This window comes from Carex rostrata, chromosome 5 (assembly GCF_964058835.1).
Source record: "Carex rostrata chromosome 5, lpCarRost1.2, whole genome shotgun sequence".
In the NCBI taxonomy this organism is placed as follows: Eukaryota; Viridiplantae; Streptophyta; class Magnoliopsida; order Poales; family Cyperaceae; genus Carex; species Carex rostrata.
The window spans coordinates 3451915-3523845 of record NC_135922.1 but is presented as its reverse complement, the minus strand read 5'-3'; the positions used below and the strand labels follow the sequence as shown (position 1 = coordinate 3523845).

Below are 71931 nucleotides of genomic sequence, written 5' to 3'. Positions count from 1 at the left end.
TATTTTTCTTTCGAGTTATCAGATGACTGACTCTGATTTTTAATTGACTTGAAAGGAACAGTCAACTGAGATACTTCTTAATGACCACATAACTATCTTTCCATTTATCTTTTCTTATTTCGTGCAAAATCATGTAAGTAGCAAGAAACAAGGCCCTATATATGATACTGATAGCATTGTCAGTGGGATGATTTAACAGCTTTGTCAAAAATGCTAAGATTACAAATGAAATAAGTATATTTATGTCACAAAATAAATTATATATTTCTTATCAGATACTAAATAATAAAGTAGGGATGAGAAATTTGACGATCTGTTCAGAAGAATCCTCTCAAGAGCGAATCAATCTAGCAAATTGTGGTAAGTAGAAATTTAAAGATAGAAATATTAACATTATACTAGTACAATTGAGGATTCGTGGAAGATTGATAGATATATTTGTCTTATGGATAAATGAATAGTTTAGTTAAAGATGTATTTCTCTAGCAGATAAAAAAATCTGTAGTAGATATTTCTTTTCCTCTAGCAGAACTCTGTTTTTATTACCCAAATTGAATTTTCTTTCAATAACCGGTGACTTGCTGTGATTTTTTGGATTGACTAAGAAAGGAATATTCAAATCAAATACTTCTTAATGACCACATAATTTTCTATTCCATTTTGTTATTTTTTGTCTCATGCTGAATAAGTAGCAAGAAAGATGGTCCATGATGCTGATCGCGGGCCACTGCTTTGAAACAGCAACAAAGAATTTTTTGCTACTTGGTTAGTGGGAAGATTTAACAGAGTTGTTTCGGCTTTATGCAGCGTATGAGTCATGTGTAGCATTGTTTTGATTCTATAGTCTGTGTGCTGCATGAAGTCAAACCTGTTATGTTAAATTCTTAATCCCATACTGACATAGATTGTAGAGTGATAGCAATTGAAATTGAATGGACCAAATTTTATTGTGAAAAAGAAATGAAAGTGAATGCAATAATTAAATTGATGTATTAATTTCCTTTTTAAATGCGACTGTTAGTTCGATGGTGGAAAGACTTATCCAGTCAAGTAGCAATTCATGCGAGTAAGAGAATTTCATACATATTTGAGAATATAAAATTCATAAGGTGGAGTATGAAAATTGATCCTTAATTTAGCAAATCAGAATATGTAAGAAAAAAACTTTTTTTTTTTTTTTATGTTACAAAAATTAGTCCAACAAGTAACACGATTTGAAGCTTACATGAAGCTTTAATATGGTGGCATAATCCAAAGTGTACTGGATGTCTGGATATATAATTTTTGCCTTTTGTTTTATTTATTAATTTAGGTTTCCTTTCCTCATCGTTTACTAATAGTGAGATTTTTAATATATGCGATACTGATTATAATTAGTATTAGGCTTTTGTTTGTTTATACATTTTCCACTAGTGCTCAATTGGAAGACAGAGACAGCTCAAATATTTTTTGTGTCTTCTTTGATCCGTGAAATGTGTGTTCTAGCTTCTCAAATAATTTTTGTCTTTTTCTCCAGCTCAAATAATGTTTGGTCTGATTGTGTAAGGTGAATATCAACACGTAAGATGGGAAAATTAATGGAACAACCTTAATTTGTTTGTTTGATTGTGTAATTTTCTGCTTTATCATAATTTGAAAAAAAGAAAAAAAAAACATTTTTTTTGTCATATTTGGATATGAACTTAAATAAAATTCATTTTAGTGGACAAAATTATGTTATTCTGTTTGCCTCGTGCGGTTTGATTAGAAACCTTGGTAATTTGGACAAAATTATGTAATTTTGTACCATTTTCTTCAGCTTTAAGCCTTTATTTTGTGAAAAGGAAATTAGAAAAAAGAAATATCAGTTCAGTTCTGTCTATATTATACTTGCCACTTTACACAAAAAATATGTAAAAGACCACAAAATCATATAATCCATTTTAACAAAGAAAAAAAATCTGTAGTAGATATTTCTATTCCTCTCGCAGATTTCTGTTATTATTACCCAAATAGAATTTTCTTTCAATAACCGGTGACTTGCTGTGATTTTTTGGATTGACTTAGAAAGGAATATTAATTCAAATCAAATACTTCTTAATGACCACATAATTTTCTATTCCTTTTTGTTATTTTTTGTCTCATGCTGAATAAGTAGTAAGAAAGATGGCCCATGATTCTGATCACGGGTCATTGCTTTGAATCAGCAACAAAGAATTTTTTGCTACTTGGTTAGTGGGAAGATTTAATTAACAGAGTTGTTTCGGCTTTATGCAGCGTATGAACCATGTGTAGCGCTGTTTTGATTCTATAGTCTGTGTGCTGCATGAAGTCAAACCTGTTGTGTTAAATTCTTAATCCCATACTGACGTAGATTGTAGAGTGATAGCAATTGAAAAGAAAATATATGTGAACATAATTAATGAAACACTTGACTAATCAACAGTATCAATAGGGTTGTATTTAATTATTGCCTTCTTTAAAGGGAAGTATTTGTTTGTTTTTGTTTATTTATTTTATCAATTTATATATTCCTAACAAAAGTTACACGGCAGAAGTTCATGTGTGTGCAAGAGCAACACTTAGTCATTAACACTTTTCTTATTGTGATATGATCTTAAGATGCCTAGAATTTTCGTTTGCTTTGGTTATTTAGCAAATAACATAAATTAAATTCATTATGGTGGAAATAATTTTGTTTTCTGTTTGCTTGGTGCGCTTGTGCTGTCCCACGAGATAAAATAAGAAATTAATGAATACAGTTTTTGGAAAGTAATAATTTGTTATATGATGAGAAGAAATATTTCTAATATGTTAAGATTTTTAACGAATTAATTTTGACTCTATTAAAATATTATAAAATCCAAGATAATAAATAATAAAGTGGAGATGAGAAATTGCAATTAACTCTTTTTGAAATAATCTTCTCAAGCGGGAATCGTTCTAGCATATTGTGACAATAAGATTTTCGAAGCACACACGTAAAATTATCAATGTTAACTTCAGAGAAGTACACAATTGAGGATTTGGTTTCATGTAAAAATAAAATATTTGTTGTTCCTTCTTTTTACTTTTTTTCTTCTTTTGGAAATCAAAAGGGAAGGAGACAGTTCTTTGAGAGCCTGAAATACAATCAACCAAAGCATGAAGATTAAGATTTTTTTTTTCTTCATTATAAGTAGAATAAGGAACAAAAAAAAGGATCATGCTCATAAGCACATAAAAAATATGTGTAGAAGAATAATTTAACATATGGAATAGATTGTGAAAGAATAATTTAAGTTGCGGACCAATTGTCGTTGGTCTGATGTCTTATGTAAATATTCCTTATGGCGGTGCCACTGGATGTGCAATTAGTATTGCAAATAACCATTTGGTTGGGGACTTAAAGTTTGATTTATCCCATGGTTGGTCTAGCAACAGAACAAAAACAATAAATAACTCCGAAATTTATATTTTTACCATCTCAGAAAAAGTTAAACCAAAATAACTACAATTTGGTCAAAATTTCATTTTTGGCATGACTGCAACGTGAAATTGCAGACATAAATTGGTAGTCCTCAACTTTACGCTGGGGACACATTTCATAGTTTACTCCAATAATTTTCTTGGTCAATAAGTGCTGAAAATTAAAATTTTGCGAAAAAAAATGAAATGTGTCAAAAATGGAATTATGACCAAAATTGAGGTTATTTGTTTTAACTTTTTTTTTTATTGGTATACTTAAAATTTTCAGTAAATAGCTGTTTGTAAACGTGTAATTACAAAGAAGGGGATAAAAATTATAGTTGTCCCCAACCCGAAGCATGGTTTCCCATGCAGAGTGTGCCACAGATAATAAATCCACGGCTAGCATACCCACTCCACAACTTTGCCAAAGAAAGAAGTGAAAGTTTCACTTCTTTCTTTGGCAAAGTTGTGCAGTGGGTATGGTAGCTGTGGATTTATTATCTGTGGCACACTCTGAAAGTAGGGGTGTCAACAGGTACGATACGGGTCGGGTGGAGATATTTTCATACCCGTACCTGTTATGGTAACGAAAAAAAATCTTTACCCTTACCTGTATTTTCGAATACGGTACAGGTCGGGTAAACGGATAAAAAAGTGTCATTAACACTTCGATTTGTATTTTCGATAAAATATTTTTCAAAATAAGAAAAAAAATAATGAATACAACTAATTTGTATTATGAAAATTTAATAAAATACAAAAACTTTATTGTATCATGTATCATCTTCATACAAATATATATCTATGTATATAATTTTATTTTTTTTAAATTATCTTATACGAAAATGGGTAAGATAACGAAAAAAAATCATTACCCTTACCCGTACCCAATTAGCTAACGAAAAAAAAATCTTACCCTTACCAGTGTTTTCGGATACGATACGGGTCGGGTAAATGGGTAAAAGGGTACCATTGACACCCCTAAGTGAAAGACTGATAGTAAATGAGTAGGAACTGAGAGACTCAAAGTGAAGAGAGATTTAATTCAGATTTAATGGCGACCGCGTCCGGACTAATTTCTTCCATCCAATCCCTCTCCACCAAGCTCCTCCATGCCATTCGTGGCACGTCTTCCACTTCGCACCACCAGAAGGATCCACCATCCCTGGATACCGATCGAAACAGAAGTGTAAGAGCTGATTTGGAGAAGCTGAGTCGGATGCTTACAAGGATCCAGGCTGTTCAACAGGATGCTGAAGAGAGGGAGATTCATGACTGCTCTGTTCGTCTGTGGCTGGCGGAGCTGAGAGGTGTGGCCTACCAAGCAGAGGATGTGCTGGACGAGTTCTACTACGAGGTGCTCAAATCCATAGTGGAGAGTGGAGATGCTGCCATTGAGGCTTACCATAGAGACGGCGGTATGCTTTTCTTAATGTATCATGACCCAAAAAGAATAAAAAAATGGCCCAGGAAAGCTTGCTTGAAATAGGCTTAATTACTATTCTTTCGATTTTATTTTTGTGCCATATAGTTATCACTGCTCCAGAACAACAACAAAATATATATGTATATATATATATATAGAGAGTTAGGCTATGGTGCTATGCATATTTAGTGTCATTGTGTGCTATGCATTTTTGAACTGTTGGATGAACTTTAAGATTCGTGCAAGAAAATTTCGCTGGATGAGAGCTTGACGGAAGTACACGGAAATTACAATTATCGCTAAGAAGAAATAGGTCACCGATATATCCGTGGGTTTAGGAACTTAAGTCCCGACTTTTTCTTTCTAAGAATGATGGAATTAGAAAGAAATCAAAAGACGATCATGATAGAAGTTCAATTTCAGATGTTCTTGTCTGATTCAATTGCAAGGGGGTTTTGCCTCAAATTATCTTGTTAGGAAAAATCTGAGAAAGTTCTAATTTCAGAACGAGAGAAATTGAGGTATTTTGTAGATCGAGAGCACAAGGAAGATTATAATACACAGATCCGAGGGACTTTTACTTTCAATTTTTCACTTTCACCGCTTCTGTGATTACAAACAAAGAGGGCACTAACGGGAGAGTCGGAGCACTCTGTTTTAATTTTTTCCATCTCCGTTATTCATCCAGCGACTAAATCCTACACGAATCTTGAAGTCCATCAGACAGCTGAAAAATGCATAGCACACAATGACACTAAATATGCATAGCACCGTAGCCCAACTCTATATATATATATATATATATATATATATATATATATATAACATAAAAAATCCATGGGGTAATTTTTCTTCACTGCTCAAGGATAGTTTAGGAGACTAAGAATTTTTTTTTTTTTTTTTGAAATAAAAATGGGGATAACTAAGAGAAATTTTGATATGCATTTCTATAGGGACTAAGAGAAAAATTGCTGAGATGTACGTATCATCCTCCCTTGCTTCTTATTCAGTTACTAATACCAAGGCCTCCATTCCAGATGGCATGGTTAAGAAGATCAAGGATATAATAGAGAACTTTGAAGAGATTTCAAATGCTCGTAGGGATCTTCATTTGAGGAAGGAAGATGGGACCAGATTGGTTATTTGTCCCCAAATCCGACCGCCAACCAGCTCTCATGTGGATGAGAGGGCTATTTTTGGTCGGGAAGAGGATAAGGAGAAGATCATTAGCCTCCTGAATCCTTCAATTGGTCCTGATTTTATGGTTCTTCCCATTGTAGGAATGGGCGGGTTCAGCAAGACCACACTTGCCCAACTTGTTTTCAATGACTCTAGGATTCATCGGTTGTTTAATAAGAGATGTTGGGTATCCGTATCTGACGATTTTCATCTAGTGCGGCTAACCAAAGCTATCATTGACTCGCTGAGTGAAAAACCTTGTGAGTTTTTTGAGCTAAACAAACTCCAAGATGTTCTCAAGGAAAAGATAAGTGGTCATGGCTTGTTTCTCGTGCTAGATGATGTGTGGAATGAACAAAGAAATTTATGGGAGTACTTTCGAGTTGGTTTTCTTGGTGCTAAATTTGTAAGAATTCTGACGACGACTCGCAATAGCTCAGTTGCTAAAATCATGCAAACAACATCACCTTTTCAATTGCGTTCCTTACCCGAGGAAAATTGTTGGTCACTTTTTAAGCATTTGGCTTTTGGCAATAGGGAGACAAGTGAAAATGTAAATCTACATGAGATTGGTCGTGGTATTGTCAAAAACTGCAAAGGCTCACCTTTGGCGATAAAGGCACTTGGAGGCATTCTCCGTTATGAAATGGATGAAGAGAAATGGAGGGAAATTTTGGAGAGTGATATGTCACAAATAGATGAGACGGGAGAGGTTATGCCAGCATTGAGGTTAAGTTACCAGAAATTACCGCAACATCTAAAGCCATGTTTTCTTTATTTATCTATGTTTCCGAAAGGTAAACGATTTGAAAAAGGCATGGTGGTTAGGCTCTGGATGGCACCAAGCAAGATGAATTATTGGGTTTAGTGCCCAGCAACTACAGGTCTATCAGAACTTTTGTAAAAGAATGCTGGTCAGAGAAGTTTGACTTTCCAATCTTCTCTGAGATTGCTTGTGCGAGAGCTCTTCATTTGAGATATTCCTCATTGCCAAATACATTCGGCACATTGAAGCACTTGCGCTACCTTCCTATTGAAAGTATGACAATGTTAGTGCTTCCTGAAATTTTATGCCTTCTATACAACCTCCAAACATTGGTTCTGGAGTGCCATTTTCTTCAGGAGTTACCTGAAAACATGAAAAACCTTAGTAACCTTCGGTACTTTAAGCTGAACAGTTATGTAATCCATCATTTACCTAAATCTACCTTCCCACTTCCTAACCTGCAAACATTATCGTTAAGGTGCTGTGACAAACTCAAAGAGTTACCAAGGCGCATAGAGCAGTCAACTAGGCTACACATTCTACATTTACCTAGATCTGTTACCTACATGCCATCAGTGATTGAAAAATTACCAACTCTCCAACAGTTAAGGGGGTGTTTTAGTGTCATGGATCATGGCATAATTGAGGGGCTGAGAGTGCTTAAGGATATGAATAAGCTTAGGGGATCGTTGTGCATATCAGGGCTCAGTAACATTGTTGATGTCGAACTCTGCAGGAATGCCAATCTTGCATCAAAGCCAAATTTACAAGAGTTAATTTTAAACTTTCAGGAAGATTGTGGTATGGAGGATTTCAGAGATGGAGAACTCCATCTCCATTTAATTGACCATTCAAGTAACAATGCAAAGATTGAGAATGATGAAAAGATACATAATGTTGTACTCGAGAGCCTCCAACCTCATGATAACCTCAGTAAACTTGCAATATTAAATTATCAAGGGCGAGTTTTCCCTTCTTGGTTGCTTAATCCCTTGCTCCCCAAACTGACAAAACTCTCTCTTAACCTCTGTACTGAGCCTAACTGCATACCACCATTTGGTCAACTGCAACATCTTAGATTTCTCGAGATATCAGGTAGAGATGGTTTTAGAAATCTGGGAGATGAGCCTAGCACATATTCATTGTTGGTTGAATATGATTCTTCCGAGCATCCCAAGAAACCTAGTTACCCATCACTTGAAATCCTCAAATTGAGGAACATGCTCAATTTGGTTGAGTGGCAAGCAAATGATGGCGACTTCCCATGTCTAAAGAGTCTCATTTTAGAAAATTGCCCAAAATTATGGAAAATCCCAACAATTCCACAGAACGTCTGGGATGTTACTTTCCAAGACTGCCCAAAGTTGACATTCCTAAGTTATCCATCAGAACTAACAAGCCACAACAGTGTAGAGCTAAAATCGATTAATTGTAGCTACACGGGCTTAAACTCTATTGAAACAATTAGTTTTGAGCACTGCCCAAAGTTGGAACTCAAAACTATTCTAGATCGACCTTTAAACTTGATGATACACAACTGTGGCTTTCGTGAAATCAAGATTGGGTCAATATTTAAGAACTTAACAATCACAAACTATGTAGAGCTAATCTCGATAAATTGGACGGACAGAGGCTTAAATTCTGTTGGAAAAGCTTATTTTGAAGGCTGTCCAAAATTGGAACATGTTCCTGCGAAGGATGTGTTACATTCCACCCATAGGGTTCATATTTATGGCTGTCCCAGATATTTGGGAGAAGGATATGTCTACCAGGTAGATGATCATTTTATAATTTTTTCATTTCTCAACAATTTTTAAACATTGTTTTACTCATTACTCTACCTTGTTTAGACTAATTTATTTAACTTATGCAACAGAGACAACAATTAAAGAGTTGAATTTATCTGGGAATAATGAGATCCGTCTACCATATTACACGATTCCACTTCTAGAAAATCAGTTTAAACTATTCTTAACAAAAAATGATTTTCGAGAAGTGCAATCATTAACATGTGCAGCATCGGTTGGAGTGAGCTGTCAACATGTAATTCTAAATCTGGCTTCCTTGGTGATATTGGAGATTGAGATGTGCACAAAAGTCATATCAGTGACAGGGTTGGATAACCTCAGCAACCTCAAGCGCTTGAGCATATCATACTGTCCAGAGTTATGCAATTGGAATGATAGAACACTGCCACTATCACTGGAGTCCCTTGAACTGATTTGCTAAGCTCCGTGCCATTGCTATCAGTTCAAAACCATTCGAGCGCTCTCAAGATTCTTGTTATAAGGAAGTGCCCAAGGCTGGCTGTGTTGGAAGGTTTTCATGGCCCGATGAAACTGAACACTTTGAATCTACTGCAGTGTGAAATTTATGACTGTCCCAGATTATATTTGGGAGATAGATACATCTACCAGGTACATGATCAACATGGGATGAGCATTTTACAATTTTTTCATTTCTCTACATTTTTTAAACACTATGTTTTACTCATTACTCTACCTTGTTTAACTAATTTATTTTACTTATGCAACAGAGCGACACAACGATTAATGAGTTGAATTTATCTGGCAATTATGAGATCAATCTGTTAGATTCCACAATTCCACTACTAGAAAATCAATTTAAACTGTTCTTAACAAAAGAAGATTTTCAAGAAGTGAAATCATTAATATGTGCACCATCAGTTGGAGTGAGCTGTCAACATGTAATTCTAAATCTGGCTTCGTTGGTGATACTAGAGATTAGGAGGTGCACAAACATCATATCAGTGATAGGGCTGGATAACCTTAGCAACCTCAAGTGCTTGAGCATATCATTATGTCCAGAGTTATGCAATTGGAATGATAAAACACTGCCACTCCCACTCAAGTTCCTGGAACTGAATTATTGTGATAAGCTGAGCTCCTTGCCATTGCTATCAGTTCAAAACCATTCGAGCATTCTCAAGGTTCTTGTGATAAAGAAGTGCCCAAGGTTGGCTATGTTGGAAGGTTTTCATGGTCTGGTGAAACTGAAAAAAGTGGAACTACTACACTGTCGGAACATAAGCATCTCTCCTGCTATTGAAAGCATCCAATTCAGGCCTCATATTATCATTGGTGACTGTCCTCTGTTGAGAAACTGGTGCCAGAGCAATTGGATCACTTCCTACGAGGTCATTGTACAACATTAAACATAAATTATATTGGATTATTAATTATTTAGATCCTAGAGACCCTCTGACTATATATTTATTAATAGCATAGTAGGAATAATCGGCCGATACGGATCGGTATCGGCCGTTGCCGATCCGATTTTGGCCCGATTTCCTCGGTGTGCGATTTTCAGCCAAAAACTGGTTCAAATTGGCCGAATCAAGCGATTTTTCGTCGATTCTTCTACTGTGGAGCGATTATTGACGTTGATTCTCACGATTTGGAGCGAATTTTCACAAAAAAAAACGAAGTGCTACGAGCCTACGACTTCAAATTGGATTTGGGGATGAAATATGCAATTTTGACTGGGTCAAAAGCTAATTGGAGAAGAAGGGTTATTTCACGATCCCATTGTCATAATGAAAAGGCCCACTTGTCTGGTTTAACAAGGGAGAACTTGAGTGGAGCTATTCAGTCAGAGTGTTAAAGAGAAGTTGGGGTCCGCTGGCAGTGGCACTGATTGGGGTTCACTGTTCATCAGTTTTTTTTTTCTTTTTTTTCTTTTTTCTTTTCAGTTTTAGTGTTGGGAGATGTAGGGATTATTTTCATCAATTGGATTTGGGCCATTAATGATACCTATTTATGTATTCAATAAAGAAATTCCTAAATCTGATTTTGTTTTTTTAGCTTAATGTCTATTACTATTTATGTATTCAATAATGATATCTATTTATTTATTATATTGTATTAATGGATTATTTGATTGTAATTATTTATCTAAACATAAATTATTGACAAATTAATTTTTTTATCAATTTTTTCCTCATTTTTAGTGTAAAACAAGCTTCTGATCAAAAAGTCCGATTTTCCGATTCGAATCGGCCGATACCCCGATCCCGTATCGGTATCGGCCGGGACCGATCCCGATCCCGATACCGATTTTTCCTACTATGATTAATAGCAAACCCAAACTGTACCAACTATTTTGGGTAAATTTTCTGGAATTCCATGATCAAGCCTCGATTGATTCATAAAGCATAGTACAATTACAATATACCATGATGCAAAACAATAAAAACTAAAAAGCTTGTATTATACTGATATACAACATAAAATCTTCTAGAATAATCCTAACTTACTTGCATGTCATGTCTAATATTCATTTGCAGATGATTGGCAACCCCCAAGATGATAGAGAAGCTGAACTAGAAAGCCATGAACAGGAAAGTAGTGATAGAGAAGCTGAACTGAAAGGTGGTGAACAGGAAAGCGCTGAACTGGAAAGTGATGCGTCAACTTAAATTGTAATTCTTTTGTTATTGAGAAATACAAAGGTGCATCGTTAGTGGCTCCAAGAAAGTTGGAGTCTAGCTTCTTAGTCTGAACTCTGTTAACAAATCATGCACGTTCTTACTCTTGCTCTTTTACTTGCTTTTCAAGTTATTTATGCATCTTGCCTTTTTATCTTGTTGAATTTTAGTTTTACCACTGGTTACAGATTTAACTAAAAAGGTTCAATTTTTTGTTAAGGGAGTCATTCATCCCTACCTCTAGGTAAACGTTAGGGACTACACCTCAATATTGGGTGTTTTGGTCATTTTTAATATTAGTTCTTTTCCATTTTGTCTTCAGATTATCAGATATGTCATTTTCTGCACTATAATTTCTTTTCATGCAAAGTGATAATCTTTGCAAGGTTAAGAAAGAGGTACCATGCTTGCCAAAAGAAAAGGAACAGTGAGCATTTCAGAAAAGTTGGAAGAAAGGGGTCCTTGGGGTATTTTCAGTTTTTGTCAGGGTAAAATTTTCCATTCCATTATAGGAACAAGTTTTTTATTTGTTTTTATGTTCGTTTTTGTTAGGTTCATTTCCTGGGTGATGAGATGGGTGCGCAACATATATTTAGGAGAAAGTATTTGGAGTTTTGAATCATTATTCCTGTGTGTTTCAGCACTACCAGGTTGGTATATGCAAACAGTAGATACTGGTGATAATGTAATATACAACATTAAATAAAACTTGATTAATTATGAGTTGTCAACTTCCAACCAGGTTGCTTAACTGATTTTGAAGACTTGGAATTCATTTTGTTTCTTTCTTATTCGAGTAAATTGTGGTGTGGTAGCTTACCTTTCCAATGGCTGGTTTCTCATTTCAGGATTGTTATTTACCAGAGTTTATTACTTTATTTGCTGCACTACAACCTTGTTAATGTATGTTCTTTTTATTTAGCAGAGATTACTCTTGCAATGACTGTTATGTTTTCAAACTGGTGCGTACAGTACTAATGATTTCTGGTAATTCCTGACAAGAACAGGTTTCATCATTTGTTTCTTGAACTTATAATGGAATTTGGTTATCCTGTAACTGTTTACTTGTAATGTATTTTTTGTTTTTAAGGGACTATGGACATATCGGTGACAAGGCTGGATAACCACTGCAACCTCAAGTTCCTGGAACTGGATTCTTCTGATAACCCATATAATATTGTCCACAGTTACGCAATTGGAAAGATAAAACACGGCCACTATTACTCTAGTTCCTGGAACTGGATTCTTCTGACAAGCTGAGCTCCTTGTTGTTGCTATGGGTTCAGAACCATTTGAAGTACTCTCAAGGTTCTTTTAATAATAAAATGCCCATGGCTTGCTTTGTTGGAAGGTTTTCATGGCTTGATGAAACTAGAAAATGTAAGAATTGCAAACTAATTAAGTAAAAAGCATAAGATGAATCAGCAGTTATAGCTGTTACTTGTCAGGCGAATTCAGCTTAACCTACACATTAACATAATTACTTACATTCAAAGTGGATTCAGCGGACATGAACTACTTAAGATAATCTTCGGTAGCATATAACTATGTGATCACTTCAATTGAAATTAGACATAATGACTTTGCTAGTAAGGTGCAACAACTAATAGCACACCTAAGAATGTAGTCCGGTTATATTTGATATTTGCTAGAGGGAACTATTGTCCACTTGAGTAATGGTATTTCCTGTCACACCCCGACAACGGGGCCGACAACCCGCCGCGCTGTCAGCGCAAGGCGATTTTTATTATCATGAACAATCTCATAAATATATACATATACTACCTATGACATAGACAAGAGCCACAATACCTGTAAAAACTTGGTGGCATGTCCCGCAAATCTTGAAGTTCTACAAGTCGTTTTCATTTCTTGTTCTTTGTACCTGGAACCCACAAAGTGAAATGGTGAGAGATTGGAAATCTCCCAGTGCGGTATTCAATTCCAGTCGAGTTATCCTCAGATCCAACCAACTGAAACTAAAACAACACCGAGCAAAAACAATATAGACTACAAGAATAATATAATAATCAAAGAATCTTAGTTTTACCAACTATTATCAATCAAGAAACTAAAATATAAGTTCACTTTAAGAAAGGAAGCGTCTAATTGTCCACAGTCTTTTGTCCACCATTTGTCCACAGCTTTGACTTGTGCGAATACTGTAAAATTACTTCTACATGCTGTATAATTATACAATATATCACATAAAAGAAATGCTCAAATACCATAAAAGAAAATCAGTAAGTCAGAGACAATTGATAACTATCACAATGAAGCAAAATAAATATTATAACATGCAATGCTCATGTGCAATAGACTTAAAAAGTTCATGTGCTGAATTTTAAGACTTCGCGACTATTCATAATAGAATAAAATATCATTTACTAGGTAATCGTTTTGGTATTACAATACTCGGTCATGCGCTACAAGTACAACGCCTACATGACTCCGGTCATGCGCTACAAGTTCAGCACCTACATGACTGTTCAGACTCATACAGGACTCCAATCATGCGCTACCACGAATATGGCGCCTACACAATTTCTGTTATGGCCATAACCTGAAATTATGCGCTTACCCCGAATAGGGCGCCTACATGACTAAAGTTATGCGCTATAAGTACAGGCGCCTACATAACCGAGTCATGCACTACCACGAATATGGCGCCTATGCAATTTATGTTATGCGCTACAAGTACAGCGCCTACATAACAAAAATTACACGCTTACCCCGAATATGGCGCCTATGCAATTTCTGTTATGCGCTACAAGTTCAGCGCCTACATAACAGAAATTACACGCTTACCCCTAATAGGGCGCATACATGATCGTCAGGTTTCAGACATCTGGTTCTTTAATACAGTTCACAGTATCATATTTCAAATCATTCTTTTCCAAATCATGTCAAGCATACATTTCAAAATAAAAATATGCTCATGCATGCATCCTTTTCACTCAACTAATAAATACAATGCATAATATAATTCAAACAAGTCAATTCAAGCATACCAAGTACTTCAAACAATAAAATATGCCTTACATGCAAATTTATGCATTCATGTCATGCATTTAGAAGAAATACTTATGCATCCATATCATGCAAATGGGTCATTTAAATCAAACTCATGTTTAATGAGAGTGCTTTGTATCATGTCATGCACTAGCTTAAGAAAAATATAATAATGTCCTAAAGCATTTCAAGTATTCTTAGCATGCAATTTGGAAACTACAATAATTACCTCACTAAGCAATTTGAAAATCATAATAATGATGCATGCCTTGCAAACATTAATTATTGCCCCCATAATTCATTTATATTAACTATATATCTTTCAAGCAACACAGATTAATAATTATAAGCAAGCAATCAAAAATCAAGCAAGTAAAATCAACAACTATGAGCAAGCAATCAACAATAAAGCAAGCTAAACCAACAATTATAATATAGTAATCAACAATCAACAAAATTAGTTCGAGGAATCTGAGAATAACTCGAAATCCGCACCTTGGTACTGTCGGGTACATTGTGATTAGATCATTGTTGTGATATCGATGCGTCATATAGTCGCTTGTTCTCGCTCTCAAGAATTAGGTGATGCGCGCCCAGTTGAGAAGTTCGAACCACAGCTTCTCCCAGCATCGAGGCTTACATCTAGTTATCCACAATCAACAAAAGAGTTCATGGTTCAGTTTCTCCACGGCTCCGCACACTGTTATCTTTCATGCTCACTTTCAGTTTAATTCTCCAGAGAAGAGAAAAGGATAAGAAATGGTCAAAGAGAAAGGTTGCCGTGAGGGTTGATTTACACAAGAAAAACTTAGCAAGAATAAAAATGCCCATCGGATTCCCCAAGGAATAAAAGAGAGAGAAGTTATCAATCGGCAAGGCAAGAAAGGATTAATGTTGTTAGGTGGAAGCATGAGCTGTTTAGGTGACTAACATGACCTGTACAGGTGTCTCCTCCACGGAAAGCTTCAAAAGAAATTCCTTTAGCTATTTAATATATTTTCCAAAAGAGAATAGAAGACACCGAATAAGGAAGGAAATAATTTCACTATTGTTATTTCCCAATTAAATATATAAAAAAATTAACCAATTAGAAATTTAATTATTCAAAGGAATAAAAGTTTTAAAAATGTTCGGCACAAAAGAGATTTTCGATTTTTGTAAGGATGTTGATTATTATAATTAAATCGATTTGCACTAAATCCTTATAACTTTCAGAAATAAGTTTGGCTTCTTAAGATTAAAAATAAATTTTAATTACATGTTGTGAAATAAGTTATAAATTATTTCATGGTCAACAACAACCTATATTATCACTAATGTAATTTAATAACCAAAAACAAAATTCCTAAATAGTTATTCAGTTTTATTTTTAAACATACACAATATGTTTAAACATTTTACATCATTATAATAATTCCTTCTATTACGGTTTTATTTCAAATTTAAAAAAAAATCAGGATGTTACATTTCCTAAACCCTATCAACACTAGTACAAAAAACCCTTTCACTGACCCTCAATCACCGACTTTTTTAACGTGTAACAGTCAGTATAGAGACTGCGTGGCAAAATCGTAAATAAGAAGAATTTCAACACTGACTGTTCAATTGTAAACAACCGTCAGTGAATCAACACTGACTGTTTTTTTTGTTAACCGTCAGTGTTGATCACCACCTACACCGACCCTTTTATTAAAAAACTGTCCGTGTTGAGCTGTACACCAACACTGACTGTTGTATTAAGGGAAGTGTCAGTGTTGCCTCACCCTACAGTGACTGTTTTTCAAAAAAACCATCGATGTTGAGCTGTACACCAACACTGACTGTTGTGTTAAAAGAAGGGTCAGTGTTGCCTCACCCTACAGTGACTGTTTTTTTAATAAAAGGGTCAGTGTTGATAGTATACTTTACAGTGACTGTTTTTCTAATAAAAGGGTCAGTGTTGCCTAACCCTACAGTGACTTTTTTTAATAAAAGGGTCAGTGTTGATAGTATACTCTACAGTGACTGTTTTTTTAATAAAAGGGTCAGTGTTACCTAACCCTACAGTGACTGTTTTTTAATAAAAGGGTCAGTGTTGATAGTATACTCTACGTGATTAGTAAAATTTAACATATTCTATTTAAAAAAATATTTTTTAATGGAATTTATATTAGTAATATTTATTCAATAATTAATATTATAACATGTTTATTTCTTAACTAAATGATTTTGACACATTAAATTATATAGTATTACATCCATGTTGAATATATGACTCACATCTTTCTATGCATGAACATGAAACATAAACTCTTGTTTTGTGAGTTAATGAAGATGCACGAGAATATATCATCTGTGGGTCGATCGGAACCGTTTAAATTAAAGAGCACTGTATTCATTGTCTTATATCCAAGTTTGATCAAAATTTGTTCTTATTAACCCATCCATCTAGTTAACCGAAAATTGAAGCATCGTATGGCCATAAACACTTCGTGTTAGATCGAAACTCATACATAATAAAACTTCCAAACTTTTATGTTGGTTATGTTCAATGTTTTCCCTCGATCATTTTAAAACAGATCTGGAATGATTTTACTGCAAATCGACCGTTGATTTTCTGCTTGAAAATGAACGGTCCGATTCCAAACTTCCTTTCATGTTTATTTTATTGTCAATTTTTTTGTAATTTTTCATTCACTAACTGTTTTTATTTCAGAACCGTCAGTGTTAATAACTTTACTGACTATTTGTATTTCAAAACCATCAGTGTTGATACACAATACTGACTGTTTTTATTTAGAAATCATCAGTGTTGAAGTTGTATACTGACTGTTTTTATTTCGAAATCGTCGGTGTTGATATCCTATACTAACTGTTTTTATTTCAGAACCGCCAGTGTTAGTCATTTTATACACTGACTGTCTAATAGTATTGAACCGTCACTGTTAGTCATTTTACCTATTGAAATTTTCAAAACTAAGTCCTTCCGTATCCCTCCTCTAAAATTTTCATTTCCCTCTCTGACTGTACACATGAGTCCAAATCTAGCTTTAGAATTTTGTTTCCCTCCAAAATAAAAATTTCGCTCTCAACTCGCCGAAATCATAATTTCATAACCCTACCCTTTCACTCTCACTCGCCAAAATTTTCATAAGATCTTATTCCTTTCGATCAGCCGCTAAAAAATTTTCATTTCCCTCTTCTAGGAGAGACAAACCCCGCTGTCTTCCAAATCTCTCAAAGAGACCAAAATTTCATTTCCCTGCTGTCTTGCAAATCCCGCTGACTCTCGACGAGCACACCTCCACCTCCGCCTTGCTCTCTCGCTCTCTCTGAGCATAAACCGAGCACCGAGCACAAATACCGTAAGTAATCCATTTCATCATTTAATTCGGTTTAGTAGTCCATGCACTTGAAAAACTTGGATTTTTTAGATGATTTTATTGAATACATTAATGCATTAAAGGTGTTTGATGAAAAGCTTGGATTTTTTAGATGATTTTATTGAATACATTAATGCATTAAAGGTGTTCGATGAAATGCATGATATGTACCGACTACCGAGTCTTGTTTTATGTAAACCATATCAACATCATGTTATAAGATAGTAAATCAAAATTTTGTCGTGAAAGGAAACAACAAATGAGGTTATACAGAAGAGAAAGTTAGGTCCTCAACTTGAATGAATCAGATTTGAGTCAAACTCTTCTAGTTATTTTGTTGCTTATTTGTGTTGCATTAATTAGTACCTCACTTTGCTTTAAGATTTTCTGGTTAAAAGGTTTATCCGCCTTTAACCAGTGATCATGCAATACAGCAAAATGAAAAAGAGCACTTGTGTTCAATGTATTGCACTTGTGTTCGGTAAGAGAGAAGATAAAAAATGAAAAAGAGCATTGAATTCAGCCTTAACACTTTGTATCTGTTGCTGAAGTAGTAGCCTTGTCTCCAAAAACCCTTGTGACAACAATCCAGTATGTGTGGGAAATCTGGGTGACTTGACCGGTATAAAGAAACACTACTTGAGAAAGCACGGTGAAAAGAAGTGGTATGCAGTGCAGTCTGATTGGAAGGAGCATGTGAAGGGTTGTGGTACTAGGGCGTACCACTGTGACTGTGGTATCATTTTTTCAAGGTTTGTCTTCAATTATGACCTTTTATTTTTATTTTCAATATAAGTCAGTCAATATTTTTTTTCTATCTCGTTCCACAGCATTGATCTAGTAAGATTGTGCTATTAGAATAGGAGTGCATTTTCATTTTTATGCATACAAATTTTCAGTTTTGATATGAGACACGGGGATGGAGGTTAGAAAAATGACAATAGTCTGTTCTTGGACTAATATGTCTATTATATTTCATAAGATCATATTAGTAACTATGCACATACATGTAAGTAAATTGAGTTGATGAAACAGTGGTCATACATGTGAAATATATAAAAAAAAACTACTTTACAAAATTATTATGGGAATAGCCCACTGTTTCAGTACATTCACACTATTATTTTGTAAATAAATCAAAGAAAGGGATTAATATGTAAATATTCTGAAATAAGAATGCAAGGATCAAAATGAGTGTCTCAAAAGAGCATTTGATGATTTTTCAAAATGAGTATGTCTCATGCATATCTAATTTCGAAATCATGTTTAAAATTGATAACTATGTCTGATAACATTGATTTGAACTGTTTTGACAAATCTGAAAAGATCAATAGGTCAAAATGGGAAAAACTCCATTGGGCACCGAAAAGGCCAGGGAAGAGAGGATCAACTTGAATACGGAGAGGATGAAACAATTTGGGATTCTCACTCTCTCATGCGATGTCAAAGGTTTATCCAAGAAGAAGAAGATCAATTCAACTGGTTCTGTGCTGGTACCATCCTTTGTTGTTTCTTTGTGCTAGTTGTACTGGTACCTGTGCTGGTACCAGTCCTGCTGTGTTGCTTTTGTGTTGGCTGAGCTACCTAGCCCTTTTTCTTTGTTCCAAGTCCGATTGTGTTGCCTCTGCCCTTTTTCTTGTTCCTTGTTTTGTCCTGATATGGGTCTGGTTACTGTCTGGTGCTTGTGATTTTGCTTATTCATTTTACTTAACTTAAAATTTTGAGTTTTGTGGTACTATTGTGGGACATGAGATGAGATATAATTGTTATTTTTACTTGCATTGAACATTTTAGAGCCCTAGGCAAAAAGGTGGCAAGGTGTGTGGATTTTCTGTCATGAAACACATGCAAGACCTAGTCACTATGCAATTTGACGTTTTTCCTAATGTATGTATTTTATGATTGAACTTGATTCATTTTTCATATAACTTGGATAAAATTAACTTCTTAATCTGTATTCATGTAGTGTGATTTACTAACAGAAAAATATACAGCGACGCAACTTCATGCAATAACACGACAATGGTGTGCACTTTTCTTGGACAACTTCTAAACTAGTTATAACAAATGCAATGTTGTTAATTTCAAATGTATATTTAGTTACTATGTGTTATGTAAATTTTACTATAGTGTGGTTTTTTTGTGAATGAATATGTTATGTTATTAAATTGTGTTGTCTTTTGTTTATGTTGTGTACATTATTTGCATGATCTTCTATTTATCAGTCAATGAATATAGTAATATATATGGCTAGCAAAAATATGGAGGCTAGCCCCGATACAGGCAGAACCATGCCAAAATTTTTACGCCAACACTGACTATTTTTTAACCATCAGTGACTGTTTTTAAAAAAAAAAAAACAGTCAGTGTAGGGTGCCTACAGTGACTGTTTTAAAAAAAAACAGTCACTGTAGGCACCCCCAACACTGACTGTTTTTAAAAAAAAACAGTCACTGTAGGCACTCAACACTGACCGTTTTTTAAAAAAAACAGTCACTGTAGGCACCCTACACTGACCGTTTTAAAAAAAAAACAGTCACTGTAGGCATCCAACACTGACTGTTTTTTAAAAAAAACAATCACTGTAGGCACCCAACACTGACTGTTTTTTAAAAAAAACAATCACTGTAGGCACCCAACACTGACTGTTTTTTTAAAAAAACAGTCACTGTAGGCACCTTACACTGACTGTTTTTTAAACCGTCAGTGTAGGCTATTTACACTGACTGTTTTTTACCCGTCAATGTTGAGTATCTATACTGGCGGCGCCATCACTGACGCCTCAATAACAGTCAGTAAAGGAGTTTTTTGTACTAGTGCAAATTAAATTATATATTCAACCGACATTAACTTATTTGTTGAGTAAGTACTGCCAAGGGTATATTGGTAACATTCTCAACTAGAGTATATGACATCTTTTCTTTTATCCAGGATCAAACATTCATTTCAAGCAATTGATCTGAGATTGGTTATTGGTTACACCCACCTTCGTTTCTAATAACCATTTTATTTCCTAACCAGGCAATAAAATGGGTTGGTCTTGGGGTTAGAGCATCAACCAACTCCTAACATTCTCTTTAGGTGTCTCATTGTTGCTGTGTGCTGAAGGGCCCTGGTCAAAAATTGGCTTATGTTTGATGAGATGCGAAAGTTAGAAAAGGTTTATTCCATTTTTTTTTTTTATCTTGAAGATGTATTAAATGTAGATTTATGTAATCTAAATTAATGGCTGACTTGTATGCTCTTGAATGTCAGAGAGAAATTTGGGTTCATAAGATGCGTAAAATCGACTAGTACCCGGTGCTTTTGTACCAAAGATTGATGCTTGTGCAAACACTTCCTTAGTAGCCGAAAGATGTCTCATTACAGTGCCTGTCTCATTTAAGACCGGATCCAAAATTGATGAATTTTGGGCCTATGGATTAATATGTAATTAGATTATTAATGGGCCCACACAATTAAGCACCAAGACAAAAATGGGAAGAATGGCCTTTTTATGTCAGTTTCTTCTGAAGTAATTCAATTTCGTATTCAACATTATTAATGGATTCAATTAACGTTGTCAACAATCGCAAAATGAATTTACCCATTACTAACTAAAAAACATGTAACATGTGAAATAAAGTAATACAAAGCTACAAGTTTTTAATAACATAGTTCACAAAATAACTTCTACTTTGTGTTTGTTTATTATCTTAAATAACAGATACAATGCAGACATAGGTTGCATTTCTGCTTGGTTCGGAGTTTTTTTCATCTACGTGCCATAGTAATAAGATTCTTAAATTATTTGTGAATAATTCGAATTTGAGCCCGAGCCGATTGAAACAACATATTATTTAGTTGACCAAATTATTCGTGAATAATTCACGAATTTTACAAATCATTCATGTTTTGTACGCATTTTGTTCGGAAGCTGCTGAGTTTGATTCAAAACTAAACAGTGCAAGGAGTTGAAAGTCAATGTGTCATTATGTCATGCAGAAGGCAAAAGTCTCAGAAATTTCTAGCTTGTATTGTTGTAACAATCCGTATAATGAATCTCTTTAAGTTAATAATTAATTTAGCATCAAGGAAATTGGCGTTATATTGCAATAGTATAAATTACATTTAGTCCGGACTCAATATATAATTTTGAATTATTTTTGAATTATATCTGAATTATATTATTTCCGAATCACGAATTTCTAATCTGCCGAACCGAATCCGAATAATTCATTTGTCACTATGGCTACTTTTTTATTGTATAAAAAATGGGGAGGTAAATTGTTTAAAATATTGACTTGTAAAAAATTTATTGTATATATTTAGCAAAGAATCTATATTAACTTTGTTAAAATTGGATTTTTTTTTTTTTTTAATTCCTATTGAAATTAGTTATTGGTGTATATATTTATATATTTTTTTTTTTTGCATAGATTGGTATGTATTTTGTGAGATATATATTTACATACACGCAAAATCATTAATTTGCGACGAGATACGCAACTTGTATCCTAGTCTAAGACCTTGCACCAAAACATATTACATAAATATTTTGATTCTCTTTAATATAAGTAACAGTATATTGTAAAATTGCAAGGAAATTTCATGTGATGCGGCTAGGAAATATCTTATCCTCATACAGTGTGTGGGCCAAAGAAAATGTCATATGAGAGGCACCAAGAAAATGAATTTAGTAAAATCCCTTTCCAGCTTATTATCTGAGAAGGAATTTAGCATCATATTGTCCATATATTTCAAACAATCTTAAAATAGGTGAAGTTGTAGTTGTCTCTGATTTTGATTTGACTGTCGTGGAACCCACTTGTAAGACACGTGATTGACTAGGACGGAAAGCCACGGATTGTATTATTTTCTAAGTAAAAATTGTGGTTGTTGATTCAAATCCGATGTTTTCAATTAAAAATCATTCTGAAACTTCCAAGTTTGTTTACTTCCAAACTTGGATTTTATTTTTTTTTCAATAGAAATAAATAGACATGGTTAGAAAAAATAACTTCACGGAATCAGTGGTTAGGTTGCAGATAAGAGTGCCTTGCTCCACCAAATGGATTGGTGGAGCCATCAATATTGACCCCCCCCCCCCCCCCCCCCCCCCCCCCCCCCGGTTTTCTAAACGAAAACTTATTTTAATAAAAAAAAATATTTGTAGAAAAATAGATTGAGTATTTTAAAATTTGAATGTACTAGAAGAATCATCAAATAAAACAGATGAAGTATCTTAATATTTCAGACCGAATTTTTGTAGCTAAAAAAAAAAAAATTGTTTCTTACTGTAATGCTATAAAAATAAATAAAAATGTTTGAATCCAAGTTATTGTTCTTGGTTCAAACTTTGAATGTGTCATTAAAAACTTTTTGTAATTCTTTTAATACATTCAAATTTTATGGTACTCTATTTATTTCTCTAAAACTATTTTTAGAAAAATATTAAAATATAGAAAAAAAATAACTTTCAAAAAATAAATAGAGCACCGGAATTTACTTGGTTTTTTAATCTAAAATATCATGGTTTCACCTGAGCTAATGAAATTGGCCGTACGCAATTAATTAAACTAGATTATTTTAGGGATTCACGTTGTCGACCATTTTATCAGACTAATCATTTGACAGTCTAACAGTCTCACAATATTTCAAATATTTTATTTTTATGTCTATTGGATTGTGGCACGAATAATAATTATATATTTATATAAATAGATGTAACATCGTTTGAGTGAGGTCAGGGACAAAGTTAAATTTTAAAACTATAAATGTTAAACACATATAGAACTAATAAGAGATAATTTTTCTATGAATAATAAGAATTAATTTCACAATATTATAACATTTTACTCTTAATTATATAAAAAATTATACATAAATACATAAATTAAAAAAAAAAAAGAGATGGAGATCACTCAACACCGCCTCTGAGTAAGGCTACAATACTGTCGTTCAACATAATCTTGTTATGGATTAATATTTTTATTTTTAATGTCGGAACAATTTATCTGACTGTTAAACATAATATTCATATGAATATTACTTTTAAATAAAATTTTACATTTTTGAAAAAATTATTTGTATTTTTTTAGATAAGTGGATAATCAGTTGTTGTAAAGATATATTCTAGACCATTTAAAAAATAATAATTTTCTATCTATCTAAAATTTGGTAAAAGAAATTCTAAAAAAGTTAAAATTTAGTTGGCAAATATATTTTCATGAGTAGAACTAGGGTGCTCTTAAGCTTACCAAAGTTTTGGTGAGCTTAACTCTAAAACTCATCAAATCGATTTCAAATAATGAATCCGAACAATTGAAACCCGCCTACCATACGTGTGATGCATCTACATGTGAAATTTTTAAACATTCGAATTAATTTAGTATAAAGACAAGCGGTCAAAAAAGTTCAAAAAATGAATGCACTAAAATTAATTTATGAACCTTCTAATTTTGACTGCTTGACTTTATACTATATTAATTTGAATGTTTACAAATTTCACATGTAGATGCATCACACGTAAGGTAGGCGGGTTTCAACAGTTCAGATTCGTTATTTGAAATCGATTTGATAAGTTTTAGAGTTAAGCTCAACAAAACTTTGATGAGCTTAAAGAGCACCCTAGATCTACTAATATTTTCATATCAAATTTATATTGAACGCTTGACATAGACTGTTTGGTTGTTTTATTGTAATTACATCATTGAATTTGTACAATTGTTGTCGGTATGTTGCAGTCAAAAAGTCTGAATTAAAGTGTAAAGATTCCTTGTGAAGTCCTCTCAATGTGCAGCTTTTAGTACAAATAGCCATGTGAGTGGGGACTTATGCTTCCTTTTCATCACATTGTTGGTCTGATGTTGTAATCAGAAAGAAGCGGATAAAAATTATATATATCTGTTCCCGGCCTGCAGCATAATTTCCTACACGGGTTGTGCCACAGTTAATAAACTCACGGCTTACGAACCCACCCCGCAATTTTCACCAAGAAAGAAGTGGAAGTCTTGTCAAGCAAGCAGTCAGTGAGAGAATAGGAACTGAGAATCCCATTTGGGTCATAGATGTGGTTTTTGAAGGAGAGTAATGTGGTGAGATCGGTTTTGTTGTCGTGTGATAAAGAGAAGGATTGGTTTGAGCAGAGAAATACTGAGAGTATAAGAAAGAAGAATAAGAAGAATGATTTCATATTGAGTTGTTGGTGATTGTGGAATACTGGAAAAGAAATTAAATTAAATAATGATTGTTTGATGGGTTGATGAGTAATGAGACGGAAGTATTTATATAAGAACTGAATAACGTGTGGGAAACAAATTGACAACACAAGCCGGCTATCATGGCTGATTTGGAATGATTGACTTGAAGTCTCCGATCCCATAACAAGTAGTCGAGTAGAACTAGGTGTTTTGAAGTTGATCAAATTTATCAGGGAATTTAATTCTAAAATATACCGGATTGGCTTCAAATAATGAATCCAAACAGTTCATCTATCTTATGTGTGATGTGTCTTCATGGAAAAAATTTAAACTTTTACTTATTTCATCTAAAGTCAAGCGGTCAAATTGAAAGGTTTATAAATTAATTTTAATGTATTCATTTTTTAACATTTTTTTTTACCACTTGACTCTATACAAAATTAATTTGTAAATTTAAAAGATTGTATGTAAATGTATCACTCACATATAAGACAGATAGTTTCAACAGTTCAAGTTTATCATTTAAAACTATTCCGATAGATTTTAAAATTGAGTTCACAAAAATATTTGGTAGATTTTAAAACACTCTAGTTCTACTCCAAGTAGTCATATTTATTTTTGGTAGGTGTACTATGTAGTATGTACATGTAACTCCTTTCTTTAAATTTGAACGGGGAATTTTATATATGCACACTAAAAAGCTATTGATTTGGAACGATTGACTTGAGAAGTCTCCGATCCCATAGCAAGTAGTCATATTTATTTGTGGTGGCTACTATATACGTAGCATGTACATGTATACCTCTTTTCTTTAAATTTGAACGGGGAATTCATATATTAATAGTAAAAATTTATGAAATTACATTTTTTTTTATAATTACTATCCTAAAAAAAATTATATAATTACGTATTAATCATCCAAAATTTTAAAAATTTACGTATTTACTCAATTAATTAAAGACTGAAATTTATTATATATTTAATATTATATTAAATATAATTAATTACGTAATTATGTTTCTTCCCCTTTTGATCCCTCTCTCATCTATTCAGTGTCAAAATTGTACCACTTCCCCTTTCTGTTGTCTAAACCTCTCTAGCATCATTCTAATCACATTTGTTGAATCTGTCCTAAAACATATCATTTTAATTGCTTCGATCTAACACTCTCCAATGTCATTCCAATCATGCTTGTTGGAGATGTAGTGTGGGAAAAAGGCACAACGGAGCTGGCTCTGTCACGAAACGGCACGACTACAGCACGGAACCTGTTACTGTTCTATGCTGTGACTCGTGTGTCGTGTGCCATGACCACCCCTTGACATTTTGGTCATGGTACTGCACGGCATGCGAAAGATCCGGTCATGGCTCGGCATAGCACCTAATCACTCAAGTCACGTGTAATTAGGCCCATTAGGTATTAATCAAATGGTAAATTTTGAAGAAGCTAACTTAAATTATGAAAAAATAGTTTAACGTGAGAAACGTAACTAGTTACGTTTGGACACGACATGGGAATAGTGACAGCACGCGAGTCACGGCGAGACTCGCGTGTTGTGACTATTCGCGTGCTGTAACCACCCCTTGACATTTTAGTCACGGCATGGCATGGCACGAGTCACTGTTCACTTGATCACGGCACGGCACGAGACCAAAGTCACGGCGTATTAATCACGACACGACATGGACACGACACGTTTTTTCCACACTATGGAGATGGTATCTGAGAAGGAAGAACCCTTGAGATCTAGTTAGGAGATAATTGAGACTATAGTCTATTCGAAAATATAACATAAAGATGAAGAGAGGTACAAGGTGAGTATAGTTTTAATTAATTCTTGATTTATTGTAGTTTTCTGAATTTTCATAATTAATATTTGGATATATTTGATATATATATATTTTTTAGTAAATGTTAGAGGTCAAGCAACCAAACTATGTAATACCTTAGTTATTACAACAAATAATTTCTACCATTTGGATTTTGAACTCACGACGTCTCATATATAGACCATGTGTCTTTGTCACTAAATCAAATGCTAGTTCTTCATTTAATATATATTAAAATCATATTATATAAATATGTGAATTATTATATATAATTTAGTGCTAAATATGCAATTACCAAGTCCGTGCGACTTGCATATGTTAAAGAGTGAGTCTATGGTACTATGCATATCACGGGTTGTTACCGTGCTACGGCTCTATATTTGAGTTTCCAAATCCTAATGGTTGATCCGGACTGTTCATCTTGTTCTCCATATTAATATGTGTTTGGAGACCAAATTTTACATTTTTTGAAAAAAATTTACTATTTTTTTAGATATTTAGAAAATCACTTGATCTGAAAATTCTGGACCATCCAAAAACAGTGATTTTCAATAAATCTAAAAAAATAGTAAATTTTTTTCCAAAAATGTAAAATTTGGTCTCCAAACACATATTAATATGGAGAACAAGATGAACGGTTCGAATCGAACGTTAGAATTTGAAAACTCGAATATAGAGTTGTAGCACAGTAACAAATCGTAATATGCATAGTACCATAGACTCACTCTATGTTAAATATTAATCAAGATTTTACACGTGAACCTATATAGAGGCTGAAAGCAAGAACAGATCTACATATATAGTTCTAGGGGGTAGCCCCCCTCTTTTTTTGCATTTTGAGTTTTAATAGTGTTTTATTTGTTCTGATTGACTTTCTCTTTCTGAAAATCATTTTGCTATGAATTAATTTTAACTTTCGAATTACTTTAGTACAAAATTAAGTGGTCAAAAATTGAAGGTTTATAAATTAATTTTAATGCATTCATTTTTTACCTTTTTTTATCACTCTATACAAAATTAATTTGAAAATTAAATTTTTTCACATGTAGATGCATTATTCGTATACATGGCAGACAGATTTTAACGATTCAGATTTATCATTTGAAGTTAATTCAATAGATTTTAGAGTTGAGTTCACAAAGATGTTTGAGGAACTAGGAACAAAAGTGTGTATAATAGGTTCACTTCAGATTTGAATCCTGCAATATTCTTTTGAAGCAATTGATCTGAGATTGTTCACACCCACCTTCATCTGTGATCATTCATACATAGGCATTTTTATTTGCACAGTTTATCATAGCGACTTTAGACGCATTGTGTTTTAATTGTGTTGAATATGACCATGTGCTCAATTGATACTTGTCCTCTCTGTGCAACTGGTGTAAAATAAATCCAATGTAGCAACATTTCTTTTTTTAAAGTTTAGTGGGAAAGACCCCGTTGACAGACCATAAGCCAAAACATATTACATAAATATTTAGATCGATTTTAATACAAGTAAAAGTATATTGTAAAATTGCAAGGAAATTTCATGTGAAGCGCCTAGGAAATTTCTTATCCTCATACACTGTGTGGGCTAATTAAGGAAAATGTGATATGAGGCGCAAAGGAACTTATAACAGTATGTGGGCCGAAGATGACTAAAATCTCTTTCCAGCTTGTTACCTGGGATTGAGAAGGAATTTATTAGCATCCTGTATTCCTGGAATTCACATCCTCTCCAATAGAAAACTTGGCAGTAGCTACCACCATTGGAAAAAATAGAATCAGGATCGGTTATATACGGATATCAGTATCGGTTCACAACCGATCCTGATCAGGGCGATACAGATACCAAACAAATCTGTATCGGTTATTACAACCGATCCTAATAGTTACTATCTGGATCGGTTGTACTGTACAACCGATACAGATGTATATTTTAAATTAGATTTTTTTTTAATTCAAAAAACAATTATCAGGATCGGTTGTACTGTAGAACCGATCCAGATGTATATTTTAAATTAGATTTTTTTTTAAATTCAGAAAATAACTATTAGGATCGGTTCTTATGTAAGAACCGATCCTGATACTTTATTGAATTTTTAAAAATTATTTTTTATTAAATGGCCAGCTTCCATATTTATTTAGCTGGCCAAAATTCCAATTTATCACAAATCCTAAATTATCAATAAAACACATCCTAATTTAATTATCAATAAAACACATCCTAAATTAATTATCAATAAAACACATCCTAAATTAATTATATATCATACACATTCTAACTTATTACAAAAAATTCATGTTCATATATGCATGCAAATTCGGATAAAACACCCTAAATTGTTGTACTTCTTCTCGGCTTAATTTCTTTCAGCAAAAATTGGGCCCACATTTGGCGAAAGTCGGCCAAACGTTGTACCGTATATTTAGCGGTAATATCTTGCATTTTTAAAATTTGTGAAGAGCATATATATACAATTAAATTGTGTATTTTATTATATTTGAAGCAACAATGCTTATTTTTGAAAAATTTATAAATGCATATATACCTTTAATTGCGGAAAAACATCGAGACAGTGCTTTATTATGTCTTGCATGAGCAACATGGTATAATATGCACATATCCAGCCGGCTGGTTGTTGTGGGCACTATATAACAAGTTTCAAAAAAATAAAATGTTTGTATTACGAGTATACAAATGACTTATATGTATATTCACAAATGTGTGCATCTAGGTCATTATAATCATATCGCAATAGAAACTATTACCTTGCAATCGTTACGAACCGATCCTGATTCCAGTTTTTCCACTAGTGTACCAAGGTTCGTGAGGGAGAATCGAACTCTCGACATTTGAGTATAACAACTCTAGGACATTTTTCTAGCCAATTGTGCTACCTCCCCTTTCTCATACATAGGCATTTTTATTTGGACAGTTTATCATAGCAACTTTAGACGCATTGTGTTTTAAACTTTTAATTGTGTTGAATATATATGACCATGTGCTCAATTGATACTTGTCCTCTCTGTGCAACTGGTCTAAAATAAATCCAATGTAGCAACATTTCTTTTTTTAAAGTTTAGTGGGAAAGACCCTGTTGACAGACCATAAGCCAAAACATATTACATATATATTTAGATCGATTTTTATACAAGTAAAAGTATATTGTAAGATTGCAAGGAAATTTCTTATCCTCATATAGTGTGTGGGACAATTATGAGGGGCCAAGGAAGTTAATTATAAATGTATGGGGGCCGAGGATGACTAAAATCTCTTTCCAGCTTATTACATGGGAAGGAATTTAGCATCCTGTATTCCTGTCCATACATTTCAAACAAATTTAAAATAGGTGGGGTTGTAGTGCCGTAGTAGTCTCTGACTTCGATTTGACCATCGGGGGACCCACTTATCAGACCCGTGATTGACTAGGACGGTAAAAATTGTGGTTGTTTGATTCCTATCCGACGTCTCCAATTAAAAACCGTTCTGAAACTTCCAGGATTTTATTTACTTACCCAATTTGGATTTTTATTAAATATAAATAAATAGAAATGCTTAAATGGAACAAGAACAAATAATTGATAAAAAAATATAAAAAATAACTCCACCGATTCGGTGGTTAATTGGAAGATAAGAGTGTTTTGCTCCACTGAATGGCAAGGTGGAGCGATCAATGGACCCGCCCCAGTTTCCTAAATGAAAACTTATTTTAATATAAAAATATTTCTAGAAAAATAAATTGAGTATTTTACGATTTAAATGTACTAGAATCATCATCAAATAAAGATAGATGAAATATCTTAAAATTTAGATATACTAGAAGGACCACGGAACATTTTTCAGACCAAATTTCTTGTGACTAAAAATAAAATAAAATAAAAATGTTTCTTCGTGTGTTGCTATAAAAATAAATAAAAATGTCTGAATCCAAGTTATTGTTCTCGGTTCAAATTTTGAACGTGTCATTAAGAACGTTTTTCATTTCTCTAAAACTATTTTAGGAAAATATTAAAATATTAAAAATATAAAATAACTTTCACAAAAATAAATAGAGTAGCGGAATTTACCTGGGTTTTTTTTTTATCTAAAATATAATGGTTTCTCCTAAGCTAATGAAATTGGCCCTACGCAATTAAACTAGATTACTTGAGGGTTTCAAGTTGCCGACCATTTTCTCTACTAATCATTTTACAGTCTCACAATATTTCCAAATATTTTATTTCTATGTGGCACAAATAATAATTATAGTCAGAAACATAGTCAAATTTTCAAACTATAAATGTCAGAAACACATAGAACTAATGACATATAATTTTCCTAAGAATAGTAAAAACTAATTTCACAATATAATAATATTTTACTCTAAATTATATGAAAAATCATACATAAATTTATACATTAAAAAAAATTGGAAATCACTCAACACCACCTTTGAATAAGCCTACAGTACTACCTTTCAACATAATCTTGTTATGAATTAATATTTTTATTTTTAATGTCCGAACAACCTATCTAACCGTTCAACATAATCTTTATATAAAAATTTACTTTCAAATATTTACATTTTTAAAAACGTAGTTAATATTTTTCTATCTAAAATAAGTGGATAGTTAGTTGTTTGAAAGATATATTCTAGACCACTTAAAAATAGTAATTTTCTATCTATCTAAAATTTGGTTTAAAAAAATTCTAAAAAATTTAAAATTTTGTTTACAAATATATTTTCATATCAAATTTATATTGAACGCTTGATATAAGAATGTGTGGTTGTTATATCGTAATTACATCATTGAATTTGTAGCATTGTTGTCGGGTCTGAATGATGTTGTAGTCAAAAAGTCTGACCTGTGAAGTTGTGGTGAAGCCCTCTCAATGTGCAGCTTTTAGTACAAATAGCCATGTGGGTGGGGACTTTATGCTTCATTTCATCACATTGTTGGTCTGATGTGTAATCATAAAGGAAGCGAGTAGATATTATATCTGTTTCCGACCTGCAGCATGATTTACTATGCGGGGTGTGCCACAGTTAATAAACTCACGGCTTACGAACCCACTCCGCAATTTTGCCCCAGAAAGCAGTGAAATTAAGTCCAGTCAAGCAGTTAATAATAGCCGTTGTAGTCAGAAAGAAGCGGATAAAATTATTTCTGTTCCGACCTGCAGCATGATTCTTACACGGGGTATGCCACAGTTAATAAACTCACGGCTTACGAAACCACTCCACAATTTTCATCAAGCAAGAAGTGAAAGTCTAGTAAAGCAAGCAGTGAGTGAGAGAGAGAGAGAGAGTAGGAACTGAGAGAGTGAAGAAAGAGTTTCAATTCAGATTTAATGGCGACCGCGTCCGGACTGATTTCTTCCATCCAATCCATCTCCACCAACCTCCTCCGCGCCATTCGAGGCACCCCTTCCAGTTCGCATCAGCAGCAGGATCCACCATCCCTTGTAACTGAGCAACAGAAAAGTGTCAGAGACTTGGAGAAGCTGAGTCGGATGCTTGCGAGGATTCAGGCCGTTCAACAGGACGCTGAAGAGAGGGAGATCCATGACTGCTCTGTTCGTCTGTGGCTGGCAGAGCTGAGAGGTGTGGCCTACAAAGCAGAGGATGTGCTGGATGAGTTCTACTACGAGGTGCTGAGATCCATAGTGGAGAGCGGAGATGCTGCCATGGAGGCTTACCATAGGGACGGGGGTATGCTTTTCTTAATGTATCATGGCAAAAAAAATAACATAGCCCAGGAAAGCTTGCTTTAAATAGGCTTGGTTACTATTCTTTCGATTTTATTTTTAGGCCATATAATTGTCATATTTTATGAATTCATTTCTGAGTGTATTTAACATCAATTTAATTTCAAATTACTCCAAAAATTATCTAAATCAAAAATTATATTGAATAAATATATTATTATTATTATTTTCAATTATGATTTTATTTATTCATATATTTTTTTTAAACTTGAAGTTAAAAATATAACATGGATATCATGCAGCTAACTTATAAATGTAATGAACTTTAGTAATATTCATTTGTCTTCACATGTTTTTTTTAAAAAAAATTATTTTTTCTTATTTTTTAGTACAAAAAAAACTTCTCGCAAAATAATCCCAATTTCCAATCCAATTCAGCCAATTCGTACCGATTCACCTGATTCCGATTTCGATTCCGATTTTTCCTTCTCTACATTTATCTTTATTGCCATAGTGACTAATTGGTAAGATAATAACATTTTCCTGAAATGTCGCATTTTTTAATCCTCATTGCCTAAAAAAGTTTATATTTATGGAAATTTAACGCATCTGCAATCCTTCCAGGACAACAACAAAGAAAATATATATATATAGAGTTAGGCTGGGGTGCTATGGATAGCATAGTGGCCTCCCGTGCTACGGCTCAATATTCAAGTTTTCAAAATCCAAACGGTCGATCCGAACCCTCCTCATATATATATATATATATAACGTAAAAAATTAATGGGGTAATTTTTCTTCACTCCACAAGGATAGTTTAGGAGACTAAGACAATTTTTTTTTTTTTTTTTTTTTGCAAAATAAAAATGGGGATAACTAAGAGAAATTTTGATATGCATTTTTATAGGGACTAAGAGAAAAATTGCTGAGATGTACGCATCATCCTCCCTTGCTTCTTATTCAGTTACTAATACCAAGGCCTCCATTCCAGATGGCATGGCTAAGGAGATCAAGGATATAACAGAGAGGTTTGAAGAGATTTCAGATGCTCGTGAGAAACTTCATTTGAGGGAGGAGGATGGGACCCGACTGGTTAGCAGTCCACAAATCCGACCACCAACCAGCTCCCATATGGATGAGAGAGCTACTTTTGGTAGGAAGGAAGAGAAGGAGGAGATCATTAGCCTCATGAATTCTTCAACCGGTCCTGATTTTATGGTTCTTCCCATTGTAGGAATGGGCGGATTCGGCAAGACCACACTTGCCCAACTTGTTTTCAATGACTCCAGGATTCATGGGTTGTTTAATAAGAGATGTTGGGTATCTGTATCTGACAATTTTGATCTAGTGCAGCTAACCAAAGCTCTCATCAACTCGCTGCATGAAAAAGGGGAAAAACCTTGTGAGTTTTCTGAGCTGAACACACTCCAAGATATTCTCAAGGAAAAAATAAGTGGTCATGGCTTGTTTCTCGTGCTAGATGATGTGTGGAATGAACAAAGAAATTTGTGGGAGCGCTTTCGAGTTGGTTTTCTTGGTGCTAAATTTGTAAGAATTCTGATGACGACTCGCAATACCTCAGTTGCTAAGATCATGCAGACAACATCACATTTTCAATTGAGTTCCTTACCCGAGGAAAATTGTTGGTCACTCTTTAAGCATTTTGCTTTTGGCAGTAGGGAGACAAGTGAAAATGCAAATCTGCATGAGATTGGTCATGGTATTGTCGAAAAGTGCAAAGGCTCACCGTTGGCGATAAAGGCACTTGGAGGCATTCTCCGTTATGAAATGGATGAAGACAAATGGAGGGAAATTTTGGAGAGTGATATATCAGAAATAGATGAGACGAGAGAGGTTATGCCAGCATTAAGGTTAAGTTACCAGAAATTGCCGCAACATCTAAAACCATGTTTTCTTTATTTATCCATATTTCCGAAAGATTTTAATTTTGAAAAAGACATGGTGATTAGGCTTTGGATGGCGCAAGGCTATATTAATGGCAATTCAAGAAATTTGAAAACATTGGAAGAGATTGGAAGCGAGTATTTTGATGAATTGCAAGGCAGATCACTTGTTGATGGTGGGCCTTCTTCCTACATCTTGCATGATTTAATACATGATTTAGCAAGATCCGTTTCTCAAGAGGCATATTGGCCAGTTGTAGAAAATGACCATGGATACAATGGTGTATGCAAAGTATGCCATCTGTACTTCACCAAGAAAGATGAATTATTGGGTTTAGTGCCCAGCACCTACAGGTCTATTAGAACTTTTGGAAAATACGAAGGGGAGTTTGACTTTTCAATCTTCTCTGAGATTGCTTGTGCGAGAGCTCTTCATTTGGTGTCTTCCTCATTGCCAAATACATTTGGCACGTTCAAGCACTTGCGCTACCTTTTTGTTTTAAATATGCAAATCAAAGTGCTTCCTGAAACTTTATGTCTTTTATACAACCTCCAAACTTTGGTTCTAGAGTGCGCTAATCTTGAGGAGTTACCCAAAAACATGAAAAACCTTATTAACCTTTGGCGCTTTGAGCTATCCAGTATTGCAATCCAGCATTTACCTGAATCTATCTTCCCACTTCCTAACCTGCAAATATTATCGTTAAGTTGCTGTGACAAAATCAAAGAATTACCAAGGGGCATAGAGCAGTCAACTAGGCTACACATTCTGGGTTTACCTTCGTTTCTTACCAACGTGCCATCAGGGATTGGAAAATTACCAACTCTCCAACAGTTATGGGGGGATTTTAAAGTCATGGATCATGAAATAAATGGGTGGGTGAGAGAGCTTAAGGATATGAATAAGTTTAGGGGACCATTGTGCATATCAGGGCTCAGAAACATTGTTGATGTGGAACTCTGCAGGAATGCTAATCTTGCATCAAAGCCAAATTTACACGAGTTAATTTTAAACTTTCAGGAAGATTGTGGTATGGAGTATTTCATAGATGATGAAGAAGAAGTATTTGAAGCACTCCATCTCCATTTAACTTGCCATTCAAGTAACAATGCAAAGAGTGAGAATGATGAAAAGATACATAATGTTGTACTCGAGAGCCTCCAACCTCATGGTAACCTCACAGAGCTTAGAATATTAAATTATGGAGGGCGAAATTTTCCTTCTTGGTTGCATAATCCATTACTTCCCAAACTGACAACTCTCACTCTTAAGTTCTATACTGAGCCTAACTACTTACCACCATTTGGTCAACTGCCACATCTTAGATTTCTGGAGATATTAGGTGGAAATCTGGGAGATGAGCCTAGAACATATTCATTGTGGGTCGAATATGATTCTTCCAAGCAGCCCAAGAAACCTAGTTACCCATCACTTAAAGAGCTCTTATTGAGGAACATGCTCAATTTGGTGGAGTGGCAAGCAAATGATGGTGACTTCCCCTGTCTTGAGCATCTCACAATAGAAAATTGCCCAAAATTGGTACATGTTCCTTTGAAGGATGTGTTACACTCCATGATCCAGATGGCTGAAATTTCTGACTGTCCCATATTGGATTTGAGAAAAAGATATCTCTATAAGGTAAAGGATCACCATGTGATAAGCATTTTAAAATCTTTTCATTATTGTACAGTCTTTAATTACACTTATATATTTTACTCATTACTCAACGTTCTTTAGTTACACTAATTGATTTTTACTCATGCAACAGAAAGATTCAATGGTGGAAGCATTGATGTTGTTTGCGAATAATGAGATCCGTTTGTTTTATGATTTTCCATCAGTCAATTTTCAATTTCCACATTTAAAAAGTCCACTTTATGAAATTCCCTTTACTCTATTCTTTACAAAAGAAGATTTTCGAGGAGTGCAATCATTAACACGTGAACCATGGGAGGGGGTGAGTTGTCAGCATATAAAACTGAATCTGGCTTCGTTGGTGAAACTGGAGATTGTGGGGTGCACAAACATCATATCAGTCATAGGGCTAGATAACCTCAGCAGCCTGAAGCACTTGTACATATCAGTCTGTCCAGAGTTATGCAATTGGAAGGACAAAACACTGCCGGTATCACTCGAGTCCCTGGAACTGAATTATTGTCCCAAGCTGAGCTCCTTGCCGTTGCTATCGGTTCAAAACCATTCCAGTACTCTCAAGGTTCTTGCGATAATCAAGTGCCCAAGGCTGGCTGTGTTGGAAGGTTTTCATGGCCTGATGAAATTGAACACTATGAATCTACTGCACTGTGAAATTTATGACTGTCCCGGATTATATTTGGGAGAAAGATATGTCTACCAGGTAGATGAGCATTTTATAATTTTTTCATTTCTCTACAATTTTTAAACACTGTTTTACTCATTACTCAACCTTCTTTACACTAATTTATTTTACTTATGCCACAGAGAGACACAACAATAAAAGAGTTGAATTTATCTGGGAATAATGAGATCCTTCTGTCAGATTCCAGGATTCCACTTCTAGAAAATCAGTTTGAACTATTCTTAACAAAAGAAGATTTTCAAGAAGTGGAATCATTAACATGTGCACCATCGGTTGGAGTGAGCTGTCAACATGTAATTCTAAATCTGGCTTCGTTGGTGATACTGGAGATTATGAGGTGCACAAACATCATATCAGTGACAGGGCTGGATAACCTCAGCACTCTCAAGTACTTGATCATATCATTCTGTTCAGAGTTATGCAATTGGAAGGATAAAACACTGCCGGTATCACTCGAGTCCCTGCAACTGAATTCTTGTCCCAAGCTGAGCTCCTTGCCGTTGCTATCGGTTCAAAACCATTCCTTGCTCCTTACCATTCATGATTGTATGCTGATGAGAGACTGGTGCCACAGAAACAGCATCACTTACTGTGAGCTCTAGCTACAACATTAAAAATAAATTATATTAAATTATTTAGAAGCTAGAGAGCCTTGACTATATAGTTTTTAATAGCAGACTCAACTGGTACCAACATTGTGGGTAAATTTTCTGAAATTCCATTATCACGCCATGATTGATTGATTCGTTAAGCATAAAAACATATGCCCAAGTTGCAGAAGAAGACCAAAATAGAAATAATGAATAGGAAAACAAGGTGATTTCCAGTGCTACAATATATTTGATTTTTGCAGAACCAGACAGCTTGTATTATACCGATGTCCAGAATAAAAATTCTCTAGAACAATCCTAACTTATCTGCATTTCATGTCTAATTTTCATTGGCAGATAATTGACAACTCCAAGAAGATGAGAAAGAAGCTAAACTGCAAAGTGCTGAACCAGAAAGTGGTAAAATCAGGCACGACCAAAAAAAAAAAAAAAAATACAAATTCGTTGGTGCCAGACCCAAAACCTCTCACCCCACATCCTGTCTGTGTCTCTCTCTCGCTCTCTCACCTCAGACCCTGATTCCAGCACAGATACGCCCCCGACCTAAGCCTCAGCTCCATCACCAGAAAAGATGCTCGCTCTCTCACCTCAGACCCTGATGCCAGCACAGATACGCCCCCGACCTAAGCCTCAGCTCCATCACCAGAAAAGATGGGCCTTGGCCCCAGCACAGACCTTGCCGTTCCCGCTTCTCCACTCTGGCGGTACTCTCTCTCTCTCTCTCTGGAACTACGATTTAGGGGTCTTTTCTGTTTAGGTTGGAAGTAGAACAGATATGCATCGTCTATTTTTTTTTTGATGTAAAAGAAAGGCCTAACATTTGAATTCGTTTTTTAATTGGGTCTATTGGTGGTTCAATTCGAGTTCTTTCCTATATCCTTCCAAATAAGCTTGGAACCAGATTATTTTTTCTTCCTACGAATTAATTTGGATTGGGGCTTAAATTTCTCAAAGCCTTAAACTTTAAGCAAGCTGACCTTATATTTGTATATTTAATTTCATAACTATATCATTGAAGACCCAGCTGTTTGCTATTTTAATTGCAGAAAATGCTCTAAGCATTAAGAGTCTCAAAACCTCAACAAGGCAGGTCTCTCCCTGTCAGTGAAGGCAAATCTCCTCTCTCTCTCTCTCTCTCTCTCTCTCTGGTACATACTACGGCTTGAATTTAATTGGGAATTTTGCAATTCGCTAGATTCTTGAACAAATTAAGAGAAATTTGAGAAACTAATAGAACAAGACAGTATTGTCCTTGCAATTTTTTGTTATATATCTGATTAGGAATTGTTTGTTGTATAAGCTTGACTGTTTTGACCTCCTCTAGTGATTTTCTGATTTTAACTTGGGCATTTGGTTGGTCAATCGAACCTTTTATTTTTTTTGTGTTATGGTCACACGAATCAGATTGTAAAAGTGCCCAATTTTAAGGGGCTTACTTGTTAACTTCCATGATTAATTAAGACAATAGAACATTGTTATACTATTAGTGATACTTTGGGGATTAATTAGCTCAGAGAAACATTTGTAATAGAGAGAACCTCTCTGCCTTTAATTTTCTTTTTCTCTGACAAGATAAAATTGCGTAAAATCAGTTAATTTACCAGTATTACTTCATTTTTGGTTAAATGATCTGATTATATGATGCGTGTGCATTTGTGGATCAAAATGGACCTTTTTCAGTAGTATTATCCAATTTGTACAATCTTCAAATCTGTACTGGTTAATTGTGGCCATGTAGATAAAAAGTGTTTTGAATGTTGCTATTAGTTTGATTAAAGTGATGACCTCTTGATCGTCTATTTTTTCGCTAAGGATAGATGTTTTCATTATTTTTCTGCCTGTCACAGCATTAATATCTGATTTTGGTAAGCTTACTCGCAGGCCATCAATCGTTCTTTTTCCTGCATTTCAAAATGTCTAATTTTCATTGGCAGTTGATTGACAACCCCAAGATAAGAAAGAAGCTAAACTGGAAGGTGCTGAACAAGAAAGTGCTAAACAGGAAAGTGGTGAACAGAGAAAGCCTCAATAAACATAGATTGTAATCCTTTTGTTATTGGGAAATACAAATTAAGTTGCCTTGTTAGTGGTGGTTATTTCCAGGACTCCATTAACAAGTATGCAAGTTTCTTACTCTTTACTCTTTTACTTGTTTTTCAATTTGTTTGTGCATCTTGCTTGTTAATTTTGTTGGATTTAGGTTTTATAGTTGGTGGAAAATTAAGTAAAAGTTGTTCATATTTTTGTCAAGGAAAAGTTGCAATAGTACCAGGTTTTTATCCTGTTGGATTAATCAAAGCTGAACAACAAATCACCTTGAAGCAGTATTAATATTAAATGTAGATTTATCTAATTTAATTTATGGCTTACTCGTAGGCTCTTCAATGTCATATTAACAGGGAAATTTGGATTCTCAAGTTCTTGATGACTTGGTAATTGGATAGCATCAACAGTACCAGCACATTTGTAATTTTGTTCTGAAGAGTGATACTTCGACAAACAATTCATGTGATTCTCTTCCTTCGGTAACATTTCTTAGACAAACAGACCATGCCTGTGATTCAATTTTATTTACAATTATTTTTTATGGACTTGTGATTATCTTCCTGTGGTAACAACCTAGCTCGGATCCAAAACTGAGGATGTTTGGGTCTAAGGGTGAATCTGTAATTATTTTGTTTTGTTGGCTCTGTTTCATGATGATAAAATTCTGGCTCCATCTTTCTAGATATATAGTGGATGGTGGAGGGGCTGGGGTTGAAGCAGGGCTTAATGTTGGAATTCTGTCATTTGGTGGGCATATTTGTAATTTTCCATGAAGTTTAATTTGCTCTGAAGAAGTATTAATCTGGCTGTATTAATTAATGATTTTGGCACTGGTGGTGCCGTACCATGCTAATTAATTGTTCTGTTCTTAGATTTATCGTGGGACTGAATCAGAAAGAGCGGTTTCTTAGTTTCGTTTACTGTCTTTTTATGTTTCATAGTTGTACAATTAGAAGTCTTCTCCGATTTCGATCCAGTTTTTTTATTCGATCATTTAGTGTCTTTTCATTTTGTCTTCAGTTAGGATGTGTGATGTGCTTTTGTTTATTTTCATGCAAGGTTACAATAATACCATGTTTTTCTATAGGATTAGTCCAAGCTGAGCTGCAAAATACCTTGAAGTGGTATTAAATAAAGATTTATGTAATCCAAATTTATGGTTTACTTGTATGTTCTTCGATGCATACATTTGGGTTCATTAGTACCAGTAAATTAATTTGTTTTTGTTTCAAAGATTGATACTTAAGCGCAAATAATGCCTTAGCAGATCAAAAAGACGTCTCATTTAAGCCCAACCTAAAGCGTGTCCTTGCAACTTGTCTAAAATAATTCCAATGTAACAACATTCACAGACAAAAGAATATATACTTTGTAATTGTCTATTACATTAATAATAGGTAAAATGCAGACCTAGGTTTTTCTGCTAGGTTTCGAGTTTTTTTCATGTACGTGCTACCTTTTGGATTTTTTTTTATTCTATAAATTAAAAAAAATCGGGAGATAAATTGCTTAAAATATTTTGTTAAAATAATTATTGATGGGTCAAAATAATAGTTAGTAGCAACTTTCTTAAAATTGGATATTTTCTTATGGAAATTAGTTGTTGGTGTATATATTTATATTTTTTGCTTAGGTTGGTACATATTTTGTGAGATATATTTTTATATACACCTAAAATCATTAATACGTGATGGGATATGCAACTCGCATCGTCGTCTAAGACACTACTGACAGAACATATACCAAAACATTTTACATAAATATTTTGATTCTTTTTAATATAAGTAAAAGTATACTGTACAATTGCAAGAAAATTTATTATCCTCATACAGTGTGTGGGCCAAGTAAAGGACCTAAGAGTATGTGGGCCTAAGATTACTTAAATCCCTTTCCATATTATTACCTGGGAAGGAATTTAGAATCTTGCCCATATATTTTCTTATCTTCAAGAGATTCATCATCTTTTTGTTAAACTTGGTTTTTGTTGCTGTTGGTAATGGAAACAGTGATCATAGAGATCACTTTATTTGGAAAAAAAAAATGAGAGTTAAAATGAAGTGAAGTGAAGATTTCGTGTACCTTGCTTTTCAATCTGCAAAGATATGAGAAAGTAAAAATTTATGTTCGGATCAAATAATTTTTATTCCAGATGTTGGTGCTCTTCAATGGATTCTGTTCTCTATGTTAGACCATGTAAATCATGTTAGACCCAAACTAATATCAGCATCGAATAATTTTATATTTCTCAGGGAAGTTATAAGATCAATTATTATTTTCATGTTTTGTTTTATCTTTCTTGGCTTCATGTAAAAGAGACTGTTGTACGTGATAGAAAAGTAGCACAACATTGTAGCGGTTTTAATCTAGTATCAAACAAAAATGCTGACACTGCCGGATCACCTACCATGCATGTTAGCAACATATATCATGTCATCTAATCCAGTTCAAGTTAAATGCTTCATCTGGAGAAATGGTTGCTTTTCAAGTGCATATTACGTGCATCGACCAAGTTAATTTGAACCCAATTCAAATCAGCAATGGACCAAGCTCTCTCGACTGTTTTCTGAAAAGTTTGACACTTGTTAGTAATTTGATCATAATTTTTTCATACAAGTTCCGATTAAAGTGATTCAAAGTTAAAGGTCTCTCAAAATTTTGAAATTTCCAAAGGTCAAAGTTTACACCTGAGAATTTTGAACACAAATTTTGGCCTATGCAAAATTCACAAATATTTATTTTTCGGTTTTGAGTGGCTTATGGCGTCCCACATTTTTTTTTTTTCAGTTTTGAGTTGCTTACGGCGTCCCACTTTGTTTTTTTTTGTTTTCATTTTGTTTTTATGATTTTGATAGTCTTATGGCGTCCCTGTGAGACACCATAACTCCTAACTGCCTTCCCATTTTTTAATTTTCAATTCAACATTTCCTATTTTTAATATTTTAATTTTTCTGAGGATATGATTTCAGTTTTAAGTGTTGATAGCTTCAACACTTTCTTTTGGTGACTCATCAGCACAGGTCAAATATTGGCTTGCTGTTTTTGCCTGTTTTGTTCAATTCCTTGTGAGAGCTGTTTCATGAGTCCCCAATTGTTGCTATCATGTATTTATGTAGTTTCATTATAAATGGATAAATGGATCCGTATAGTACCTCATTTTTTTTTTTTTTTTTAAACCTGAGAAGATGTATTAATTGTAGATTTTCTAATCTAAATTAATGGCTAGAGTTGTAAACCTTTGAATGTCATATCAACAGAGAATTTTGGGTTCACAAAGAGTACATAATTTGTGTTTTTGTTCCAAAGAGTAATTAATACTTAGGGCAAACAAAGCCTCAGCAGCCCAATATAAAGCGTGTCCGTGCAACTGGTGTAAAATAAATCCAATGTAACAACATTTCACAGAAAAAAGAAGAAGACAGTGATTGCTCCAACAAAATTTTCCTCAATTTTATTTACAATTATTTTTTACGGACTTGTTGTTCTCTCCACGTGGTAATTAATAACCAAGGCCGGATCCAAAATTGATGAATTTTGGGCCTAAGGGTAAATTTGTAATTAAATTATTGATTGGCCTACACAAATAAGCACCAAGATAAGATGGGAGGAATTTTTTTTTTTTTTTTAAGTTGCACCATTTATGTAGGACTTTTTTAGCTGATAATTTATGAGACTATATTGTGATGACTGTATATTTTATTGAGAAATGATTTTGTTCCCCTTGAATCTATCCCCTAAACGCCCCCCCGCATCTTAATACCACTTCTAACTTTTCAACTCAGTTGACTTATAACGAACCTTATCCAAATCCAAAAAAAATATCATTATTATTTACGAAACTATTTTGGAAAATGATAATGATCGTCGCAACCATCAAATAATATGTCAAGTAAATTATTTTGAGAAAATACAAAAATTGGATCGATCCAAAAGATAATATGTCAGATAATACGAAACTATTTTGAGAAACGAGAAAATTGAATCGATCCAAAAGAAATCGCACGATCAGATAATAGTAATTAAAACTGGGATCGTCGTAGCCGTCGAAGAGAAGGCCGTCGAGACATGTCGTCAGAGAGAAGGTCGGATTGTTCTCTTCCTGCACCGTAGAGATCTGACGAGGAGAGCGTGATGCACCGTCGAGATCTGACAAGATTCGGCGAGGAGAGTCCGGTGCACCATCGAGATCCGGCGGGGAGAGTGTGGTGCACCATTGGAGGGGTCTATGCTAGCCCAGCGAAAGTTGTCAAAGTAGAACATATGAATACTTTATTAGTTAGATATGAATACTTCATTTGTTAGATATGCATACTTCATGTTATATATGAATACTTCTTGGAAGAGGTGGGGTGAGAGAGATGAATCTGACAATGAATTTTGAATTGTATAAATTATTTCGAACATGTATGAATACTTCGTAATCGTCAGTATGAATACTTCTTGGAAGAGATGGGGTGAGAGAGATGAATCTGACTTTGAATTTTGAATTGTATAAATTATTTTAAACATGTATGAATACTTCGTAATCGTCAGTATGAATACTTCTTGGAAGAGATGGGGTGAGAGAGATGAATCTGACTTTGAATTTTGAATTGTATAAATTATTTTAAACATGTATGAATACTTCGTAACCGTCAGTATGAATACTTCTTGAAAGAGGTGGGGTGAGAGAGATATGCATGAAGAAGGGTCTCACTTTGAATTGTATAAATTATTTCAAACATGTATGAATACTTCATTAGTTTGATATGAATACTTCATTTGTTAGATATGCATGAAGAAGGGTCTAACTTTGAATTTTGAATTGTATATTATTTCAAACATGTATGAATACTTCGTAATCGCCAGTATGAATACTTCATTTGTTTAGATATGAATACTTCTTTATTTAGATATGAATAATATATAGATTCGCTGTAGTGGTCTCCAATCTTGGCAAATGTCACTTTCAGGCGGTTGCGGTCCCCAATCCAGACTGTCACAAGACGTCAGCGGTCCCCCTGGTCATTACTGGTCCCCTCCAACTTGTGTTTACATATGACGAATAGTTATGATAATAAGTATGAATACTATAAATCCGTTGGTATGAATATTATACGTTTTGACTATTAATAAAATAGCATTAATCTTGCTCTTTGGTGGTAGTTAACATGTTTTAACTATTTTTTTTGTCTTTTAGTGCGGGGGACAGATAGGAGACTGAACTAGGGGGACTGTTAGTCGATCCCTATTTTATTTAATTGAACAATTTTCAAGTCATGTCTCTTTGTAAGTAATGCAATTTTGATAACATAGTGTACAAATTAACGTTATCAACAATTGCAAAATGCATTTATCCATTACAAAATAAAAAATTGTAAGAGGTGAAATAAAATCAAGCAAAACTACAATTTTTTAATAACATAGTGCACAAAATAACATCTACTTAATTTGTATTTGTCTATTAGCTTAAAAAAAAGGGTAAAACACAGACCTTGGTTTGCTAGGTTCCGAATTTTCTTCATATGCATGCCAGCTTTTGGATATTATTTTTTAAATTCTACAAACACAAAAATAGGGAAATAAATTGGTTAAAATATTGAATTGTTAAAATGATATATTGACGGGTCAAAATAGTTATTAGCAACGAGAGTACACCTGTTTTTATAAATTGGAAATTTTATTATTAAAATTAGTGGTTGTTGTATATATTATATTATTTTTTAGAATTGTAAATATTTTGTGAGATGGTTTTTTATATATAGGTAAAAACATTTATATCTGTGTATTACCTTTACACATTTATATTTTGTGAGATATTTTTTCTAATTTTTTAATAACATAGGGCGCAAAACAAAAACATCTATCTGTGTATTACCTTTAAACATAAGATAAAATGCGGAACTAGGTTGCAATTAAGCTAGATTTCATCTTATTCATCTGCGTGGTACATTTTGATTTTTTTTTAAAATGCTATATATAAAAATATCAGTAGAAATTGTTTAAAAGTATTGACTTGTTAAAGAATTATTTTTTTATTTTTCTAGTAGTATTGTAGGTGGAAACTAGTAAATTAGGGAGTTATTTTTTAATTGTATTTTTTTTAGTTATGTTGAGATCCATATTTTAAAATTTATCATGTGTAAGCATAATCAGATAGCATAATTTGGATGATCACACAATGCACAAAAGAAAATGAAAATAAAATATTAAATATTTAATTAAAGACAATTGAAAGTGCATGTCAATATATTTTTTTTAAATTGCTAGTTTATATATATACTATAGCATTATAACTTGAACAGACTTATTTACTTGTTTAACATTTATCTAATTTAAAAATAAAATAAACTATTCCATAAAATAAAATAAATCTTAATAATATTAACAAAAGACAAATGAGATGTTGACAAAGTCAAACATTATTTTCTTAACTGAATTAGTTAGTTATGTGATCACTGTATGCATTTTATATGTATAAAGCTGTAGCGTGTAAACGGTGATAACAACAAGAATACAAATTAGTTTTGACCACTCTTTCTTTATCTTCTTCTCTGTGTTCACTCTTTCTCTTAAACTAGTGACAGAGTAGAGACTGAAACTGAAGAGAGAGAGAGAGTTTCAATTCAATTCAACTCGCAAATTTAATGGCGTCAGCACTGTTTTCTTCCATTCAATCCCTCTCCACCAACCTCCTTCAGGCCATTCGTGGCACCCCTTCCACTTCGCACCAGCAGGATCCATCATCCCCTGTTACCGACCAACACAAAAGTGTCAGAGAGGATTTGGAGAAGCTGAGTCGGATGCTTAGGAGGATCCAGGCCATTCAACAGGACGCTGAAGAGAGAGAGATTCATGACAGATCTGTTCGACTTTGGCTGGAGGAGCTGAGAGGTGTGGCCTACCAAGCAGAGGATGTACTGGACGAGTTCAACTACGAGGTGCTCGGATCCATCGTCGAGAGCAGTGATGCTGCTGTTGAGGCCTACCATAGGGATGAGGGTATGCTTTTAATTGTATCTTTTGGTACCTTATGCCCCTTACTTAAGTATCTTATTTGGTACTTCCATTATTGCTCACAAGTTGTTCGATGAATTGTCCGGTGACTTTTAGCACACTTCTTTTGTCGTACTGTCTCTCATATATGTATGCTAACTCATGTGAGTTGAGCTGTTTTATATTTAAATTTAATGGCAATAGTGTCTAAGTGTTAAGATGATGAGATACAGCTGCCATTGCTGCTTTGACCTTGTAAGATAAACTAACACACACGTACATATGTTATATCTTCAATTTTTAATTTCACTTGAAATCCCTCCCTAAATTGAGAAAATCCAGCAGACCTTCCTCAAGATATTCCTGATTTCTTCAAAATATTGTGTCAGACAGCTCAGGATCACAATACTTATCATTGAAACCAGCTGACCTAAAAGTAAAACCTTAAATATTAGGTTGATCTGAATGGAAAACTTCCAAAGCCTAGAATGGTAAAATATGCCCTTTTAATAATTATGTCTCATTGTATTTATTGTTGAGCACAATCTGTTTGATCAACAGTCTGAAAGACTGTCATACTGCATGGAGATGTTTTACATTTATCTCCATACATCACTACCCAGTTGAACTTCAACTAGGTAAAGGGTACAATCCTTATTGGCATAATTATTGATATAGGACTACCCTTTTCATTTTATCCAAATTTTTTTTTAATAATTAATTGTTGTGGTAAATGCCTCTTTTTTTTTTTTATCCTCTAATTGCATTTGCTACATGTGAATTCGTTATAGATTTCTTTTTGAACTCCTACAGGGAATAAGAGCAAAGTTGTAGAGAAGTACCCATCATCAGCCCCTGCATCTCCTTCATCTTTTATTACAAAGATCTCTATTCCAAGTGGAATGGCTGAGAAAATCAAGTGTATTACAGAGAGGTTTGAGGAGATATCAAATGATCGCCATGCTCTTATGTTAAGGGAGGCGGATGGGACCCGACTGGTTATTGGTCCACAAATCCGATCACCAACCAGCTCTCATGTGGATGAGAGAGCTATTTTTGGTAGGGAGGAGGAGAAGGAGAAGATCATTGGTCTCTTGCATCCTTCAAATGGTCCACAATTTATGGTTCTTCCCATTGTAGGAATGGGCGGGTTTGGTAAGACCACACTTGCCCAACTTGTTTTCAATGACTCCAGGATTCATGGGTTGTTTAATAAGAGATGTTGGGTATCTGTATCTGAAGATTTTGATCTAATGCGGCTAACCAAAGCTATTGTGGAGTCGGTGAGTGAAAAACCTTGTGAGTTTTATGAGCTAAACAAACTCCAAGATGTTCTCAAGGAAAAGATAAGTGGTCATGGCTTGTTTCTCGTGCTAGATGATGTGTGGAATGAAAAAAGAAATTTGTGGGAGTGCTTTCGAGTTGGTTTTCTTGGTGCTAAATTTGTAAGAATTATGACGACGACTCGCAATACCTCAGTTGCTAAGATCATGCAGACAACATCACCTTTTCAATTGAGTTCCTTACCCGAGGAAAATTGTTGGTCACTTTTTAAGCATTTTGCTTTTGGCAATAGGGAGACAAGTGAAAATGTAAATTTGTATGAGATTGGTCGTGGTATTGTCAAAAAGTGCAAAGGCTCACCTTTGGCGATAAAGGCACTTGGAGGCATTCTCCGTTATGAAATGGATGAAGAGAAATGGAGGGAAATTTTGGAGAGTGATATATCAGAAATAGATGAGACGGGAGAGGTTATGCCAGCATTGAGGTTAAGTTACCGGAAATTGCCACAACATCTAAAGCCATGTTTTCTTTATTTATCCATGTTTCCGAAGAATAAAACATTTGAAAAAGACATGGTGGTTAGGCTTTGGATGGCACAAGGCTATATTAATGGCAATACTCGAAATTTGAAACCATTGGAAGAGATTGGAAGCGAGTATTTTGATGAATTGGAAAGTAGATCACTTGTTAATCATTGGCTTTTATCAGAGTACATCTTGCATGATTTAATACATGATTTAGCAAGATCCGTTTCTCAAGAGGCATATTGGCCAGTTTTAGAAAATGACCAAGAATACAATGGTCCATGCAAAGTATGCCATATGTACTTCACCACGCAAGATGTATTATTGGGTTTAGTGCCCAACAACTACAGGTCTATCAGAACTTTTGTAAAAGAATACTGGTCAGAGGAGTTTGACTTTCCAATCTTCTTTGAGATCGCTTGTGCGAGAGCTCTTCATTTGTGGTATTGCTCATTGCCAAATACACTCGACACTTTGAAGCACTTGCGCTACCTTTTTGTTGAAAATATGGAAATGGAAGTGCTTCCTGAAACTTTATGCCTTCTATACAACCTCCAAACTTTGGTTCTGGAGTGCCATTTTCTCAAGGAGTTACCTGAAAACATGAAAAACCTTAGTAACCTTCAGTACTTTAAGCTGAACAGTAAGAAAATCCACCATTTACCTGAATCTATCTTCCCACTTCCTAACCTGCACACATTATCTTTAAGGTACTCTAGCGAACTCGAAGAGTTACCAAGGGGCATAGAGCAGTCAAATAGGCTACACATTCTAGATTTACCTAGATCTCGTACCAACATGCCATCTGGGGGGCTGAGAGTGCTTAAGGGTATGAATAAGCTTAGGGGATCGTTGTGCATATCAGGGCTCAGAAACATTATTGATGTGGAATTCTGCAGGAACGCCAATCTTCCATCAAAGCCAAATTTACACAAGTTATATTTAAACTTTCATGAAGATTGTGGTATGGATGAGATTGGTTTCGGAGATACACTCCATCTCCATTTAACAGACCATTCAAGAAACAATGCAAAGAGTGAGAATGATGAAAAGATACATAATTTTGTACTCCAGAGCCTCCAACCTCATGGTAACCTCACAGAGCTTGCAATATTAAATTATGAAGGGCGAGTTTTTCCTTCTTGGTTGCTTAATCCTTTACTTCCCAAACTGACAAATCTCTCTCTTAACTTCTGTACTGAGCCTAATTTCTCACCACCATTTGGTCAACTACCACATCTCAAGTATCTGGATATATCATATAAAGCTAGTGTTAGAAATGTGGGAGATGAGCCTAGCACATATTCATTGTTGGTCGAATATGATTCTTCCAAGCAGCCCAAGAAATCTAGTTACCCATCACTTGAAGTGCTCTCATTGAGGAACATGCTCAATTTGGTGAAGTGGCAGGGACATGATGGTGACTTCCCTTGTCTTAAGAAGCTCGTTTTAGAAAATTGCCCAGAATTATGGAAAATCACAACAATTCCGCAGAACGTCACGGATGTTACTTTTGCAGACTGCCCAAAATTGAAACTCCTAACATGTCCATCAGTAATAAGAAATTTGACAATTTTGAGGTGTGGCTTTCGGGAAATCATGTTACATGGAGTATGTGAGATCCTAACTATCTCAACCTGTGTAGAGCTAACCTCGATAAATTGGATGGACAGAGGCTTACATTCTGTTGGAAAAGTTAGTGTTGATATTTATGACTGTCCCATATTATATTTGGGAGAAAGATGTGTCTACCAGGTAGATGAGCATTTTATAATTTTTTCATTTCTCTACAATTTTTAAACACTCTATTTTACTCATTACTCTACCTTCTTTACGCTAATTTATTTTACTTATTCAACAGAGAGACACAACGATTAAAGAGTTGAATTTATCTGGGAATAATGAGATCCATCTGTCAGATTCCACGATTTCACTTCTAGAAAATCAGGTTAAACTATTCTTAACAAAAGAAGATTTTCCAGAAGTGGAATCATTAACATGTGCACCATCGGTTGGAGTTAACTGTCAACATGTAATTCTAAATCTGGCTTCGTTGGTGATACTGGAGATTATGAGGTGCACAAAGGTCATATCAGTGACAGGGTTGGTGAACCTCAGCAACCTCAAGCGCTTGAGCATATCATATTGTCCAGAGTTATGCAATTGGAATGATAGAACACTACCACTATCACTGGAGTCCCTTCAACTGATTTATTGTGACATGCTAAGCTCCTTGCCGTTGCTATCAGTTCAAAACCATTCGAGCTCTCTCAAGGTTCTTGTGATAATGAAGTGCCCAAGGCTGGCTGTGTTGGAAGGTTTTCATGGCCTGATGAAACTGACAACTGTGAATCTACTGCACTGTATGAACATAAGCATCTCTCCTGCTACTGAAAGCCTTCAATTCAGGCCTTCTTTTACCATTGTTGATTGTCCTCTAATGAGAGACTGGTGCCGGAGAAACAGCATCACTTACTACATGAGGACTAGGTACAACATTTAAAATAAATTATATTATATTTATTAATATCAGACCCGACCGGTACCAACGTCTTGGGTAAATTTTCTGGAATTCCATGCTTAAGCCTTGATCAATTCATAAAGCATACAAAAATATACCCTAGTTGCAGAAAAAGACAAAACAAAAGCGATATAGAATAGGAAAAACAGGTGATTTCCATTCCTAGAACTATAATGGTCGTTATAGGACCACAAAACTTTATTATACTGATATCCAGCATAAAATTCTCTAGAACAATCGTGGCTTACCTGCATGTCATGTCTAATTTTCAGTGGCAGTGTTGAATCCTATTAACAATCCCCAAGATGATAGAGAAGAAGCAGAACAGGAAAGTGCTGGAGTAACAACTAAATATTAAATATGCTGGTAAGGCCATGCACAAGACTTTTGGAACTTTGGATAAATATTGTTCATTTTAATGTATGCAAGGAATGGGCATGATATTTTCTGTTTTAATTTATGCAATCCATGGCATAAAATAGAAATATGTTAATAATTCTTGAAAATTTTATAGAATGAAGAGTTCAGTGATTATAAAAATATGTATTAATTAGGAGTTTTAAGAATTTCAAACAAATTAAGTAAAAAGCATAAGATGAATCAGCAGTTATAGTTGTTACTCATCAGGCAGATTTAGCTTAACCTACACTTTAACATAATTACATACTATCAAAGTGGATTCAGCGGACATCAATGATTTAAGATAATCTTTGGTAGCAGAACTCTTTGATAACTTGAATTGAAATTAGACGTAATTTGCTAAGCTGATAGTACAACTGAGCAACATATTGATTTATATTTCTACAACCTCCTTCTTTTTGAGTTATTTGGATTAAACTAAAGGGGATATTATTGCACACTTGAGTGAATTAAATTAAGGAGTCAACTGATATTCACTTTTTCTAAGGGTATATATGGGTAAGTGCTGCCAGAGGATATATGGGTAACATCCAGTACATGACATTTTTGCTTTGATGCAGGGTCAAGCATTCTTTTAAAGCAATTGATTGGAGATTAGACCCACAAACTGATGAGCCCATACAATCAAGCACCACGACAAAGATAGGAAGACATGGTCTTGCCGGTGCTGAGACCACTAGAGAATTTCTCTACAGCTAGTAATTCTTTTTTTCTTTTTTTTTTAAAAAGGACATAGAGAAATTACAATAAAGGCGTCTAAACTTGTCATATATAAATATGTATTCAGTGCTCCCCAAAGATTGCAGTTTCATTAAGTGGAGCCGGTATTTACTGATTAAGGTCTCACTCAATGCAGCATTTGTACCAGATTTGTTCACTAAAATTGTACTATCTGATATTTGATGTTGACACCTAAAATGCTCAATAGAGCTCGGAAATGACTAAATCCAGAAATTAAACAACATTATCGACAGAATTTAAAAAATGGGTCTCAGCATTAAATTAATGATTTTTACATGGTTGTGTTTGTATGTACTATGAAGAAGACATGAAAGTGAAGTTAGTGGAAAGGATGATATCAGGATAGAGCCAAAGCTACATAACATAGCATTTGAAAGAAGTATCAGAAGAAGAATGAATGAATGAAGAGTTCATATAATTTTATTTTGCAGTTGTGGATGCGGAGAACAGAGAAGGTGCATTATTTGTTAAACACCTCTCTCCCTGCAAGATGTTATGACCTCAATTAGAGATTCTGGTCAGTTTCAAAAATCTCAAGTCTTTTCTTAAATTTCTCTCTACTTTTGAATTGTTGTGGTAAAATGGTACTGGTAAATACCTAGTAAACTGATCAAGTGGCTAAAAGTGAAAATAACAATAGGATTTTGTGTTTCATTTCAGATAACATTCTCTGCAATGGCCTGTGCTTAATTGATGGCAACATATATATAATTATAGATTCTTAAACCGTTTGTTTCAATAAAAAAAAATTGTATCATGAATTTTATATTTTGTTTTGTTTGCTCTGTTTCATGATAAAATTCATGCTCCATCTCTCTAGATAGTGGGGTCGCTGTGAGGGTCGCTGTGATTGAAGCAGGGCTTAATGTTGGAATGCTGTCATTTGGTGGGCTTATTTGTAATTTTCCATGTAGTATAATTTTCTTGTGATGAGAAAGAGCGGTTTCTTAGTTTCGTTTAGAGTCTTTTTATGTTTGATAGTTTTACAGAATTAAAAACACTGGTTCTATTTCGATCCAATTTTTTATTCGATCATTTTATAAATCTCAATGGGATTGTGCTGACTAGTAATACTTTTAACATAGAAAGTTTATTTTTATTCTTTCACGATGATCGAGTGGACAGACCATTTAGCAAATTAAGTAGCTTATCAAACCTAATTTTGCAAATTGAGTGGGATTAGCAAATTATTGAGCAAAATGCAAATTGAGGCTATGGTACTATGCATAGCATGGATTGGTCCATACTATGGATCAATTTCTTCGCTTTCAAAATTTAAATAGTTGATCTAAACTGTTGAACATGATCTCTATATGAAAATGTACTTGCAGACTAAATTTTACATTTTTTTAGGATTTTTTAACTATTTTTTTTAAATAGATAGAAAACTACTACTTTTGAATGGTCTAGAATTTTTAAATCAAGTGATTTTCAACCTATCTAATAAAAATAGTAAAAAAATTCTAAAAAATATAAAATTTGATTTACAACTACATTTTTGTATGGACATCATATTAGATGGTTCAGATCGATCGTAAAAGACGTTGAAAAGGAAATATTGATACATAGTATGGACCAATCTACGCTATGCATAGTACCATAGCCTCACTCCAAAGATTGCAATTTCATTAAGTGGAGCTGGTAATTACTGATTAAGGCGTCAAATGCTCAATAGATCTCGGAAATGACTAAATCCTGAAATTAAACAACATTATCACTAGCATTAAATTAATGATCTTTACATGGTTGTGTATGTATGTATGTACTAGGTGAAGAAGACATGAAAGTGAAGTTAGTGGAGAAGAGAGAGACAAAGCTACATAACATAGCAGTTGAAAGAAGTATCAGAAGAAGAATGATTTAATTAATTTTGTTTTGTGTTGTGGATGTGGAGAATAGAGGGGGTGCTTTCTTTGTTCAACACCTCTCTCAAACCCTGCTAGATGTTATGACCTCAATTAGAGATGTTGGTCAGTTTCCAAAATTTCAAGAATTTTCTTCAATTTCTCTCTAGGTGTGAACTGCTGTGGCAAAATGGTACCATTAAATGCCTAGTAAACTGATCAAGTGGCTAAGAGTGAAAATAAGAATAGAATGATGTGTTTCATTCCAGATAACATTCTCTGCAACGGCCTGTGTTTAATTGATGGTAAAGTATACATAATTATAGATTCTTAAACCGTTTGTTTCAATGAAAAAATAAATTGTATCATGAATCTTATATTTTGTTTTGTTGGCTCTGTTTCTCGATAAAATTCCGGATCTGTGATGAAAGCAGGGCCTATGTTGGAATTCTGTCAGTTGGCGGGCTTATTTGCAATTTTCCATGAAGTATAATTTGCTTTGAATAAGTATTAACTTGGCTGTATTAATATTATTGGCACTGGTGATGCAGCATACCATTTGTTAATTGTTCAGTTTTCATTTTTCTTTGTTGGACTGTCAGAAATTGTCCAGTCTGTCAAACTAATCATTTGACGGTCTCGCAGTCATTATCGATTTCAAACTATTTTATTTGTGTCTATTTTTTCATATTGCCGTATTTGGCATAATTGACCAATATATATTTATATAAAAAATAGATGCAATGTGATTTAACTTCAGTTATAATGTTTACCATTTCCAATTGTAGTTGGTCTTATGTCGTAGTCCAGAAAATAATGTTTTATCTACTACCACTCTCCTAATTAACACTAATGATAGTTGTGGGATAATAAATACAAAGATTGATTGTGGCAAGACCTCTCGATGTGTGCAACTATTAGTATAGAGCACTTCACAAGTTAGCAACAGTCATATTTCTATATATATAGCTAACATAAAATCGATAATCAAATATTGTACATATATATTTTTATCTTTATATTTGTAACAAACCCCTTAATTTAAAGGGAGGTGATAATTGCATCTCAGATTCTATCTCCGGTCATATTTCTCAACTAACGACTTAGAGTTGCCGCTAGTTGGCATGTGCAAGTCTTTATACTTGTGTTTAAGTCTTAATTTATGCCTAATATATCAAGTCTTTATACATACTAGACATATCAACTTTTTATGAAGACTAGACAACTGGCACTAGTTAGGCTTTAATTTGGATTGGAATATTTCATAAATGGTATGTACAAAAATTATGACTAGTTAGTATAAAATTTTTAAAAAATTATTGATTTTAATTTTGTTTTTGGTTATTTGCATGTGGAAATTATTGCTACTATCATTATTCATATCAGATAATTTGACAATTGTGTTGAATAAGTGCTGCCAGGGGTTATATATTGGTAACATTTTTAATCTAGAGTACATGACATTCTTGCTTTGATCCAGGGTCATGAACTTTGAAGCAAATGATCTCAGATAGTTTACGCCCACCTTTTTCTGTAGTAATTAATCATTGTATTGCCTAAACAGGTACACGGAGGACTTGCCTAAACAAGTACAATGTTATATGTAATGATCTGAGATTGCAATTTCATTAAATGGAACTCGTATTTACTGATTAAGGCCTCACTCAATCCAGCATTTGTACCAGATTTGTTCACTAAAATTGTACTATCTAATATTTCATGTTGAAACCACGATCAAATGCTCAATAGAGCTCGGCAATGACTCAATCGAGAAATTAAACAACATTATTGTCAGTATTTAAAAAATGGGTGTCAGCACTGAGCATGCAAGTAATGATTTTTACATGGTTGTGTTCGTATGTACTAGGTGAAGAAGACATGAAAGTAAAGTTAGTAGACAGGAGAGAGCCAAAGATACATAACATAGCCATTGAAAAAGAAGTATAAAAAGAAGAATGAATAAATGATTTTTTTTTAATTGTATTTTTGCGGTTGTGGATGCGGAGAATAGAAGGGTTGCTTTCTTTGTTAAACACCTCTCTCAGACCATGCTAGATGTGACCTCAATTAGATATATTGGTTAGTTTGCAAAATTTCTCTCTAGTTTTAAATTGTTGTGGCAAAATGGCTGGCTGAAAGTGAAAATAAGAATAGAATTATGTGTTTCAATCAAGATAGCATTTTCTGCAACCCCGTGTTTAATTGATGTTAAAGTATATAATTATAGAATCTTAACCCATTTGTTTCAATGATTTTTTTTTTTTTTTAATGAATCTTATATGTTGCTTGTTGGCTCTGTTTCTTGATAAAATTCCGGCTCTGTGATGGAGGTAACTCAAATTTTGAGTTCCAATTCAGATCTTCCGATTATAATCCGGGTCAATCTAGTTCTAGGTCGAATGCACTTCATGCCAAAATTTGTATTTTTGCGTAAAAAATTCAGATCTTCTGATGGTCCAGATCTAAACTCAAAATTTGAGCTACTTTAGGTGATATTAATTCCATGGACATGTACCGGTAAATTTGTATTTTTGTTCCAATGAGTGATACTTGCCTTGCGCAAACAATGTCTTAGCAGCCCAAAAAACAATTGACTGCTCCAACAAAGTAATCCTCAATTTTATTTACAAATATTTTTTATGGACTTGTGGTTCTCTCCCAGTGGTAAAAACCAAGTCAGGATCCAAAATTGATCAATTTTGGGCCTAAGGGTCAATCTGTAATTATATTATTAATGGGCCAACACAATCAACCACCAAATTCTATTGACCTAGACCTAGAACTATATTATTAATGGTCTTGCCTGAGACCACTAGAGAACAATTTACCATTTAATGCTTCCCATTAAAAGAATGAAATGGTCATAATAATATTGATATATTTATTCTTATTTAAATATTATTCACAATTATAATATTATAAAATAGGATTCAGATAATTTGCATAACACAATATTTAGGTGTAGCTCTGTTATGAGCTTTGACATAATTCTAACTAACGCATTATTGCACAACAAATATTCCAAAATAAATTTTTATTTTTGTTGCCCTTCGTTATATATATATTTTTTATTTCTTAATTTTAATTCATATCAGCTAATATAATAAAAGACCGTGTTTGGAAACTGAGCAAAAGCATACATGCTTATTTAATAAAAGACTGTGTATGAAGTTGTACAACCATATGCGGTTCAAAATTTTTAATCCGTGTGCAAATAATCGTGACTTTCAGACACAATACAAAATTTTCAGACCCTATGTGTATGTTGGAGCATTTTTTCCCGCGAGCATCACCTCCCATTATATACTATTAATGTTGAAATTTGTCGCATCCACATATAATTTGTCATGTATGATCACATTTTCTGTACTAGTGATTCAACATTATTCTTTTAATTAACGTTATCATTTCTTAACAATCGTAAAATGCTTTATATTTATCCAATACTAAATAAAAACGTGCAAGAGGCGAAATAAAATCAAGCAAAACTACATTTCCTTTTAATTCAATTGTTGCAGTTTTGGTAGGTTTTGAGTTTTTTCATCAGCACGCTACCTTTTGAATATATATTTTTTAAATGTTATAAACATAAAATAGGGAGATAAATTGTTTAAAACATTGACTTGTTAACAAATTTTATTGACCGGTCAAAATAATATTATTAGCAATGAGAGTATATCAGCTTTTTTTTAAATTAGATATTTGGTTATGGAAATTAGTTGTTGGTGTATATAGTTATAATCTTCCTAATATTTGTAGATATCATTTTGTGAGAAAGCATTTTATATAAATGTAATATTACATTATACGTGACGGAATATATGCAACCGGTGGAAGTGGATTGAGTAGTCTGACCTAATTTTGGGATTGATAGATTCAACATCTGTCCAATTCGCTTTACAATCCGTGCGTAGTTGATATGCACAAATATTAAAACAAATATGTACGAATATTTAAGAAGAAAGCACGGATCATAAAGTAAATCGGACAGACTCGATAGGAATCATCAAATCCAAGTTAGGTCCGATGGACTGGAACAATCAAATCCAAGTTTGATTGTTTTTGTAGCATTGTTTAATGCCATATTGCGATGCACAATTGTCGTATTCTATCAAGTTGCCATATGGGAGTGTGCCCACAGTAAATAAACCCACTGGTTGCTTACCAACTCCATTGACTCAGCTGGAGAAAATAAGTTCTAAATCAATTTTCCCAAGTCTAGTCTAGCAACCAGAGAGAGAGAGAGAGAGAGAGTTTCAATTCAGCTCAATTGAACTTCATGGCGTCCGGACTGTTTTCTTCCATCCAATCACTCTCCACCAAGCTCCTGGATGCCATTCGAGGCACCACTTCCACTTTGCACAAGCACGATCCACCATCCCCTTTTTCCGATCAACACAACAGTGTTAGAGAGGATTTGGAGAACCTTAGTTGGATGCTTGCCAGGATTCAGGCTGTTCAACAGGACGCTGAAGAGAGAGAGATTCATGACAGATCTGTTCACCTTTGGCTGGCGGAGCTGAGAGGTGTGGCCTACCAAGCAGAGGATGTGCTCGACGACTTCTACTATGAGGTGCTGAGAACCATCATCGACAGCGGAGATGCATCCATTGAGGCCTACCATAGGGACGGTGGTATATTACTTTCCAATTCCAATTCTGACTTTACATGAAACTCAATTCAAAGTTCAAACTTGACTCCAAATAGAAATTAGCCGAACTAAAACCTGATAACCTAATTATTTAATTTCAAAATGAAATTTTCTGATCCTAGAATGGTACGCTGTGTGCCCCATTTCTAATTGAATATTTTGGTACTTTAATGAAATGTCCGGTGACTATTTCATTAGTGTACGGAAACCTGGCAAATTTAGCGCACTTATTTTGTCCAAAAACAGTGATTTTTTACCTATCTTAAAAAGTAGTAAACAATTTCCGAAAATTATAAAATTTCTTCACCAATTATATTTTAGTATGAATTTGGAATCCTCCTCATATAGATATATAAATATATATAAATATATATAAATATATATATATATACAAAGTGGTAGTTCCTGAGCTTTGATGTTACCAATTCGTTTTTCAATTTTCAAAGCTCAAAACGTCGATCCGAATTGTTCAAGTTGATCTCTATTTTAAAGTGCTTGGAGACCAAATTTTACATTTTTCTGAATTTTTTACTATTTATTAAGCCACTTTGAAAATCGCTGATTCAACGGTGCCTTCTAATTTGACTGTTTTGTTAAGCCACCGTTAGATCAGAGATTAAGTGGCTTAATAAATAGTAAAAAAAATTAGAAAAATGTAAAATTTGGTCTCCAAGTATATTTTAATATAGACATCAACTTGAACGGTTCGAATCGACATTTTGAACTTCGAAAATTGAAAAATGAATTGGTAGCACCAAAGCTCGGGAACTACCACTTTGATCTTGGCCAACCTCTATATATATATATATAATGGCTAAGCTCAAATCGTTTGTTCCTGGACTTAGGAACAAATGACTCGGTTCTCCAATTTCTAAAGTTCAAATGGCCGATCCAAACCGTTAGATGTTTAATCTATATTAAAATGTCCTTGGAGACAAAATTTTATATTTTTTGGAATTTTTTTACTATTTATTAAGATGGTTTGAAAGTCGCTATTTTTTTATGGTGCAGAATTTTAATAGAAACAGCGATTTCCAAACAATCTTAATAAATAGTAAAAAAATTCCAAAAAATACAAAATTTTGTCTACAAGCACATTTTAATATAGATTAAATATCTAACGATTTGGATCAGCCATTTGAACTTTGGAAATTGGAGTACCGAGTCATTTGTTCTTGAGTCCAGGAACAAACGATTTGAGCTTAGCCATTATATATATATACTAGTATTATACCCGTGCGTTGCAACGGAGACATATTATAAGAAACAAATATATCAATGAAAATAATAATTATCTAAAAATTAAAACACATGTTAATAGAAAATTTATATGATTATGTATTTTTAATTAACTTTAATCGTGATCTCTGATAACAATTTGATGATGTCATGATTCTTTATTTTTAAGTACCAATGATATCAAATAATAGCTCGATTTGAATCTAATATCAAATATCATACAACAATTCAATATCAACATATAATATGATATCAAATAATATCTCGATTCAAATATAATATCAAATATCATACAACAATTCAATATCAACATATAACATGATATCAAAAAACATAAATAAAAAGTGTTATCGTTTGTATGTATAGGATGTACACACACACACACACACATTATAAGAAAAATATATATTCACACACAAGTTCCAATTTATATTCTTCTTTGTTTTCAATTTAGAATACACCCACATACACACATACACACATACACACATTGATATATTATATATTGGAAATATATTCTAAATTGCCCACACCAATATGTATAGAAACAAAAAAAGAAAAATAAGGAAATTAAAAAAAAATGATTTTCATTGTGATTCGTATAGAAACGAAGAAGGAAACAATAAATAAGAAAATGGAAGGTGGAGTCTTCTCAATTGAAGAGGAAAAAATATGGAAATAAAGGAATAAGGAAACAAATAAATATATAGTTATATTTCAGAATTTGTTCATTTTAAATTGTAACGTATCGTGTGGCAGCACATGTGGTGGGTATGTTTTTAACTAAATTTAGACTTCTATACATAAAAGAGATGCATTTAATCAAAAGAAGACAAAATATGTAATTGGAGAGCTGAGATCAAATTCGAAGTTTCATCTCTCAATCGTAGCCGTTGGCGGATCGGACACCCAACGTGCCTAATAATAGAATGGAGATATATATAGAGGTTGGCCAAGATCTTTCTACCTAGCTAAAAAAATAGTAAAAAAATTTCAAAAAATGTAAAATTTGGTCTCCAAACACATATTAATATGGAGAACAAGATGAACGGTTCAGATCGACCGTTTCGATTTTGAAAACTCGAATATTGAGCCGTAACACGGGAGGCCTCTATGCTATCCATAGCACCCAAGCCTTACTATATATATATATATAGAGAGTGAGTCTATGGTACTATGCATATTACGGGTTGTTACCGTGCTACGGCTCTATATTCGAGTTTTCAATTCCTAATGGTCGATCCGAACCGTTCATCTTGTTCTCCATATTAATATGTGTTTGGAGACCAAATTTTACATTTTTTAAAAATTTTTTACTTATTTTTTAGATATTTAGAAAATCACTAGATCTGAAAATTCTGGCCCATCTAAAAGCAGTGATTTTCAATAAATCTAAAAAAATAGTAAAAAAATTTCAAAAAAATGTAAAATTTGGTCTCCAAATACATATTAATATGGAGAACAAGATGAACGGTTCAGATCGATCGTTAGGATTAGAAAACTCGAATATAGAGCCGTAGCACGGTGCCAAATCGTAATATGCATAGTACCATAGACTCACTCATATATATATATATAATTAAGTTAAACATGGGGAATAAGAGAAAGTTTAATATACAATTCTACAGGGACTAAGAGAAAATTTGCCGAGATGTACACATCATCCTCCATTGCTTCTTATTCATTTAGTATTACCAAGGTCATGATTCCAGATGGCATGGCAGAGAAGATCAAGGGTATAACACAAAGGTTTCAAGAGATTTCAAATGCTCGTAGGGATCTTCATTTGAGGGAGGAGGATGGGACCCGGCTGGTTATCAGTACAGAAACCCGGCCACCAACCAGCTCTCATGTGGATGAGAGAGCTATTTTTGGTAGAGAGAAGGAGAAGGAGAACATCATTAGTGTCCTCAACCCTTTAAATGATCCACAATTTACGGTTCTTCCAATTATTGGGATGGGCGGATTGGGCAAGACCACGCTTGCTCAACTCGTTTACAATGACTCCAAGTTCTTGCAGTTGTTTGACAAGAGAGTTTGGGTGTCAGTCTCTGAGGATTTTGACCTAGTACACCTGACAAGAGCAATAATTGAATCAATCAACAGAACAGCTTGTGAGATTTCTGAGCTAAACATACTGCAAGATATTCTCAAGGAAAAGATAAACCATGTTAGTTTGTTTCTCGTGCTAGACGATGTGTGGAATGAAAATACAGAACTGTGGGAACACTTTCAGGTTGCTTTAAAAGGTGGTAAAACTGTAAAAATATTGACAACAACCCGGAATACCTCGGTTGCTGAAATCATGCAGACAACATCTCCTATTCAGTTGGAGTGCTTACCTGATGAAAAATGTTGGTCTCTGTTCAAGCATTTTGCTTTCCACAATGGAGAGCCAAGTGAAAATAAAAATTTGCTTGAGATTGGTCATTGTATTGTAAAGAAGTGCAAAGGCTCCCCTTTGGTTACCAAGGTACTAGGAGGCATTCTACGATATGACATGGATGAAGAGAAATGGAGAGAAATTATGAAAAGTGATATATTCAAAATAGATGAGAATGGCAAAATTTTTACCCCATTACAGTTAAGTTACCAGAAATTGCCGCTACATCTCAAACCATGCTTTGTTTATTTAGCCATGTTTCCGAAAGGTAAACGGATTGATAGAGACCATGTGGTTAGGCTCTGGATGGCGCAAGGTTACATTAATAGCAATTCATCAAGAACTAAGAAAACATTAGAAGAAATAGGAAGTGAGTACTTAAATGAATTGCAAGGCAGATCACTCATTGATTTTGGGTATTACAATAAATGCTACGTTCATGATTTAATACATGATCTAGCAAGATCCATTTCTCAAAAAATAAACCAGCCTGTTTTAGAGAATGACAATCTATGGAATAGTTCATACAAAATAAACCACCTATACTTAACCAAGAAACATGAATTGTCAGATTTTTTAGCATCCTTCAACAATAAGGTTATTCGAACATATGTAAGGGAATGCCCAAGAAACTACATAGATGATTCTGTCATTTTCTCTAAAATTACTTATGTGCGAGCTCTTCAGTTGAGGAATTGTATGTTGCCAGACACACTCAGCGCATTGAAGCACTTGCGTTACCTTTTTATTAAAGATGATAAGATAGAAAGCCTTCCAGAATCTTTATGTCTTCTTTACCACCTTCAAACTTTGGATATTAATTGCCATAATATTCTAGAGTTACCTGAAAACATCAAATCCCTTATTAACCTTCGGTTTCTTCAGTTGTGTAGTAGTAAAATCATGCAGTTACCTGAATCCATATACCTACTTCAAAATCTAGATACATTATCCTTAGAACTCTGTAGGAAACTCAAAAAGTTGCCTAGGAGCATAGAGCAGTTAACAAGCCTACGTGTTCTAAAACTATCTGAAGATTTTGTATGTAACCTGCCATCTGGAATTGGTAAATTAACAAATCTTGTATTGTTAAATGGGAAATTTAAAGTCATGGGAAGTGACATGACCCGGGGGTTGGGAGAATTAAGGGATATGAATAGGCTTTGTGGGTTGATGTCCATCTCAGGGCTCAAAAACGTTGGTAATATCGAGCACTCTAGAGAAGCCAATCTTGTATCAAAGTCAAATCTACACAAGTTAATTCTAAGCTTTGAGGAAGTCGATATTCCTTGCAAAATCTCTTTCAGATGGCTATACGGATATCCATTTTTCAACATAGCTCTCAGTTCAAGTACCAATGCAAAGATTGAGAATAATGAAAAGATACAGGAAGGTGTACTTGAAAGCCTCCAACCTCATGGTAACCTCACAGAGCTTGAAATATTAAATTACAGAGGAAGAAGATTTCCTTATTGGTTGCTTGATAGATCATTGATGTCCAAGCTGACAACTCTAACTCTGCACTTCCATATGGAGCTTACTTTCTTGCTTCCATTGTTGGATCAACTCCCACATCTCAAATCTCTCAAAATATACATGAGTTGTAACACTGTTACAAATGTAGAAGATGAACTTCTTGCAGGGCTTTCATTTGCAAATGATTTGTCCAAGCAACCTGCACCTCTAGTTAGTTTTTCGTCATTCAATAACATGCTCAATTTAGGTGATGAACCCTGCCTTAAGAAACTCACCATAAATAATTGCTCTAAATTATGGGAAGTAACTATTCCACAAAAGGTTGAGGTGTTGGAGGTAGATGGATGTGGTTGTCAAGAAATAAACTTTTCTGCACACTCTGAACTTAAAAGGCTTTCAATAATTAATTGTAGAAAGTTGATCACTATTTATTACAAAAGTGGGGACTTACCTTTTATTGAGAGTATTTCACTTTCTGGATGCCCCAATTTGTCGATGCTCTCGGCCATCCCCCAAGAAATGAAGCAGCTGCATATATCAGATTGTGGCATTCAAGAAATCAACTTCTCATCACTATCTAAACTTCAAAAGGTTTCGATCTTTGATTGTAGAGAGCTTCTCTCGATTTATTACAAAATTGGGGACTTATCTTTTCTTGGGAGTATTTCACTTTCTGGATGCCCCAAATTATTGATATTCTCAGCCATCCTGGAAGAAAAGAAGCAGATGGATTCAAGAAATAGTGATTTTCAATCTGAGATTCAAAATGTTTCACGGGGGAGAGTGTCGCTATTTAATTGCCCAAAATTAAGGATTTTCTCGGCCATCCCAGCTGTAGAACTTGATACGCTCAAGATAGCCCACTGCGGTATTCGTGAAATCATTTTACCATCAAGGTGTCAGCTGTTAGAAATCCATAACTGTCCAGAGCTAATATCAGTTCAATGGAAGGATGGGGACACAATTTCTCTTCCACTAGTAAAATTTGTTGATTGTCCGCAGTTGAAACTCCTAAAAATTCCAAAAGAAGTTGAAGAACTGCAAATAAAATCTTGTGGTACTCGTGAGATCTTTTTTTCCTCACAATCTATGGTGCGGAGTGTTCATATCTTTGGTTGTCGAAAGCTGTCCTTGGTTCATTGGATGGATGGGGACGTACCATTTCTCAAGGACATCTTTTTTGAGGGATGTTCTGAGCTCATATCACTTCAATTTCTGCAAGGAGATCTCCCATTACTTGAGAAATTTGCAATTAAATCTTGTCCCCAATTTAACGAGGTTTTAACTGTTCCATATCAACTGAAAGAATTAAAGATAGTTGACTGCCTTTTTCCTGAAATCCACCTTTTACCACAATCCAAACTTCGGCGATTAATCATCAGTGAGTGTGTGAACCTTACAGCAATTAAAGGGTTGCAGACGCAGTTCCCTACAGGTGATGTGTCACAACCCATGATGGAGATGGTTGATATTCGTAATTGCCGCAGGATGGATTTTGGTACACAGGGAAACAGCTACTTCTATCAGGTAAAGGGTCCACAAAACTCAATTTATGTACTCAGTTACTTCTAGCAAGTCTAAAAGCTATTGGTTTCTTCCTGCATTCTTAAGGTAACACAAAACTCAATTTATGTACTCAGTTACATGCACGTTGAGGATCGTGCGTGACAGTGCATGGTCATGTGGGATGAAGGACGGTTGATTCTTGAGAGAAGCTAGCTCCATCTCATAGCTCGGTGAGGTCACATACTCTCTGTTATCTATTTTACTGAGGTCTATGGCAATCTCAACCATCGCAGTGAACTTCCCTAATGTATTTACTAATTTGGTATATACTGTAGGTGCCAAAAGTAAGGTACTATACTTCTGTACAGATTTAACAAACACATACTTATTTTCAATTGCAATATACTGTAGGTGCCACCGATTCAGGAGCCGTTTATCCATCCCAGTAGTATAGGTATGGTTCATTAGACCAAACAAGCTAAAATTCTTGTTCTGGTCAGTCCTGCTCTCAAATACTTTTAATGAACGCACTGCCACAGAATCCGGCCTCATGTACCAATACAAACTGTACTTCTCGATTGAATAATTCCCATAATTGCTATCATCTGCTAGGAAATCAGAGACCCGAGTGAACCAATGCAAGGTCAAAATTGGAAAGAAGGTCTTCAACAGGCACGCTTGAACATCTTACAATCCTGCCTAGAGCTTGAACGAGATCTCTCGACCTGAACGTGGACTTTTTTCATTCAGTCAACAGTACATTGCATCTTGAGGTAGCTTCATAAAGAGGTTTGAATCTTTGAATTCAACAGATTTTGCACTTTCAATTGGAACAAGGCACTCCTTACAACCAAGTGCTAGCAGTACCGACTCCACATCTGTGAACTGACAATCACTGAAAAATTTAGCTATGCTGAGTTGCTGACTCAACATTTTAATTTCTCAAATTTACAAATATTGAAGGATGGGAGCCTGGAAATGATTGAGAATAACAGTATAGCTTAAATTAAGGTCCAAAATTGTCAATTAGATATTTTATTGATATTAATATGATTTTTTTAGTCAAAAAAATAAAACTTGGTATATTAATAAAATAATAATGTTTAGATGGGGAAATAAGTAATTTTCAATTTTGGATGGGGAAATATCTAATTGAACAAGTTATGGTGGGCATATATCTAAATTTCCTAGGTTTTATTGTTGGTTGAAAATTGAACCAAAGCAGTTCAAATTTTTGTTAAGGCAAAGTTACAATAATAGCGGGTTCTCTTCTGTTTGATTGATCCAAGCTGAAGTTTTGATTGATGGCTTACTTGTATGCAACCCAATGTCATATTAACAAAGGAATTTGGATTCACAGGTTCTTGATGATATGGTAGATGGATAGCATCGAGAGTACCAGTACATTTGTAATTTTGTTCTTGAGAGAAATACTTTCACAAACAATGCCTGTGAAGATCCTGAGAACTTCCTTGATGGCTTATTGGATCGATTTGAGGTAGAGAGTGTCAATCTTCCTCTGAAGAGCTTGGTGGGATCAAGGTTCTGGTTTGATCAGATGGTCAAATTTAGCATAGTCAACCAGTCATCCCCCTAATTTCAAAATTTAAGCTCAACCTAAGCGTATCTGTGCAAATTATCTAAAGTAAATCCAATGCAGCAACATTTCATAGACAAAATGATCATGACAGCTCCAAGAAAATCGAAAATTTTATTCATAATATAACAAAATTCAAAAACTCAAACATAACATCACATTGGAAAATATCGAAACATAACCATACTGCCATTGACAGTGATACGATTTGTCTCCTACTGCTGGCATTGGCAGCAGTAGCATTTATTGTCAATACTGCTAGCAATGTCAGCAGTAGGGATTTCTATAAATAAGGGGTAATATTAATACAGGCGGTTTTAGGATAAAAAAATTCAAAATTTCACTTTCCACTTCTCTCTCTCTCCCAAACCATTTCTGAGCAACTTTGCAAAGTGTTACAAATATGTTTTTATTCATTTTTATTAGTAATTAAATATTATAAATTATTAGAATTTGTACAAATCTAGGGTTTAGGATTTAGGCACGAAAATATAGGTTTTACAAATACCATACTTGGTCCAGAGTTACCAGACCCTAGGTATTTTGCCTTCCAAACATCAAATTTAGGTTTTAAAAATATCAGACTTGGTTCAGAGTTACCAGACCCAGGTATGTTGCCTTAATTCGTAAAATTACAAATTACAAATGCCTTACTCGCATGGTAAATGCCTTAATTTGTACAAATTACAAATTCATATGTTAATGTTTCTTAATTTTAATCTGTATTTTTTTTTCATTTGCAGGTTATGAGGGCATGTGCTTACGCTATTAAGCTAGTCGTTACAAAGGGTTGGAGAAAAGTAGGGATATGCCAACTCATGCATGGTTCCAGTAGTGTCAAGTATGCGAGCTTAGAAGGGCGACTAGTCTCCATGCTGAAGGGCACTGACCCGCCCAACTGGCGTGAAATATCATCTAACGAGAACACAGAGGAACATAGCACACCGATCCCAGATGCCCCTGGAGATGGCAGTTCTTACCCGCATCAAGACTGGTTGTACTCCATGTGTGGATAGAATGCGCATTTCCAGCATATCCCACAACAAGGAATGAGCACAAGAGGCAGGACCAGCACATCCAGCATATCCCGCATACACCACATAGGTAGCAAACAACAATATTTTAATTTTTTTCATGGCTAATATTATTTTTATGTAGGTCATGCAGCAGGCCCTAGAGAGGTGCCATGGTTCAGTTTCGAGGAGATGGCACCATCGTTCTATTTTGCTATTTACCCATTACTAAATAAAAGTGTGTAAGAGGTGAAATAAAATCTTGCAAAAATACATTTTTTTTTAATAACATAGTCCACAAAATAACATCTACTTTGTATTTGTCTATATTTAATTAATAAAAGATAAAAGCAGACCTAGGTTGCAATTCTGCTAAGTTCTGGGTTTTTTTCATCTTTGTGCTACCTTTTGAATTTTATTTTGTTTTTAAATTCTATACATAAAAAATTCGGGAGGTAAATTATTTTAAATATTGATTTGCTAAAAAAAATTATTGACAGGTCAAAATAATTTCTTGCAACAAAAGAATATCAACTTTCTTAAAATTGGATATTTTCTTAGGAAGCTGATAACAATATCCGCTCTGTACCCGCACTATAACAATTTTCTTTGGGTTTTTTTTTAACTCTTTTAGGTGGGGGATTAACTGCTCATGACTGAGCTCTGATTGGCAGTCTGTATTGGTTTAGTAGAAATACCATCAATTCTTAAAATTAGAAGGTACGATACTTAACACAGATCTATGTTTTAATTATTTACAATGTAAATGTTGTGACTTGTTAAATCTGTTCATATACTGAATAACACATTAGATGGTAAATAAGGTGAAACTTTTACAGTTTTACTTTGATTAGAGGAGCTTAATCTTGCTGATTTGTTTCAGCTTTCCATTTTTTTAGTAATGGATTTTCTAAATGATAAATCTGTTTTTTCAATAAACCTTGTACCAGCTTTATATTTTGTTTGTACAAAGCATTTTTATTTTTTGGTATTTTCTGATACAATCTCCATGAACTGAATTGTGAAATTTTGAAAACATCTAGGGTCTATCTTTATAAATTGCAAAATTGTGGAAAATACTTCTTGTCAGAGGGGCTTAAACACAAGTTTGTACGATTTCTGTGTTGGAAGGTTTTCATAGCCTAATAAAACTGAAAACTGTAGGAACATATGCATCTCTCCTGCTGCTGAAAGTGTTCAATTCAGACATCATATTACCATTGGTGATTGTCCTCTGATGAGACTGGTGCCCAAGAAACAACATCACTTATGATGAGGTCTGGGTACAACACTTGAAGATATACATATATTAGATTATTTAGAAGCTAGAGACATTTGATTACATATTTATTAATAGCAGACCCAACCAGTACTAAAACCAGTACCAACTATCTTGGGTAAATTTTTTGGAATTCCATGCTTAAGCCTAAAAAAATTACCCAAGTTACAGAATAAGACAAAAAAAAAAAGAAAAAAAAAAAGAAACAGAGGTGATTTCCAATACTATAATACATTTGGTCGTTACCGGACCAAACAACTTCTATTGATTGACAGCCCTCAAGATGATTGCCAGCATGTCATATCTAATTTACATTGGCAGTTGATTGACAGCCCTCGAGATGATAAAGAAGCTAAACGGGAAGGTGGTGAACAGAGAGGAGCTGGATCAGCTTAAATTGCAATCCTTTTGTTATTGGGAAATAAGAAGTTGCCTTGTTACTGGTTCTGATCCCCTTTCACTAATTCTTTTCTTCTTTTTTTCAATTTGTTTGTGCATCTTGCTTGTTTATCTTGTAGGATTTACGGTTTAGAGAAATTTAGATATATGCCATTGAGCCCAATATAACTTGTTCAATTAGATATTTCTCCATTCAAAATTGAAAATTAGTTATTTCCCCATCTAAATATAACTATTTTATTAATATACCCATTCTTGATTTTTTTCACTAAAAAGTTCAATTTAATATTAATAAAATATCTAATTGACAATTTTGCCCCTTACTTTAAATTCCCTTTAGTAAGTGGAAATTTGAGAAACTAAAAAAGTGAAAGTGGAAAGTACATCAACTATCATATGTACTCATAGTCTAAATTTCTCATTGACATATCTCCAATACGTGATGTTCTCGTTTTGATGTTATTCTAGTACCCGTTTATATGCACCGACATGTGTTATTATGGTACTGAACTGTTTTGCCATATTACCAGAATACCAGAAAACTGAATAAGGGTGGCGCGTGTGACGGAGGTCAAGCCAGACGGAAGGTGCAATGAAGATGGAGGATCATGCGTGACAGTGGAGGGTCGTGCAGGATGAAGGTGCAGGGAAGGTGAAGGATCGTGTGTGACAGTGAAGCTAGCTGTCTCATAGCTCGGTGAGATCATATACTCTCTGTTATCTATTTTATAGAGATCTATGGTAATCTCAACCATAGCAGTGAACTTCCCAAATGAATCCTCTTGCATCCAAAATCAGTATTCGCTAATTTGGCATACACTGCCGGTGCCAATAGTAAGGTATTATACTGTTGTACTGATTTAACAAACAAAAATCCAGCCTCAATTGGTATATACTGTAGGTGCCACAGATTCAGGAGCCGTTATCCATACCAGCAGTACAGATACAGTTCATTAGACCGAACAAGCTAAAATTATTGTTCTGGTCAGTCTTGCTCTCAAATACATTTAATGCACGCACCGCAGCAGAATCCAGCCTCATGTTCCAATCCAAACTGTAATTCTCGATTGAATAATTCCCATAATTGCTATTATCTACCAGTAAATCAACATAGAAAATCAGAGACCCGAGTGAACCCAAGGTGAGGTCAAAATTAGAAAGAAGGTCTCGAACAGGGTTGCTTGAACCTCTGACAATCCTACCTAGAGCTTGAAATCTCTCGACCTGAACTTGGGCTCTCTTCATTCAGTCAACAGTACATTGCATTTTGAGGTAGCTTCATAAAGAGGTTTAAATTCAACAGATTTGGCACTTTCAATTGGAAAAAGGCACTTCTTAAAACCAAGTGCTACTAGTACCGACTCCACGTTTGTGAACTGACAATCATCAAAATTTAGGTTTTGAAAATACCAGAGTTAGTTCAGAGTTACCGGACCTAGTATTTTGCTTCCCAAACACCAAAATTTAGGTTTTAAAAATATCAGACTTGGTTCAGAGTTACCAGACCCTAGGTAAATGCCTTAATTTGTACAAATTACAAATTCATATGTTAAATGTATCTTAATTTTAATCTGTACTTTTTAATTTGCAGGTGTGTGCTCACGCTATTAAGCTGGTCATTACAAAGGGTTGGAGGAAAGTAGGGACATCCCAACTCAAGCATGGTGCCGGCAGCGTCGAGCATGCCAGCTTAGAAGGGTGACTAGCATGGTGCCGGTAGCGTCTTGTTCCTCTGGTCATTAGAGAGGAACGTAGCACACTGATGCCAGATGCCCCTGCGGATGGCGGTCCTTATCCGGGTCAAGGCTGGTTGTACTCCATGTGTGGATGGAATGCATACTACAACGAAGAGGGAGCACCAGAGGCAAGACCAGAATATCCAACATATCCTGCACAAATCACACAGGTAACATAAAACAAAATTTTACTTTTTCAAATAAGTAGTTATCGAATATCACAGCTAATAATATATTATATGTAGGTCATGCAGGAGGCCCTAGAGGATCTCTGTAAAGAGATACCATGGTTCAGTTAAGAGGAGATCGCACCACTGATGTTTCCCCCGAGGGCCAATGATCATGACTCAGGCGAATCGCATAGCCAATACTTTGCGCATGTAGCAACATAGTCATTTTTCGGGACACCGACGCCCACGATGCACATAGACATCATACAGGAGGAGGATGCCGGCGATTGCATTTTACCCCCCAGTACCTGTAGTATAGATTTATGTCATCTCAGTACCTGTAGTATTTTTATGTTGGATTGTTGGATTGTTAGTATTTTGTTGTGTATTATGTTATGTTTGTTTTTTTGCACTTGTGTTTATTTTATATATTAGTTTATTTGAATGCTCAGTTAGTATTGTGTTTTATGCATCAACAAAGTCCAACATTATGATAATCAATCCATAATTATTTTGTTTTGTTGGCTCTGTTTCTTAATAAAATTCCAGCTCTGTGACGGAACCAGGGCTTAATGTTGGAATTCAGTCATTTGGTGGGCTTATTTGTAATTTTCCATGAAGTGTAATGTTCTCTGAAAAAGTATTAACTTGGCTGTTTTAATTGATGTTTTTGGCACTGGTGGTGAATGCAGTACCATGCTAATTAAGTGTTCTGTTCTGGACTGAATCAGAAATAGCGGTTTCTTAGTTTCATTTACTGTCTTTTTTATGTTTCATAGTTGTACAAAATTAGAACTCTAGTTCGAATGATCATTTAGTTTCTTTTCCTTTTGTCTTCAGTTAGGATGTGTTCTGCGCTTTTGTTTCTTTTCATGTAAGGTTACAATAATACCAGGTTTTCTATTGGATTAGTCTAAGCTGAACTGCAAATTACCTTGAAGTGGTATTAAATAAAGATTTATGTAATCTA

The 71931-nt window shown here is 34.3% G+C and overlaps 6 protein-coding genes, 1 long non-coding RNA gene and 1 pseudogene across 18 annotated transcripts; 7 read left to right on the top strand and 1 right to left on the bottom strand.

Annotated features, from left to right (window-relative positions):
• Positions 1 to 5821: 5821 nt before the first annotated feature.
• On the top strand, positions 5822 to 6913 carry LOC144554632 (putative disease resistance protein RGA3 pseudogene; annotated as a pseudogene).
• Positions 6914 to 7081: 168 nt separating this feature from the next.
• LOC144554505 (putative disease resistance RPP13-like protein 1) lies at positions 7082 to 9029 on the top strand. Its single transcript, XM_078302818.1, has 2 exons — positions 7082 to 8572; positions 8880 to 9029. The coding sequence occupies exons 1-2, from the start codon at positions 7082 to 7084 to the stop codon at positions 9027 to 9029; spliced, it is 1641 nt and encodes a 546-aa protein (XP_078158944.1).
• LOC144554566 (uncharacterized) lies at positions 8681 to 12688 on the top strand. Of its 5 annotated transcripts, XR_013511649.1 has the most exons (7): positions 8681 to 9217; positions 9337 to 9957; positions 11107 to 11241; positions 11800 to 11897; positions 11990 to 12058; positions 12173 to 12209; positions 12338 to 12688. XR_013511649.1 is itself a non-coding variant. In XM_078302880.1 (3 exons), the coding sequence occupies exons 1-3, from the start codon at positions 9134 to 9136 to the stop codon at positions 11236 to 11238; spliced, it is 837 nt and encodes a 278-aa protein (XP_078159006.1). In that variant the 5' UTR covers positions 8681 to 9133; the 3' UTR covers positions 11239 to 11557. The 5 variants fall into 5 exon arrangements, 1 of the variants encoding a protein (XP_078159006.1); XR_013511647.1 differs by lacking the exon at positions 11990 to 12058; XR_013511648.1 differs by lacking the exon at positions 11990 to 12058 and having other exon boundaries at positions 11570 to 11897.
• A 19214-nt stretch (positions 12689 to 31902) lies between these two features.
• Positions 31903 to 64833, top strand: LOC144554504 (putative disease resistance protein RGA3). Its single transcript, XM_078302817.1, has 2 exons — positions 31903 to 32310; positions 61031 to 64833. Exons 1-2 carry the CDS (start codon positions 31950 to 31952, stop codon positions 64831 to 64833), a joined length of 4164 nt encoding a protein of 1387 aa, XP_078158943.1. The 5' UTR covers positions 31903 to 31949.
• Positions 33219 to 40209, top strand: LOC144554224 (disease resistance protein RGA2-like). Of its 2 annotated transcripts, XM_078302549.1 has the most exons (7): positions 33219 to 35849; positions 35980 to 36567; positions 36672 to 37140; positions 37497 to 37864; positions 38207 to 39277; positions 39560 to 39668; positions 39889 to 40209. In XM_078302549.1, exons 1-4 carry the CDS (start codon positions 33237 to 33239, stop codon positions 37502 to 37504), a joined length of 3678 nt encoding a protein of 1225 aa, XP_078158675.1. In that variant the 5' UTR covers positions 33219 to 33236; the 3' UTR covers positions 37505 to 37864; positions 38207 to 39277; positions 39560 to 39668; positions 39889 to 40209. The 2 variants fall into 2 exon arrangements, with proteins under 2 accessions (XP_078158675.1, XP_078158674.1); XM_078302548.1 differs by having other exon boundaries at positions 39560 to 40209.
• Positions 45773 to 53675, top strand: LOC144554222 (putative disease resistance RPP13-like protein 1). 7 transcript variants are annotated; one of them, XM_078302546.1, is made up of 7 exons: positions 45773 to 46184; positions 46992 to 49741; positions 49848 to 50476; positions 50780 to 50873; positions 51488 to 51625; positions 52100 to 52185; positions 53438 to 53675. In XM_078302546.1, the coding sequence occupies exons 1-4, from the start codon at positions 45830 to 45832 to the stop codon at positions 50799 to 50801; spliced, it is 3756 nt and encodes a 1251-aa protein (XP_078158672.1). In that variant the 5' UTR covers positions 45773 to 45829; the 3' UTR covers positions 50802 to 50873; positions 51488 to 51625; positions 52100 to 52185; positions 53438 to 53675. The 7 variants fall into 7 exon arrangements, with proteins under 7 accessions (XP_078158672.1, XP_078158670.1, XP_078158671.1 ...); XM_078302544.1 differs by having other exon boundaries at positions 51971 to 52185; XM_078302545.1 differs by lacking the exon at positions 53438 to 53675 and adding an exon at positions 52489 to 52729.
• A 51-nt stretch (positions 64834 to 64884) lies between the features above and the next one.
• Positions 64885 to 65319, bottom strand: LOC144554503 (DNA mismatch repair protein MSH2-like). Its single transcript, XM_078302816.1, has one exon. The coding sequence runs from the start codon at positions 65317 to 65319 to the stop codon at positions 64885 to 64887; it is 435 nt and encodes a 144-aa protein (XP_078158942.1).
• Positions 65320 to 68013: 2694 nt separating this feature from the next.
• LOC144554231 (uncharacterized) lies at positions 68014 to 71254 on the top strand. The gene is made up of 6 exons (XR_013511571.1): positions 68014 to 68097; positions 68542 to 68660; positions 68978 to 69099; positions 70305 to 70327; positions 70647 to 70961; positions 71037 to 71254. It is a non-coding gene; the product is annotated as an uncharacterized LOC144554231 (long non-coding RNA).
• Positions 71255 to 71931: the final 677 nt, after the last annotated feature.

Excerpts from the sequence above, each read along its gene's own strand:
- LOC144554504 (XM_078302817.1), top strand. The coding sequence starts at position 31,950 with ATGGCGACCGCGTCCGGACTGATTTCTTCCATCCAATCCATCTCCACC. Across the intron at positions 32,311-61,030 it reads GGCTTACCATAGGGACGGGG|GGACTAAGAGAAAATTTGCC; the intron begins GTATGCTTTTCT and ends ACAATTCTACAG.
- LOC144554566 (XM_078302880.1), top strand. The coding sequence starts at position 9,134 with ATGAAACTGAACACTTTGAATCTACTGCAGTGTGAAATTTATGACTGT. Across the intron at positions 9,218-9,336 it reads GAGATAGATACATCTACCAG|AGCGACACAACGATTAATGA; the intron begins GTACATGATCAA and ends CTTATGCAACAG. Across the intron at positions 9,958-11,106 it reads ATTGGATCACTTCCTACGAG|ATGATTGGCAACCCCCAAGA; the intron begins GTCATTGTACAA and ends ATTCATTTGCAG.
- LOC144554224 (XM_078302549.1), top strand. The coding sequence starts at position 33,237 with ATGTACGCATCATCCTCCCTTGCTTCTTATTCAGTTACTAATACCAAG. Across the intron at positions 35,850-35,979 it reads GAAAAAGATATCTCTATAAG|AAAGATTCAATGGTGGAAGC; the intron begins GTAAAGGATCAC and ends CTCATGCAACAG. Across the intron at positions 36,568-36,671 it reads GAGAAAGATATGTCTACCAG|AGAGACACAACAATAAAAGA; the intron begins GTAGATGAGCAT and ends CTTATGCCACAG.
- LOC144554222 (XM_078302546.1), top strand. The coding sequence starts at position 45,830 with ATGGCGTCAGCACTGTTTTCTTCCATTCAATCCCTCTCCACCAACCTC. Across the intron at positions 49,742-49,847 it reads GAGAAAGATGTGTCTACCAG|AGAGACACAACGATTAAAGA; the intron begins GTAGATGAGCAT and ends CTTATTCAACAG. Across the intron at positions 50,477-50,779 it reads ACTTACTACATGAGGACTAG|TGGCAGTGTTGAATCCTATT; the intron begins GTACAACATTTA and ends TCTAATTTTCAG.
- LOC144554505 (XM_078302818.1), top strand. The coding sequence starts at position 7,082 with ATGTTAGTGCTTCCTGAAATTTTATGCCTTCTATACAACCTCCAAACA. Across the intron at positions 8,573-8,879 it reads GAGAAGGATATGTCTACCAG|ATTGAGATGTGCACAAAAGT; the intron begins GTAGATGATCAT and ends GTGATATTGGAG.
- LOC144554503 (XM_078302816.1), bottom strand. The coding sequence starts at position 65,319 with ATGAGGCCGGATTCTGTGGCAGTGCGTTCATTAAAAGTATTTGAGAGC.